Source organism: Dermacentor silvarum, chromosome 10 (genome assembly GCF_013339745.2).
Source record: "Dermacentor silvarum isolate Dsil-2018 chromosome 10, BIME_Dsil_1.4, whole genome shotgun sequence".
Lineage (NCBI taxonomy): Eukaryota > Metazoa > Arthropoda > Arachnida > Ixodida > Ixodidae > Dermacentor > Dermacentor silvarum.
This window is the reverse complement of record NC_051163.1, coordinates 153,080,468-153,152,556: the sequence shown is the minus strand read 5'-3', so window position 1 is coordinate 153,152,556 and position 72,089 is coordinate 153,080,468. Positions and strand designations below refer to the sequence as shown.

At 46.6% G+C, this 72,089-nt stretch overlaps 1 protein-coding gene and 1 long non-coding RNA gene across 2 annotated transcripts; both read left to right on the top strand.

Annotated features, from left to right (window-relative positions):
* The first annotated feature begins 13,786 nt into the window (after window positions 1-13,786).
* LOC125940627 (uncharacterized) lies at window positions 13,787-15,389 on the top strand. The gene has a single exon (XM_049657034.1). It carries the CDS (start codon window positions 13,944-13,946, stop codon window positions 15,102-15,104), a length of 1,161 nt encoding a protein of 386 aa, XP_049512991.1. The 5' UTR covers window positions 13,787-13,943; the 3' UTR covers window positions 15,105-15,389.
* Window positions 15,390-26,876: 11,487 nt separating this feature from the next.
* On the top strand, window positions 26,877-30,597 carry LOC125940631 (uncharacterized). The gene is made up of 3 exons (XR_007463829.1): window positions 26,877-27,533; window positions 28,629-28,732; window positions 30,335-30,597. It is a non-coding gene; the product is annotated as an uncharacterized LOC125940631 (long non-coding RNA).
* The last annotated feature ends 41,492 nt before the right edge of the window (window positions 30,598-72,089 follow it).

Sequence of the window (72,089 nt, the reverse complement as noted above, 5' to 3'; positions counted from 1 at the left end):
AAACGCAGCTCGACGCCTCTTGCTTCAGCCCAACGGCGAAGTTTTTCGCCTCGGAATGCCGGTCCGTTGTCCGCAACGATCACCTTAACATTGGAGAACATATCCCTCTCTAGAAAAGAAGTTACACAGTTCGCATCTTCTCTTCCAGCTTTAGCAGCCACGAACCGCGTACACTCGTCCACTGCAACGAGGAATGCTTGCGTCTTTTTGACCCCCTCGCCCTTCTTTTTGAGTTCAGCAAAATCGAGATGTAGTATTTCGAAGGGCACATTCGAGTATTCTGGAGTGATCATTTTGTTTACACGCGGTCTGAACTTAGCTTTGCAAAGTTGGCAGTTGTGGCACGTCTTTATGTAGATAGCGACATCTGTCTTCATGCCTTTCCAAGTGAATCTTTGCGTTAGCTTTCTGTATGTTTTAGTGAATCCATCATGGCCTCCCGACTCGGGACTGCCGTGGTAGAGTCGCAGTATGGTCGGTGTTGCTGTTTCGGGCACTTCTAGCTTCCCGTTTTGCATCTTCAGGTCTTGCGTTCCTTCCCACAATTTGTTCATATTCACTTCTTCATGGGTAACTTCTTTTGGTACATGAAGTCTAGACAGAGCATCTGCGTCCTGATGCTTTTGTCCTGGGCGATGCGCTACCTCGAAAGTGTACTGCTGAATTTCACTCACCCATCTTGCCACTCTACCTTTTGGCTGAGTGAGTTGCAAAAGGTGAGTCAGGGCTTGATTATCTGTAAACAATTTGAAGCTTCTTCCTTCCAGATAACTTCTAAAATACTTGAGCGCCATAACTACAGCCAATGCTTCCTTTTCCGTTGTAGCATAGTTGGCTTGGTCCTTGGTAAACGTGTAAGAAAAATATCCAATCACTTGCAGTTGTTTCGCAACAGGCTTGTTGGCATGTCTTTGATAAAGAACGGCTCCTGTGCCATAATGAGAGGCATCAGTGTACAGTTCAAATGGCAGGTTAAAGTCTGGGAGCGTCAGGACAGGGTCTGAAGAAATAATTTCAACAAGTTCTGCGTAACACCGCTCACAGTCTTCAGACCACACAAATGGCACCTCTTTTTGGGTAAGGGCAGTGAGACATTTTGTCTTTGTTGCATAATCCTTTATGAAGGCCCGGAAATGCCCGGCAAGGCCTAAAAACACTCGAAGAGAGTGCAGATCAAAGGGCTTGACGAGACAATTGATGCGCTGGACACTTTCTTCTTTGGTACTTTTTGTCTGCCCATCAAATACCCTACCAAGAAAAACAACCCTGTGGGAGAAGAATTCACTCTTTCTGACGTTGATCTTAAGCTGTGCCCTGCTCAATGCATCTAGAGCCATTGATAGATGACTAATGTGGTCATCTCTTGTTCCTAAATAGACGAGTATGTCGTCGACATACACACTACAAAATTTGCCAATAAATTCTTGGAGAAAATAGTTCAGCATTTTTTGGAACCAGGCGCCTGAGTTTTTCCACCCAAATGGCAGCCGATTATATTCGTAGATGTCGAAAAGTGTAATAAACGCGGTGAACATCTTAGTTTCCTCCTTGAGTGGTACTTGCCAATAGCCTTTACATAGGTCTATCCTGGAAAACCATTGACACCCACCGGTCTCGTCAATTATTTCGTCGATTCGTGGCATCGGGAATGAGAACAGGTCTGTTTGCCGGTTTATAAGCCGGTAATCGGTGCACAAGCGATAGGATCCGTCGTCTTTTGGCACTATGGTGAGGCAAACGGAGAGGTCGAAGGTCTGATGATACCAGAATCCAACATTCCTTGTAGCTCCTGTTTAAGCCATACTTTTTTTCGTGGCTTAACCCATAGGCTTTCTTCCTCACGAACACTTTTGTCTCGAAGATCGAACGGCACTTCGATTGCAGTCGTTGCGGGGGGATAGGTGCCGACACACAGAAGTTCTGGGAATTTCAACGAAACCTCGTGGGACTTGTGACTGACCTATCTTGCGTCTGAATGAGGTTGGAATGCTCGGTGATGATGAGGTCGTTCCACAAAATATTCATCTTGAATAGTTTCGTGTCAGGCGGGGATAAAAGGAAATCGAACTCCACTCCTGACATGACAAGGCGCCTCACGGTGAGCTCTAGATCTCTGAATTTCACTTTTGCATCCGTCCATTTTTTTAGCTCTCGACAGTTGCCGTCATAGCCTTGAACTTTCACAGCTCTCATCTTTGTCAACTCTTTTCTCATTAATGAGACTGACCGAGGCGCATGTATCAATGACCGCCGGCATCTCGATATTATTCACGATCATTGGGACAAACAAAATATTCGATTTCACAAGAAATATTGTCTCCTGCGTCTCAGACGTCCTGACAATCGTGGATTTTCCGAGTATCTTCCCAGCTGAGTCCCCATGACTAGGGTTGTGATAACTCCTGTTGGCAGAAGAATCTTCTGTTCTGTGACCATTCCCTCTTCGATTTATGTTGCATCTCGCGAGGCCGGGACTCGAACGACACATATTTTAAGCAGTAGAGAAGCTCCTCGGAAGTGGATGGTGCTTTAACTTGGACTTGTCGCAGGCAATCTTTTGTCATCCCGTGTATCGATAGTGGCACGACAGAGGAATCTGGAAGCGTGGGATCCGCCAATAGTAGTAGGCGCCTCTTTTTAAAATAATAGTCCAGCAAATTGCCGTCTCTCTGCTTGTAAAAAATTGCTTGGTCCCACAAGTGGACTGGGTTCATTTGAAATGCCCGAATAAAGCTTTTTTTCCACGTGTCCCATGATTCTTTCATATGTTCTGTGACGCGCAGATCATACCACTTTTTAGCGTTGCCACATAGCTACGGGCGCATGTGAAGTATCCGATCGGAGTCACTCAACCAGTGGTTCTGCTCGCACGCGTACTGAAAAAAATACAGCCAGGAAACGGCACCATCCGTGCTACCATCAAACATTTCCGGCTGAACTGTCTCTCGACATGTCGCGCCAGTGGCAAGAATATTCAAAATTGCTTGCTGTTGTTTCATTTGCTGCATTTGCGTTTGCGTTAATTGTGCCATCGCACTCAATATGCTTTGGAGAGGCGGCCGAGCGATTCGATCTGTATGGCCTTGAGCGTCACACTTATTTGCGATTTGTTTCCTCATAGATTCAAGTTCCGCGAATTCCATGTCAATTTTCACGGTACCTGTTTCGGTGACGTCGCTGATCGAGGCTTTGGCTTTGTTCGTAATGGTTTCGAGTAGGCCAGGTGTAGTTAGTTCTTCCGGCGCCGCAACGAAGTTCTCACCTTCCAAAGCATAGCCCGTGACGAGGGGGCGGCCGTCCCGTCTTGCGAGGTAGAATGTCACCCACATCTGGTTGCTGTTGTCGGCTGCGCCAAATATAAAGTTCCAACACACGGTAAAAGCCTTCAAGACTTTAATTATACTAGTCAGCTGCCACTACGGTGCTCCATGTCTTCGTTCTCTTCTTCTTCCACCTCTTTGTCCTCTTCGCTGTCAGTTCCTCTAGGATCACTACAAAACATAGTATTAATTTTTCTCAATATGTGAATTCTGTATTCTGAGATCATACTCAGTGCCTTGAGTCAAGGCACTGAGCATGATCTCACAAGCAGCACGTCATCGAGTGTACTCGCTGTAATTCTTGACGGCTGTTCCGATAAAACGAACTTCAACGAACACAAAAGAAGGATAAAACTTGGGTAAGAGAGCGTTGTACCAGCAGAAACGAAACGATAGTCTCTTAGCGCGCAAGCCCTGGGTTTTGCTACGATGCGGATCTGCTAGTGCACCGAGCGGCAGGCTATCGCTCGTACTATGCCTGCCTGAGATACGCGCTAATTCTGACGTTGCCTGACGTCGGGCGTTTCGGATTCCTGACTTTCCCCTTGATCCGAAAACCGATTAAAGATATTTCGCTTTCACTCCGAAACAAAGTAATGCATAACGTTTCGGTTACGCCTTAGATGCGGTCAAAAACATCGTTTTGTTTCGTTTTAACAGCGAAGCTGTTTAAGCTTTTCGTTTCCCCACGTAGCGTTCGAAAAAACTCGCCTACTGATGACGTCACTGCTCACAACTGCACCTCGCTTCACCTTGCGATAGCCAATCAACAGCTAATCGATCATCGATCAATAGTCAATAAATTCCGGAAAACTCTAGGGATGACTTGGTAGTGCTTAACCTAGCCCAAATACGTGGCGATAACCTTGCGATAGCCAATCGATAGCCAATCAATAGCTAATCAGTAATCTACAAATAATCAATAAAATCCAGAAAATGCTGGGGATGACTTGGCAGTACTAGCCTAACCCAACTACGTGGCCAATACCTTGCGATAGCCAATCGATAATCGATCAATAATCAATAAATTCCGGAAAAGCATAGTCCGTAATACCAGGACCAATTAGTTGCCGATCAGCTCCGCTGTTTCTTTTGCCTTGCGCCACTAGTGCCAGCTACGCAAGTTTTTTTTTCGGTATTGCTTTCGTTCCCATTCCGCCACACTGTTTGCGGCGTTGAAAAGACATTCGCCGATTACACAAACTGGTAAGTTACGCTTGCGCCTAAAACAAACAAGTGCGAGAAAATAGCACAGGCCATCGCGGCACACGCAGCACAGTCACAGCGTAAGCTGAAGGACCGGCTCAAGAGTAGCTCCAACTTCGGCACCACGCACAACAGGGTCTTCGCGGCAAGGTCTCTTCGCCTCATTTTCACGAAAACAATCTGAACTGTCCACCCCGCGTCCATGGCGAGCTGCGGCTTGTACTGCTCTCAGCACGGCAGTCTGCTGATCCCGATGATGCCTTGTTTCAGCCGCGCACGTAGCTCTACGATTCGTTTCTTCAGCAGTGGTTCGTACCTTGCGAGGAGGCGTCATAACATCCACCGAAGAGGTATCCAGAATACGAGGCGCACATCTCCCATCCATTGACCCATGGCATGGTACGTTGTTGTTGTTGATGATGATGATGGTTTGTTGGTATCTTCAAAACGGGGTGGTGACAAATAGTCACCTAGCCTGCTTGAGTTAACCAGGTCCTGCTATATGCAGCATGCAACTCCTATATGCAACTGTTGCATGTCGGGACACGGGGTGGAATATTACCGAACTGCAAAGCAAATTTTGTATCCAAACTACGCGGCGCGCATGTCACATGGCGTGTCAAACGACACGATACGATGCTAATGATGACGATTAAGATAAAATTGCATTTCCTATGAAACATGATTGGTGACAAACCGACACCTAGCCCGCTTGAATTAATCAGGTATGCCACACATGTTTTTCTATACATCAATATTTAAACATCCTCATAATCTTCTTTTTCGTCCTCAAGACTTCTTCATCTACCTTGTAAGGCTATCTATGCAACTGCTACATGGCGTGCCACCTGGTGCAATAATTTGCTACTGCAATGCAAATGGTGCACGTACAGATGGTATACGCGGCGCGCATCTTACATCGCAAGACAAGTAGCAGGATACGATGCCATGGCAGGATACGATGCCAATGACTACACACCTCGATTTAATTAGGTACACAACACGTATTTTTTGTAGCATTCTTGTATACAGCTGCTTAAAATTATTTTTCTTCATCAAACGTTCTGCCTTGTACCGTTACCTGTCATCTACTACATGGCGTTCTACCTGGTGTAATAATATGCAACTGAAATGCAAAATCTGCACATCAACGCTACGCGGCGCGCATGTCACATCGCGTGTATTGGTGGGAAAAAAATCAGGGAAGAGACCGATACGACCGGATCTCTTTGTCATAGGTAGCGTCACAAGACAGATTTTGAAAGAATAAGAAAAATTAAGGTGATGTATACATAAATGCTAGATAAAGGCATGTATAGCATACCTAATTAAATCATGCAGGCTAGGTGACCATTTGTAACAGCCCCGTTTCACAGGGGACGCAATTGAACCATTATCATCATCATCGTGTCTCCTCACGCATGTTTTATTGGGCATTTTTCAGCAATCACTTGCGTGGCTCAGTGGTAGAGTAGCTGACTCCCCCGCAAGGGACCACGGTTCGATCCCGGCGGGAACTGGGTATATTATTTTTCTTATTCCCGATGATAGCTGCTACGGAGATCGGCAGCGGCGGGCACCATCGCCAACCGAAACGGCTATTGGAATGTGCCCATGACAGCTTACGCTGTAAAAAGTGACCCAACAAGCCAGCTCACTATTGGGCTTTGCACGACGTTGCCCTCCACACCTTCAAACAGCCCGCATAAAGCAAATGGACAGACAATGTCGGCTTGCACTTTTACTCTACTTCACTGTTATTTTTCTCAACACAAAGCAACAGGTTGCGCGGAAAACGTATGGAACACTTTCATCCAACGATACTCTCTGTCGAGACTACACTGGCAGTCCTTTTGCCTGAGCTTCCTAATACTTCCTTCATTATTTTGCATTTATTTATTTTCTCGTTGGCTTGCTCCTGTTGTACTGTTATTTACTTTGGCAATGTTTTATCTATTTACAAATTAGCGTATTTGGTTCTGAAGCCCTATTTTATTTTTCTTTATTAGATTTAACCTGTCACCCCTCGGATGGTACGGGCTTCCCTCACTTCAATATTATTTCGTCTCAGAGGAATACATCAGGATGAGGTCCGGTCAAGAGACGTTAGGTACAACATATTTCTTTTGTTCCCGCTGTCGTCGATGTTTAACGATACAGCAAGCACACTTACGGTTGGGACGACTCTATCGGTTGCACAGGCTCGGCTTTGTCGCCGTGCTTGCTCCTAAGGCAGCTTCTCCTCGGGGTTCTCAAGTCCTCCTGCAAACGTTCATCATCATCATCACCCTATATTTAACGCCACTGCAGAACGAAGGCCTCTAACTGCAGTCTCCAATTACCCCTGTCTTGCGCTAGCTGATTCCAACTTGCGCCTTGCAAACCTCCTAACTTCATCACCTCAACAAGCTTTCCGCCATCCTCGACTGCGCTTCCCTTCTCTTGGTATCCATTCTGTAACTCTAATGGTCTACAGGTTATCCATCCTACGCATTACGTGGCCTGCCCAGCTCCATTTTTTCCGCTTAATGTCAACTAGAATATCGTCTACCCCCGTTTGTTCTCTGATCCACACCGCTCTCTTCCTGTCTCTTAACGTTACTCCTAGGATTTTTCGTTCCATCGCTCCTTGTGCGGTCCTTAACTTGTTCTCGAGCTTCTTTGTTAACCTCCAAATTTCTGCCCCATTTGTTAGCACCGGTAGAATGCAATGATTGTACACTTTTCTTTTCAACGACAGTGGTAAGCTCCCAGTCAGGATTTGGCAATGCCTGCCGTATGCACTCCAACCCAATTTTATTCTTCTGTAAATTTCTTTCTCATGATCAGGGTCCCCTGTGAGTAACTGACCTAGATAAACGTACTCCTTTACAGACTCTAGAGGCTGACTGGCGATCCTGAATTCTTGTTCCCTTGCTAGGCTATTGAACATTATCTTTGTCTTCTGCATATTCATCTTCAACCCAATTCTTACACTTTCTTGATTAAGGTCCTCAATCATTTGTTGTAATTCGTCTCCATTGTTGCTCAATAGGACAATGTCATCTGCAAACCGAATGTTGCTGAGATATTCGCCGTCGATCCTCACTCCTAATCCTTCCCAGTCTAAGAGATTGAATACTTCTTCTAAGCATGCAGTGAATAGCATTGGAGAGATTGTGTCTCCTTGCCTGACTCCTTTCTTGATAGGTAACTTTCTACTTTTCTTGTGGAGAACCGAGGTAGCTGTGGAATCCTTGTAGATATTTACTAAGATATTCACGTATGCCTCCTGTACTCCTTGATTACGCAATGACTCTATGACTGCTGGTATCTCTACTGAATCGAATACATTTTCATAATCTATGAAAGCCATATAGAGAGGTTGATTGTACTCCGCAGATTTCTCGATTACCTGATTGATGACATGGATATGGTCCATCGTAGAATATCCCTTCCTGAAGCCAGCCTGTTCTCTTGGTTGGCTGAAGTCAAGTGTTGCCCTGATTCTATTGGAAATTATCTTGGTAAATATTTTATACAATACTGAAAGCAAGCTAATGGGTCTGTAATTCTTCAATTCTTTAACGTCTCCCTTCTTATGGATAAGTATAATGTTGGCGTTCTTCCAGCTCTCTGGTACACTTGAAGTTGTGAGGCATTGCGTATAAGGGCCGCAAGCTTTTCAAGCATGATATCTCTTCTATCTTTGATTAAATCGACTGTCATTCCATCTTCTCCAGCAGCTTTTCTCCTGGTCATGTCTTGCAAGGGCCTTCGAACTTCATCGCTAGATATAGAGCGAGCCTCTGTATCCTGTTCATCACTACTTCGAATGAAAGTAGCTTGGCTGCTCTGGGTACTGTACAAGTCAGTATAGAATTCTTCCGCTGCTTTTACTATGTCATCAAAATTGCTGATGATATTACCCTGCTTATCTTTCCGTGCATACATCTTACTTTGTCCTATGGTAATTTTTCTTCTCCCTGATTTCGAGCTGCGTCCATATTTTACGGCTTTCTCAAACTTTCCCACGTTATAATTTCGAATATCTCTTGCGCACTTCTTGTTAATCAGTTTTGACAGTTCAATGAATTCTATCGGATGTCTTGAGTCGGACACATTCATGTTTTTCCGTTTCTTTATTAGGTCCTTTGTTTCTTCGGAGAGTTTACTTACTGGTTGCCTTGGTGCCTTACCTCCCAGTTCAGTTGCTGCTTCTGAAATCAGCCTAGTTACGGTTTCATTCATTACCTCTATGTTATCTTCATCTGTCTGTTCTATAGCTGCATATTTGTTTGCGAGCACCAGCCTGAATTGGTCTGCTTTTACCCCTGCTGCGTCTAGGTTGGCCTGTTTCTTCTTCACCAATTTTATTCCTTTTCTATTCAAATTGAGAGAAATCCTAGACCTCACCAATCTATCGTCACTGTACATTACCCTATCTAACACTTCTACATCCTGTACTAAGCTGGGATCGGCCGAGAGTACGAAATCTATTTCGTTACTTGTTTCTCGATTAGGGCTTTTCCAGGTTCACTTCCTGTTCCTGCGCTTCCTGAAGAAGGTATTGATTATTCGGGGCCCATTCTTTTCAGCGCATTCTACCAACATCTCAGGTCTAGTGTTCCTAGAATCGATGCTGTAGTTGCCAATTCCTTGATCACCAGCCTGCTTTTCCACCACTTTTGCATTGAAGTCGCCCATTATTACAGTATGCTGAGTTTTCACCTTTCTCATTGCTAATTCAACATTTCATAAAACTATTCTATGTCTTCATCATTGGGACGGGAGATTAGGGCGTAGGCATTTACTACCTTCATTCTATACCTCCTATTCAGTTTTATAATGGCGACTGCTACCCTCTCCTTAATGCTATAGAGTTCATCAATGATGCCCGCTTTGTTCTTATGCATTAGAAATCATACCCCGAATTCTCTCTTATCTGGAAGACCTCTGTAGCAGAGGACGTGCACGTTAGTGAGCACTGTATAAGCCTCACCAGTTATTCTAATCTGACTAAGGCCAATAATATCATAATAATATCGCAGTGAGGCTAGCTTAGCAGGGCGTGTTGAACGTTGTCAGGTTCAGTTTCCAGTGGCGGCCTCTCCGGACCCAGAGATTCTTAGCACCCTCTGCTCGTCGCAGCTCTGACCACCGCCTAGGTCAGGTGCTTTGCAGCCACTGAGGACTGAGGGCCATGGGTTAATTGTAGGAGTCATGAGCGAGTCATGAGTCACAAGCACCTGCAAGCGGTGCTTGTGATCAGCTGTACGCGGCTCGAAAGCAGCAGTGTATACAACCCTCCCTTCTTTTCTTCTAGGCAGTGTATATCCCTGGGTATCACAACGAGATGCCAGGGACATGTAGTTTTTCTTTCGCCCACTGCAACTTCTGCGATTGCCTTGCCGTGTTACATGTAAGTTGATTCTATAATAGCATTAGTTATGAACAACGATTGTGCTCGCCGCTCTTTCACGTGGTCGTGACATGCAAGCACGCATAATCCAAACTGTGAAAGATCATACTCTTTATTGGGCGATCATATGCCCAGCAAGGAAAATAACTCAACAAGAGCAGCGAGCACAATCGTTGGTCGTCGACAAGAAACTGATCAGCGGCGAAACGCGTCGGCTTTTCTACATGAGTCATCGAAGGTTCCAGAATAATCCCTGGTACCCGCGTGTCTTCCAGAACGTACTACACCATTCGTGTCACTCATAGAATCAGATTACTTAAACGTCGGTGATAACAGACAACTGATAGAAACATCGATAACGTCCGATACATGCAGGCGCGTCCTACGCTGAGAGGTAACGTTTAACATTTGTTAGCTACTGGATAACGGTCACCGGTGGAAGATAAACAAGTGCACAGGTCGATCATCACTCTATATTTATGTCCACTGCAGGACGAAGGCCTCTCCCTGCGATCTCCAATTACCCCTGTCTTGCCCTATAGCTGATTCCAACTTGCGCCTGCAAATTTCTTAACTTCAACACCCCACCTAGTTTTCTGCCGTCCTCGACTGCTTCCCTTCCCTTGGTATCCATTCTGTAACTGTAATAGCCCACCGGTTATCCATCCTATGCATTACATGGCCTGCCCAGCTCCATTTCTGCCACTTAATGTCAACTAGAATATCGGCTATCCCCGTTTGCCATCTGATCCACGCCGCTCTCTTCCTGTCTCATATATATAAGGAGAGAGTCATGCTAACTGAAGGCATCAAAGCTGCCGAATTCGAAACCCTCACTATGTATTGAACGAGAAGAAAGGCAACCGTGGGGTTTGATTTATATTTCTCATCTCATAAGAAGCCACCAAGCCCACACATGACTTCAGGTAGCATGTATGGGTTTATTGACCAGTTGCCTTCACCCAAAAAGTTCACGTAGACGTGGCGCCTGCGGCAGCAAGGATGATCCGCCGCCAATGCCTTGATTGATGGCGTTGGATAACACTCCCAGGGTTAGTTCTAGTAGATAAACATTAATACGCCAGAAAGTGGATGGGAAAACGGCGCTGTGTTAGCCCAAATGGTAAGGGCATCGCACGCGTAATGCGACGATGTGGATTCATATACCACCGACCAGTTGATCTTCAGCCACATTGATTTCCATTGATTGGTAATTTATTTCATGCAATTAAGAACTTCAGGTAATTTCCCCATGTATATATATATATATATATATATATATATATATAGAATCGAATGCAATTGCTTGCCGATAGCTCGTGATGGAAACCCTTGACAAACTGCAGAATACGTTATTTCCCATGTGCTGGAAAAATCACTGTGCTTACCTCGCCAGTCGATGCCGTGAAGAACGGCGTCTGCCCATGGGAAGAACCCTCTCCGGCGCTTGCACCCTTCTCGGTGGCCGAGACTGCTGTTGATGCCGTCGCTGTATCCCCTTGCGAAGCAGTAATCATTTCCATCGATGGCGTCGAGCATTCGTCCAAAGACAAAGTCGCTGTTGACGACTGCATTGTGGCCTTCTGAAGAACTCTTTTTCTGAATGTATGAGTAAACCTACCAACGGTACCAGCTGCTGACGGCGGCGATGGAGCTCAATACTTCGTCTTCCTCTCAAGTGGTAATGATGCGCCTCAGGTGTGGCGCGTACCCACAACAGTGGCATGGGCCAAGATTCGGGTGGTTGTAGGGAACGCACAAATAATTGCAAGTACAGCATTTGAACAAAGAGCTAGAAATATTTAAAACTGGAAACAACGCAATAATGCGTAATTTAGTGTTTAGACAAGATAAATGAAGCAAAGTTTATAAAAAACTAACTCCGGTGACAATCTAAGAATTCGCTCAACAAGTTTAGGGAGGTGGTTATTGGTGGCACTATGTTGCACTAACTGGTATAGTTGGCGCTTCCTTTACTGCCATGTCTTATTATGCACCTGTAGGCGAGAACCAACAGGTACATGGAACGCCACTTTCTCAAAGACCAATTCAAAAACCCGTACAATGTCTGCGACCGCGTTTGGAGGCGCAGCGTCTCAAACGACGGTGTCTGCATCTTCGACCATGAGCGCAGCTTGAAAGTGACAGCGTCTCACAACAGTAGCTGTCTCAAGGGTAGAACGCTCCCCGTACCATCGTGCACGCTACCGTGTGGTACTACCACACCATGTAACGGCACCACCGATACCACCAGCACTGTAACAGGTGGTAACTCTATGCGATGTTACCACGGGCAACACCAGTACTAAAGGTACCAATGGACAGTGGTACCATACCGCCGGGCGTTTTTTACCGCTGTGTTGGACAGCATTATTTTCGGGACCGGTCCACAAAAATGGTTAGAAGCAATAAATTGTGGTTACTTCTCCACAAAGTTTAAGCTTTTATTATAGTTTAGAAGAGGTTAAAAGAAGCCTCGGTGAATGAATCACAGCTAAAATAATTTGTAATAAATAGGGACAGTAAACAAAGTTGGAGTGCCATGGCAGAAGTGTTGTAGCTTTAAGGAAACCTCAAACAATGACAAAGACATCCTTTTGGCTTAAGACTAGTGCGGAGTTGTCAGCGGACAACTCAAACCAAGTTGTTAGAAGACTATTCATTGAAATATTAAACCGCCATCATTAAAAATTGTGCAGATTCAAAGGCACATTTTGAAATCTATGAAGCCAAGCTATCGTGAAGCGGTTAATGTAATGCTCGGAGTTTGGCCACTTTGTTCCTGCATCTTTGGCGTATAGGAAGCGATACGCGCGCACGTGGTATACGCAAAGTGGCAACTCTTACGTTGGTTTGTATTTCTTCTAATGTTCTTACCTATTTTGAATGTAACGGCCGCTTCATCAGCATTGCCCCTTTGTGGGTATGTGCCGAAATATTGAAATCATAAAGAAAAAACAACAAACAATAAAGAACAAGAAAGTGAGGGTTGTCTCTTAGCGTTTTCTTGTGGACATCACTCAAGTTGAGGTCACGCAAGCTGCGCGGTCTGAGCAAATGGAAATGCGCGCGCAACGCCGACTCGCCCATTCCCGCTGCACCACAACAAAAGCACATGCGGTCACTGCTGCACAACAAAAATACACGTGGCTTCAAGCCGACAATACGCCATCGTAGCCACGCCAATCTGTCCAATGTCGACAGATTTGACTCTGACTACGCTAAATTGAGGTCAGACGACCGCCAAACGGACGGACGGAAATATCGGTGGGCAATTTCAATCCGGAGGCCGGACTAGGCGAGGGTGGCACGTTTTTATGACGCGCGCGTCACGTGATACGTCATCCGCTGCGAAAATTCCTTCTCCGTCCGGTTGTGTGAATGCACCTTTAGCTGCAAAATGCTACACTATACACAATATTCCTTGCATTGGGCGTTGTATTGTGCAACCTCCACATATACGGAAACTATAGCAAATTCCTTATATTTCACCTTATTTTTACGCCTAACACGGAATCGGCAACGTTATCTCGCTGAATCAAAACAAGGCTCCGCTATCATCCGCCTAGACTCAGTGGTTGAAACGCGATAATCGGACAGTATGGCCGCTAGGCAGTATGGCAGCTTTTTGCGCCACCTGTGAGCGGTGCAGGCTGAACACTTAGGTGGCCCAATGTCATCAGGATGAATAAACATATTGTCGCTTTCACGTGATAAAAAATGAACCAGCTCAGTGTCTCCAGCGCCCACCGGTGGCGCAAAAAACAACCGACCGTCATGCTGTCCGAGTATCGCGTTTCAATCTCTGAGCACTGTAAAGTAATGGTAAAGTGTAGCCTCAATCAACAAGCCCGATGGTGGAGCCACCTGGCAAAGAGCGAGCTGATAAAAAAATTACTTCGCAGTATGCATATCGCCACTATCACATTCGGCCTTTGCAACAGCCGCACGCGTCCGAGTTGCGCTGATTTGCAGGCTGCTTAAACGCCTCTGTTCAGTTCAGTAGTGTTTACGAGATGTCAAGCTCAGAATACACTCTGACTGGTTTCAGCGACTTCTTGGAGCACCGAAGCGTCACCTTCGTCAATCCTCTACCGAACATTCGAGTCTGCGGCGTCTGCGGCATCGTGCCTGCCCGCACGCTACTCCTGTCTTGCGGCCAGGTTTTCTGCGAGCCATGCAGGGCGCAGATTAAAGGACGGGAACTGTGCCCTTTCCACGACGAAGATTGCCTCGAGGCTGACGTCGTGGTGCTGGACTTCAAGTTGTCTCAGCTGGATAAGCACGTCGTTTTGTGCCCCAGCGGTGAGAATTGCGCCTTCACCGGCCCAGCGTCCGCGCTTAAGGAGCACCTCGTCAACTGCTCCAGCGAAAAGGTCAAGTGTCCGAAGTGTAGTCAGCCCGTCATTCGCAACGTCGCCGTCGATCACAGACGACGCTGCTCACGAGCCGCTGATCCAGGACAGGAGGCGAGTAAAGCGGAGACAGACAGTGACGTCATCCCAGAACTGCAAGACATCAGGATGGGTCTCAAAAGGCTACTGGATCGTGAGCTCAACGACGAACTTGACAAAGACTATGTGGTAAACAACGTCAACTTACTGGTGAAGCGGCTGGCCCTTCTTGAACGCGACTGCAAAAAAGTTCAACGACATCCGGTGGGCCGCAGCCAAAAGGGCAAGTCGGCCTCGACCATGAAACGGCCGCCGTTAGCCGCAACACCTTACCGTGCCGCTTCCAGCCCGAACGTTTTCGTATCTGTGTGCTCTTTCGACGTTTACGAGAAGGTGGAATCGCTGAAGAAAAACGGAAATGACAGCATAATGCATGCTCCGTCCATACTAGGTGGTTACTTCTTTCAGCTTGAGTGCGTTTTTAATAAGGACAAGAACGGACGAGTTACCGTGGCCTTTGCGTTTTCACTCGGCGAAGGCAAATTGGACGGCCGCTTGTTTTGGCCATTTTCTAGTGAAGTAGCCGTCATCCTCTCACACCCAACTGATTCCGAGAGAGACATCCGGCTACCTGTGAGCCTGCCTGATCACGAGATGGCGAAGAAGCCGGCGCCAGGCACTTGGAATGAAGGGAACACTACCGAGAAAGTTTCCTGGAAAGACGTTGCATTCAATGGATTTGTGGATGGTGGCAGCATATACGTGAATGTGGAGCTCGCTTAGGAATCCCGTTCATTCGCCCTGTTTATGGTCTCATCATTTAATTATATTTCAATTGTTTTTAAGCTACGAAAAAAAACAGGGCTTTATATCTAATGCATCATCTCGAAAGTGAAGTTCGCGGCGCCGTGCAGGATCACAGCTTTCCCAGAAATATAGAAAAAGCTAGCGTAGGGAGGAAGCTTTTTCCTATTGACTGAACAGCACAGATGCTGCATTTGCTACGCAATTCGTTTGCAATGCACGTATCGGCGTCTACAAGGGTGTATTTTCTATAGATATATAGTTTGTTTTTGCTCTGCTACAAAATAAGGTTCTCATTCATTGCGTGTCAATGTATTGTTCCAAGTTGGCGTACTGGTTCTACCTGGGTCTCTCGGGTGTGACAAGGGGTTGTCGTAACACTTGTACGCAAGAGAGCGCGTTTTAATTTGCAAGCGGTTCTGTTTAACTTTTTTTTTTCTTGAACGCGTCGTCGAATAGTTTGCGAGCTTGATATTCTAACCCTTCTGATGGAGCACTTGGGCAGCGTTGCACGTTAAAACAACCACACGCGGAGTTATACACGTTTTATTCTATGTTCGCCGCAGATTTTGTTTCCCTTATTGCTGTTCAATTTGACCAATGTACCGGCTGGTGCAAAATAAGAGGTGATCTGCTAGCGCATGCCAAACGTCTTCTTCTTTCTGGGGTTTTACGTGCCAAAACCAGTTCTCATTATGAGGCACGCCGTACTGGAGGGCTCCGGAATAATTTTGACCTCCTGGGATTCCTTAACGTGCACTACAACGCAACCACACGGGCGTTTTTCCATTTCGCCTCCATCTAAATGCGGCCGCCGCGGCCGGGATTCACTCCCGCGATCTCGTGCTGAGCAGCGTGACGAGCGCATGCCAAACAGCATTTTTGTGCCCTTTCACCCTTTAAAGTATAAACCGCATGCACGCGATCTTCCGCGCGACAGCGACAAGCGACGCGATGGAGATGGCTGTCGCGGTCGCTCGTCGCCTACAAGTCGTACCGCATGCGAGCGACGAGACGAGCGACGACTCTGAGCGACGTTTCCCTGTGTTGCCGGTATGAGGGCAGCAAATGCTCACGAAACTGGCGTGACGCTTGCTTTATTAATTTAAGTTGATGTGTTTTTGTGTGAAGAGCAGCATAAATATTTGTAAAGGTCTTGCACTACGTTATTATCCTTGCACGTATCAAAATCTAGTCGTTTGCTCGTTCCGTGCGACAATCGGTAGTACTTGACTGATGTATATCCAGTTCCGGCTTCGTGCTATTGGCTAGTCGGTCATAGCACTTCCGGGCGACGAGCGACGAATTCTAGATTTCTAGAATCGAGCGATTGAGCGAAAAGACCGAGCGATCTGTTTGCGCGACGGCCCGTTTCGTCGCTCGAAGCCGTCGCTCGTCGCTGTAGCGCACAAAATCGCTCTCATGCGGTTTGGGCTTAACGAAGCAAGCACTTTCTTTCTAGATATGGCATAGCGTATGCGTTTTTTTTTTTCACGCTCTTGCGCCTCCCCATACTATTTGCCAGCCCGTGGTTGGAATCGCGGTGATTGCAGAATATCACGGTAGGAGAACGCTCTCTTTCCGGCCATCGCAGTGTACGATGCATTGTCACATGGCAAATTACGTAATTGGCACGCGCTCGCAGATCCCGCATTATTTTGTCCCCGCCTGCGCATGGGTGAACTGAAACCGACGTTTCAAGCAAAGCAACACGTTTCATCACTATTAGATTTTGGCCGACATCGCGATCACAGTGCAGCGGGTGAAATTCATTTCTGTTTCAATGTGTGCCAGAGTGGAAGTCGTAATAACGTAGTTGTTATGCTTCCTTTTTCTTGGAGTAAAACCAAGATAACTTGAAGTTGTTTCTGGCCAAATATACCACGTGACATAAATTTCGATACGACCTTAACGTTTGCCGCTTAGGTGAACCAACGAGCATTCATTCCCTTAAGTTACAAATTGTACGTGGTGTCGAAAAAGGGATATTTAAAAGAACTATAAGCAGCTGGGTAACATGACAGCTGCCCCTTGTTTGATCTCTTAAAGCGGGAGGCGGTACCGGCCCCGCTTCTCTCTTTTATGTACTTAAACATCAACGGCACGTAATCTGGGTGCTCCTTAAATCTTGACGGCTCCCCTGCGAGAGAAATAACGAAAAATATCAAACTTTCAGCTATTGTAACCCGAATAATGCCACGAGTTCTTACGAGTTAGACAAAATCCGCTCGTGGAGCGCTATTGCCAAACGCTCCGATCGATTAGCCTTCCGTCTTATGCGCGCTACATTTCATAAGCACAGTTTTTATCTCAAAGCAGGGGGACATTATTATAAGGTACAGGGCGGCAGTCTTGCCTGTTATAAAGTGGTTGCTGCACACGCGCAATTTGATTGTCATCTCTCACATGCTCAACCAATGCACGTTTACGCAGCGGATAGCTTGCAGCCACTCAGCTTCTAGCCGCATATTTCGGTGATCAGGCATGAAGCAGAAAATGAAAAAAAAAACAAAAAAAACACCTCGTAGCTGCAAACTTATGGTTTCCGTTTGTGCATCGGGGAGCAGTCGTCACCCCTTGTTATTATTTCCGATATAATACGTGAAATAAATAACACACGCAGGCTGCATCAGCCAAAATTTATTGGACGCTCTAGCGCATGTTTTGCTCCTATGCCTCCTATTCACTCGTGCTTTCAGTTCACGCACATGTATCTGCAGCCTTAGTTGAGCACAGCTGGAGAAGATAAGGCTCTCAACAATGTTCATGTGTTGGCAGCATGCCTCCACACTTGATTTCAGTGTCCTATAGTCAGATAACTAGGGACATTCTACACCGGCGACCTCACTCCAAGCAACAATATCATTGAAGGGCTGTTCACATGACTTCAGCACTTTCATTACTTCATTGCTTGGGTAATGAGGGTTGTTTCCTTCCCAAATGTATTGTTTGAGGATGCAAAGGTAGGCTTGCTCGCTGGTACATCCCTCTAAATTGCAGCTCTGCATGGCACGCACTGATTTATCCTCTTCAGGATTCTTTTTAGAAGGAACTCACCAATGTGGAACCATACACCACATTCAGCCCCTGGTAACTCCTGAATAAAAAGAAATGATTTCTTAATCATTTAGCTCGTCAACCTTAAGTGCTTCACGGACTCGCGTGTCCTGTGGGAGCAGGTCGACAAGATACAGGGAGTCGTCGACCTCGTAGCTGGATGTCGCCGGTGTTTGAAAAAAGTAGGCTGATGCGCACAAGTTTTAAAGCGCATTTCATGTTGTAGGTACTAGGGATATGTTTTGCCAGGTTAACGACAGAGAATAAGTTCTCCAAGCGAGCTTTCAGTACCTTGCTTGTCAAAAAAAAAAATACTGATAGCCTTCCCTGCACAAGAGAACATCTTAAAGGCGAAGAACGACAACCGTTGCAATTAAAAGACCAACTTGTGACAGCTTCCATTCGATGTGCTCCCCATGCGAATCACCTCAATTATTTTGGCCGTCAAGTGCAACGTGTCTAGGACAGAGCGGTATTTAATTATGTCCGGGAAGCTGAGTGCCACTGACAGGTGTCGTGCGGACGTCAGTGTGTATCACGTAGACACTAGTTGCAAAAACCACGCTGTGGTTTCGGTTTCCTGCTCCTGCGCCTTGGTTGCATCAACTATCGAATGGAAGCTGGTGCATCTCGAAAAAAAAACTGCAGCGCTATACCTACTTTCATTTTCGTGCCAAAAAACGTGCCTCTGAAAGCTTTGCATCCACCTTCACTTCCTTTGCTCTGCCATATTCCACGACAGCGCGGACATGGTCCATCTTCGCTTCGTTCGACGGCCGTTTATACTGAGACACTGTTGCATCACTCAAAGTAAGCACGCTTGAGCTTAAAAGTTCGCCTTTGATGTTCTTTAGCACATGTTTAGCAGTGACATGCACTAAATATACAGTTTATAATAGCGTTTGTCGCCTTAGGTACGTTAAGCGGAAGTACCTCTGGGGGACGTAATACTGCGCGGCCATTCTTAGAAGACAGAGTGCCATCTGGTGCCTCGTGCAAACGTACCCAAAACAAGGCAATCCATTAGCAACCATTTTGTTGTTACTGTGCAGACGCGTCTCGTTTAGGCATCCGGATGTCCGAATCGCCGAATGATCTAAAAAAATGGACGGGCTATGCACTCATAACTAACGTTACAGATGAGTTTAGAGAAAGCGAAAGCTCATTTCCATGGAGACTGGCGATCAACGCGAGTTGGCGCGTAGCCCCCACGAGAATCCATGCTGAAGTGGGAGCCATAGGTGCCACAATGTTCGACAACGCAATTTTTTTACCGTCCGTAAACATTACGAATGGTGAACTAGCCAAATAACGTGCGTTATCATGGCGCACGTAAACCGAAGCAACCCAGTGATGTTCGGAGCATGCGCAGTGAAGACGATGCTATTTCTTTAAGTACGTAATGCATCTACGTTTAGTTGCAAACGCTATTTTAAAACTGTGTAATAACAGTTGGTTTTCTCCTAGACAAGGGTGGGGTTTAGGGCATACCGTAGTCGAGTGTCTGTCACTAGAGAAGTGAAGCTCACGCCACATGGCTCTGTTTGAAGCACCCATATCAGATGTTACCACCCTAATCTTGCTACAAATCTGCACAATTCCCAGACAAATTTCTTAAGAATACTGCCTTCAATATGGCTCCCAGTGAAGTGATATGAAAGTACTTGCGTTCACCTTCGACTGAGACCTTCAACCATGAACAGTGATGCATGGCTATCCGCTTGATCTGATTTCTCCGGCAGTGTTACACCATCTTAAACAACATCTTCGGCATGTCAAGTTCAAATCCTTACGCAATTTCCATTTCATCGAAGAATAACACGAAGTCCTTTCCACATCTTCCATATTCTCTACTTTCATTTTCAGCAACTCGAACACATCTTTCAGGAGTCCCGATAAATTTTTAATCCTCCGGCACAAAGTTCCAGCGTTCTGATGGAAGTAGATATCCTGACTTTGTGATGGCTTTATACCCAGATGTACTACAGGCAAACTTCATCTGAAGTCCCTGCTTTACTGTTTGTGGTGACCAAATGCTTTCATTGTTACTGATTCTTGGAGGGGCTTGCAGCTTACCATCTTTGAGAAACCTCATTTGCTTTCTGAATGACTGAACACTTTCTTCTAGCTTTTGGACTTTCCTCTTCAGAAAATGACTGGTTGTATTTGCGTTGCTTAGGAATTCTAGAAGCTGTGCATACTTCTTTGTGATGTATTCAATCGTTTTATTCAATGATGCACAGTTGTACGTCGTAGGATGTAGGTAACATCTGTCAACAGGAAATGGGCCAACTGCATTATCTTGTGTAGACAAAGCTGTGTGCTCTTAAGAAACGTCGATGATACTGCTCAACAGCTCAATTTCTGTAAATGCTTGTAAAGCGGCAGTGGCAGCGAAAGAAGTCTGCACCGGTTGCTCGGGGCGTGTTTCCAGAGAGGCTGCAGGTGAAGCATCAGGTGAAATTCTTTCCTTGGGTGCCTTTTTTGGGCTTATTAAAAGTTGCAACAAAAGGAACCAAAAAAAACTGTCAGCCCTTCCACTGGGGTGGAGATGGAAGACCAGCGAAGCTGTACTATAGTGGGAATTATGTATTTCTAATTATGACTATTAAGATGTGATGGTGTATTTGGTTATTTGAACTTTTAAAGAATGAGAAATATATATGCTCCGGTGCTTTTCATTTATTTAGTGACCACGGGGACCATGGCCTTATGGTCGCTACGGTACACCGTCATAGGGTGTACGGCAAAGTTGGCACGTTCCTCATAAACACACCACCAACGCCGCTCGCATTCGGTGCGAACGCGGGCAAAACGCCGCCGCCTTCGATAACAGTTCTGCGCATTGCTTGTGTGACCGCACACAACCGCTGTCAAAACGCTGGCGTGAGCAAGCGCGCCAGCAGCAGCAAGCGAAGGTTCATACGGTCTATCGCTTCAACGGAACTGAGTGGTGAAAGCACAGCGCATACAAATGTTGGAGTCGTGTTGCAGATCGCTTTCAAGATACGGTGCGTGTGACCGCCTGGCGCCGCGCAAAGTACAAGTTGATCACAGAGCAGAAGCCGCAGCCCCTCCCTCCCGCGCTGCCTTCCCACTGTCTTCCTTTTGCGTGGAAGATTGAGTCGCCAGTTCTCCATCGCTCGTTGCATTGTTCCTCCGAACGAACAGCACGCGGCCGGGCCATGGCGAGTCGTAAGGGCAACTGATAAGAGCGCTAGCGCGATGTCTAAGTGACGGAACGGCTAAACGCCGTTGTCGACACTGTTAGGGGCGAGGTGGGCGAGAGCCCAGAGAGAGTCGCCGGCAGAGGCCGGCAGGGCTGCGCGCATGCGCCGCAGTGGGAGAGCGGGCACGCACACTCAGTCTAGGGTTCCTCGATGCCCTCCTCCCCCACCGCTCCCCTTCCACTGGGAAATCGAGTTTGCTCTCCGCCGTGCGTTCCTCCCCGTGAAAGCGCGCGTTCCTCGCCCTCGCGCGCGTTCACTTGCACATACAGCATATGGCCAATGAGAGTATTTTTCTACAGCCATACACGACCATCGAAGAGTGAGCCCTAACTGCTTCGCTGTAAAAGGAACAAATAAACCGGCGAAAGCATGAGCCCCTGTATTTGCTAGCTGTCACTGAGCAATAAATGTTGTCATGACGTCTTAGGTCATATCATGTTTCTCACAGTACATCTGGGCAATCTATCATAATACACTTATTCTCCGAACCTGAGGCATGAACTGAATTTTTTTTTTTTTGCATATGCACGAACGCTCGGCCGTAACCATTTTTCTTTTAAGAAGATTGAAAAGACAGCGGTAATTAATATCGCGTGTGCGGGCTATGGTGTGCAACAACGTACTTCTGAATGAAAACATTGTTGGCATCCCATATGGCCTCAGCTTCTTCCAGCCGTCCTTCCGGTTTTGCTCGATGCTCTATTCTTCGAAGTGAGCCTGCAGGTTTATGAACGCGCAACTTGTCCATTTGCAACGAATAAAAAGGACCACAAACTCATTGTGGTTTGTGGAATATAATTAGCCTACTGGCCTGCTTTTGAGCGCGAATTATCGTACCTAATTGCCAAGCATTATGTGCAGTACATTCAAAACAGTGCTCGGTGGACTCGGTTTACGAGCACGTGCCTGTCATGCTTTATTTGTACAAATAAACACTCATGCATGGAAACTCACGAGCTCTACAGATTAAGAACGGTTGTGTCTGCGGCGCAGTTGGCCAATAATTACCTATGATTTCATCTTTTCCACCGAAGCTGTTATTGTGACAGCATAAGCGCTAGAAGAAGTAAGCTGACACGCGCTAGAGTGAACGAAAGAAGCGTAAACGCGAACGTGTGTTGCGATCGTTAAAAGTGTGAGCTGAATTATCTGCGTTGTGAGAAATTGCGTCAGTTTCGGCAATTGGAAGCTTGGTTGGACCAATTTCGGGGCTTCATAAAACCTTCGCGATACAACAACTAGCTTTCTAAGACGGAAAATTCCTACGAATAGAGCGCATAGCTTCGATATCGTGCTTAAGAAATTAGAATCCTGTAGGTCAAGTCAGGAAGCCACAAAATATCAATTTTTTGCTACACTTGACGCGTAAACGAAATAAATAGTTTATTTGTATGGAAATTTTTGAAGAATAAAATGTACTTGGAAATAAAAATGGGTTTCTAAATGTCTGTCCGAGCTAATAGCATCGCTGAAACCTGGATGTGAACCGGTAAGGGTGCACAAGGGGGCCGACGATATTTCGCCATATCGCACTGTCGACACGCGCACTAACAGAATGCAAACTTTGCTGTAAATACACTGTTGCCCGGAATTTTAGTTTGTGATTACAAGCCACTGATAAAGAAGCAGACCGTGCTGTACTCACACTGCGCACACACGTTGGCTGCCACTTGTCCCTTTTAAGCTTCATCGTTCATACGAGCCGTCGTTTTCTATCTTTAGGAAATGCAAACAAACGCCAGCCATTTCACGAATTATCAGAGCACTGCGGAAAGCAGCACCCTACCATTTTCCAAAATAATAACACGGCAGTCAAGGCGTGCGACGGCCGCTAACCACGCACGTGTACGGCTGCCGTTGGAGGTGCAACAAAAAATGGCCGAAGTGTCGAGAGGGCATCGACCCCTTCAAGGAATGTCGCCACCATGTATGGAGCGGCGGTCGAGAAGCAAATTGAGGCACCCTAGGGTTTCATAGGGCTTAGTGCCATCTCTGTGACCAGGGATTACTTCCGGTGGTACAAAAATAATGAGACGTCATTACCGGTAAAATAGTAAGCGACATAATTTTTGATGTCAAACGTGTGCAATTTATTTTGTTGGCCTGCCTTGACTTACTTTCAAATACCCCGTCATCCGGCACGACGGGTGTTTTGGGCTTTTAGCGTGGAAAGCGATGTAGCGAAATGCCAGTCGTGCCGGTATCACAATCACATCGACGCGCAGAACATTGTTCCTTTGTGGAAAGCTGTGGGTGTTGAATGCTATTCGCATTGTCGAACGACAAGTCCGTCGGCGAGCGCAGCCGCACGAAAGAAGCTAAGTGGAAAATTATCTGGTGGTAGTAACTCACAACCTTTGGCTGAGCACGTTAAGTGAAATACACCTCGAAAACACAACGCCGCCAGAATTCACAGAAACGTTGGCAAGCAAACGACGCTACAGAGGAGAGAGAGAGAGGGTGTGGTTGTTAAGAGGAAGAGGCACTATTTGCTGCAGCGCGTATAGTAGCAGCTGAACTTACGAGTGCACAATTCTGCAAACTTGCAGAAGCTGCATTGCATTGCAAATGATAGCAACATGAACACCCCCTTTTTTACCGGGCGCTAAAAAAGTTTGTATTTATTGGCAATAATCCTCATTACGTGAGGGGTATTTTTTTATTGCAATAGCAATTATGTGGAAACTCCAGGCGAATTTATGGTGTTGTCATCGCCGTCACCGTCGGCGTCGCCGTGATGTTCCGTGTAAAGTCCAACGGTGATAACACCGTCCCCGCGCAAGGCACCGCGGGGAGGGGAGGGAGGAAGGGGGAAGTCCTTCCACTCCGGCGTCTGCTGCGTATGGTGCGGCCGCGCGTGGCCGCACGGGTCTTACCTTTAAAGCGATCTGCGACGGGAACACAGTGCGCCGCGTGCCAGTAGCTTCGTGTGCGTAGTGTTTTTGCCGCTTAGTTCGCGTTGAAGCGAGAGGCAGCGCGAAGGTCAATTGGCTCGCTGCTGCTACCGCGCGTCCTCACTCCAGCGTCATGACAGCGAGTTTCCACGATCATAGAACGAAATGTGTTCGTGCTTCCTTGTGCGTGCGTGACACCATGTTTCGTAATTTAGTTGGCAAGCAAATGTTGACGACTTTATACGGCCGATAAAACTACGATCCTTACTTCGTATAGCTGTCTAATAATTTGCAGTCGCAATCGATGTTTCGCCTCTCGTGCGAAGCTGCAAATTTATTGGTCGCGATATTGACATAAAATTCATAAAGAAATTTTTTCGTTCAATGAAATCAAGTTGTGCCTCGTTTTTAAATAAAGAGCTTTTTTGATGGTTTATGGGTTTAACAGTGTTTCTTAGCTTTTCACCAAGCAACGCTTCAATCGCTGCTCCCATAAACACCCTTGCTTGTGTCCGTGATAATTGGTATCGGCCGTTTTTCGTCCAAAGCATCGGAACACATTTGAATTGACCTTGTGTGCACCGTAGCGGCATCGACGATATGATGAGCAAAGCGTCGTGTCCGTCTTTTCATGTGACACCGCCGGTGCCGATACGCGAGGAAAGTGTTCACACGACTTGGCGCACGCGGCCCCTTGGAAAAAGCTCATTCAGATAAACATGCCAGGGGTTCCCCATACAAAAATGCTTCCTTACTTTCTTTAGAACTCTTACCAACTTTCTATTAACTTTAGTAACACTCTATGTACATTTACTTTCTATTAACACATGTTACAAGAAAGTTGGTAGGATCTGTCTTTACTTCGGTTTGAAGAAAGTTTGTTTAAAGAATGTTTAAAGAAAATTGTTAGGCTCTGTTTTAATTTTCGTTTGTAGGAAGTTTGTTCAAAGAAAGTTTACAACAAGTTGGTAGGCTCTGTTTTTACTTCGGTTGAAAGAAAGTTTCTTTAAAGAAAGTCTTAAAAAGGTTGGTAGGCTGTGTTTTAACTTTTCTTTGTACGAAGTTTGTTCAAAGAAAGTTTAAAAAAAGTTAGTAGGCTCTGTTTTTATTTTCGTTTGAAGAAAGCTTGTTTAAAGCAACATTAAAGAAAGTTGATAGGCTCCGTTCTTGTTTTCACTTGAAGCAAGTTCGTTTGAATAAAGTTTAAAGGAAGTTTAAGGAAAGTTGGTAGGCTCTGTCTTTACTTTTGTGTAAAGAAAACTATAACTGTATTTGTTTCATTCATTTGCTCATTTAACACCGCAATAATGAAGCATAACATGCAATATCGGTAATACAATAATTAGTACGAATAAACTAAGTGTCATACTGACAATTGCTTCCTGCAGTTTAAGAGAAAGCGAGGAGACAGAATAATTTTTGTTATTATGTGTGCATATATAATTAGTAGAAGCTAAGGTAAAATATCTTAGCCTGTCCCAGTGAAATTGTATTCCTACTTCTACGCTTTCCTACTTCAAAAAAGAAAGGTTTGTTCTACACTGACTGGTACTCCAACCCGGGACTTCTGCGTGTGAGGCAGAGACGGTACCACTACTCCCATATTACAGTAGCACTAGCAGGAACTATACAATGCCTAGACTTTCTGACATGTCGTAAGGCCATTTATTTGTTTTCACGACGCTTACCTTTTTTCGGAATTCGGCTTCTTAAGAAACCTTTCCTTTACGATTTTATGCAGACTATACACAAAACTCTCGCAAATGCAGTACCTGCGGTCACTGTTAAAAGAGCCTTTCTTTCAAAACTGCGGGTGATTGTTGTGTTGATATTGTCACGTAGTAGTGACGCTGAAGTCAACAGTCGTAAAACTGTGTATGACGAAACTAATTCTTTATTGGGCGAACCTGTGCCCACAAAAGCAAGCTATACACTCGAAGCACAACGAAAGCGGCGAACACAGTCGGCGGTTGTCGAAATGTCATCAGCGGCGAAACGCGTCGGCTTTTATACCTGAGTCATCGATGGTTCCAGATTAATTCCTGATGCCCGCGGGTCTTCCAGAAAGTTCTAGACAATTCGCGTCGGTTATACAATCAGATAACATAAGCGTCGGTGAAAACAGGCAACGGAAAGAAGCATCGATAACGTTCTAGAAGCTTCCGATGCAGGCGCGTCCTGCGCCGAGCGATAACGTTTAACACTTGTTAGCCGGTGGAAAGCGGCCACCGATGAAAGATAACATGTATACGTGTCAATATATTGGCGGGATTCCGTAAACGCTTGCTAAGGCACACAAGTGAATAATTTACGATTGTCAGTTTACTGAGTAGTCAGTTGTGTACCTGGCATGGCCGTATCTGTTTGTTTACACGTGCGTGCAAGCAGTACGCCTGTTGCACTTCAGCCGAAGCTTCAGCTGCTGTAGCACGCCAGCCATCGCCACGTTTTGTTACCTTTATTCTTGACGCTAAGAGGAAATATGGTCTCACCAATTCAAGATGAGGGCACATATTATCGAAACATTACACTTGGCGCCATAATTAACGTGAGTGTGGGCGGTGATCACGGATATGTGCTTAGTAAGTGTCACATTAGCCCGTAGACCGTCCGTCATTTCAAGCAGACGGAGCCGCACGGGCCCCGCGTGGATTGGCTCATGCTTCAGCTACGACTTCCCTTGAGTGACAAATGCGAATCTCGAAGGCTATGCTCCTGAAGCGATGCGAATCGGGGAGGCAGGTTCCTTTTCGTTAACCGCAGTGTGGCGCTGCTGCAGTGTTTTGTTCAATAAATCCAATCCAATCCAAGTTGCTGTAGTTTATGGACCACGTTGGCTGTGCGCGAGTGCTTGTTGCAGTGAGGCGGTAGTTGAATTTTATATTAGAAGTGCCTAGGCAAAATGTGCTTCTTATCGTGTGCATTAACCATCGCACAACCTCTGGACTCGTGAAACACCGTGTGTTCGCCGTGTGTTTCGAGCGATACGCCAGTGTCAACAGTGTCTTACAGCGCCCGTCCGAGCTGCTTTTGTTCCCGCCTGCCTGCGCTCTCTCGTGAAAAGCCTGGTACTGGGGCTTCACCACAGTGTATGGAAGAATTTGTTGTAGGTTGTGCGTTGGTGGTGCTGTAGTTCATCGGCAGCTCTACAGTGTTTGCGCCCGAAAGAGAGTTGGTGCCACGGTACCTGTGGGACGAAGGAGTGTTTGCTGACTACGTCTTGAAAGGTAAGCAAGTTGGGCGCATGTGCGCGTTGTTGTAGCTTATGGTTCATGTAATGAGCTTTGTGTAACTAGAGAAGAGCGCATTCTAAGCGTAAGTTGTCCATGTTTCTATGCACATTTAGTAAGCAATTTTACGAAAGCTTCTGTTGATGTTATCGCGTACTTGCATTTTCCTGTGAAGTATGCTACCCCGTCTGATTGCTCTGACTGAATGGGAACACAATTATGGAAACTCTGAAAGGTACTGTTTGTTGGGTAGTTTCCCGGCAGAAAATTATTCCTTATATAAGCATTTCCGCGAGTACACTGCAGGTGTGTACACGTCGATGTGTCATGGGCTTCACGCGTTGGCACATTATAGCTATGTTTGACGCTTGCGTAATATTAGCTTGTAGGAAGACTTTTTTTGTATACAGTTCACTTTGAAGGCCCGCGTCGCGAGAACCTGTCTGTATTCTATAGTGAACTATAGAACCTGTCGTGTTCTATATTGCGAGGCAGATATACGCCGATATTGCACTGACGAGGTTTCTTTTTAATCGAGACCTCTCAATCAGGCGCTGGATTTTACTATACATATTCATCTAAAGAACAATATGCCAGCTCTTCCAGTCATAGGTAATGACTGTGCCTTGCAGTAATAAAGTAAGGGCTGCGATTTCGTGGCGATACTTTGCGCTGTATCCTACGTCATTCTTACCACCCACCGTGAATGGCAGGCTATTCCAGTTCATAACACGGGCGGCGCGTCGGTCAAACCTCTGACGAAGAGCGAGAAGGAATACCATCGCTATACAAACACGGCCTAGGGTTCAAAAGACTTTTCATGTGCTCAATATTTTTTTTCATAATCCAATGCTCTTTTTGCTTTATTAAATATTTGAGTTTCGGTGATTTTCCTGGTAGTCTTATGTTTGCTGCATTCCAACATTGAATCGCACTTGTTACAACATAACCGTGTAACCTCCTGAGATATAATGGAGAGATTCGTACGAGACGCACATTAATGTAGCTGCTAGTGTGAGGCTCCTTGCAATTCAGTATTAGACTGATATGACGGGTTTCCAGATTCACATTGCAATAAATTATTCATTGCAGTTGAAGGCTATGCGGATTCTGGAGGCATCCCACAGGAACCTGCAGCACTGCTGCAAGCTGGAGAGCACCACTATAAAACACCTGATCTGCGTGCTTTTACAAAGGTGCGTACAAAACTGTCATTGCCTTGTGTGTTGTAGGATATGTTTCTGTAATATGCAATCATTTTACTGTGTGTGCCATTTTCATGATTTCTAGTGGCAAATCACTTGCATTTCACTTTTGGTCATCTGGAGGGCCCTCAGTTTAATGAACTTACCTTTATACTAGCCTCCTCTGAGCTAAATATAACTCTGACTTGAGTAACTGCATGATATACTCTGTACAGACTGTATATTAATCTAGTCAGATTGCCTTTTTAAGATAATCGTTGAGAAGCATGAGGTCTCGAGATGTTTATCTTTTTGTCAATTTTTTTATGCAGTATTGTGAAGCTCACTTCTCACACTATTGCCTGTGCGCCTATATTGTTCCCTCTAATCGGTCACACTTATGTATTGTGTACCGTACTTCATCTCTTAAAATTAGCATACAAAAAGCAAGATTTTCTTTATTAGGTAGCTGCTGAATCCCTAGCCACTGTATGAGCAGGTAATTCCTCAAGCATATAACAAACCAATAACCTTTTAATGTGACAAGTTCAATATGCACCCGAAGTGCAGGTTGGCTTCAAGCAGGAAGCTGGTCTCCTTTGTATTTTACAGAAATTTGAGGTGGTAACGCAAACTGCTAAATCACAACAATCCGCACAGCACAGTAGTTGCAAGCCACCACGACAGTGCAGTTGAATGCTGACTGTTCGCCGTTACATTGGCACTTTTTTTTCTGCGGACAGTAGCAAGCCACGTCAGTGCAGCTGAACACTGAGCGTTCGCCTTTACATTGGCATTTTTTTCAGCGTGTCTCTGCCCTTCTCCAGTTGACATTGGATAAAGCTTGTTCTTTGCTGTCACTTATCTGAAATGCAAACAATCCTTTTTACCTTTTCTTTCATATTACTTGTCAGCTGCCTAATACACAAGCTTCCAGTGACATGGTAACAGTGCTGACTACTGCCCAGAACATGTGTGCATCTGTGGTTTGTGGTACCACATGCTCACTACCTCGGATTTACTGAGATGTCACAAGGAAGTTTGCTTCATGCTCAAGCTGCCCTGCACTTGGTGTAAATATTGAAATAGTCACTTTTTAATATAATAATTTGTTGTGCTTTTAGCAAATTGAGTTTTGAAACTGTGAATAATGCGCACTAGAGGGTCTATAAAAATGTTTTCTACCGCCTAAAGATATGGTTTAGGCAAAAAGTGCTTTACACATGTCATCGCATTTATTGAGTTCGGCATATCTCGCTGAAGCCATTCTAAAAACTTTGAGTATCTTTACTGCAACTGATTTACAGCTACTTTATACAAGTGTACGATTCCTACATGTAACACATGCATATCATGTGCAGCAGTTTTGCTTCAGCAATGCTTCAGTCACTTTTTGGGTGGCCTTCCAATACCCACAAGGACGTCGCCCAACAAGAAGCTTTGCACCCCAGAGGTGTGAATGCCATTCTAAGTATGTGTGGCAAGGCAGTCAGTTGAAATCTTCGTTTTGATTGTGGGTCATTCGAAGTCAAATTCTTGTGGATGACTGCATCATGCTATCTTGACCAGATACAATTCATAAGGCTAACTATTATTGCATTTTTCCTCCTTTAGGCTTGCAGCAAGAGGGATATCAAGAACACGGGAGATATCCAGACCACATTATAGTCACTGCTTGCTTGTGGCTTCTTAGGGCATGTATGAAAGGGTTGGAAAATAAACATCAGTGTTTGAAAAGATTGGTGTGTTTCGCTAACAGGTACATACTTTTATATGTTCAAGGTTGCATCAGAGCACTACCAGACAATTTTTAAAAAATGCTGGAAAAAGTCGATAAATGTCACCAGGATGTTTCTAGGGCGAGCAACAGAAAGTTGGAAAAAAGCTACAAGAATGCTTCAAGAGCAAGTAACAGAAAGTTGAAAGAACGTTACAAGGATGTTTCTAGGGTGAACAGCAAAAAGTAGGAAAAAAGTTACTAGGATGTTTCTAGGTCAAGCAACAGAAAGTTGTAAAAAAGTTACAAGGATGTTTCTAGGGCAAACAGCAAAAAGTAGGAAAACAGTTACTAGGAAGTTTCTAGGTCAAGCAGCAGGAAGTTGGAAAAAAGTTACAAGGATGTTTCTAAGGCGAACGGCAAAAAGTAGGAAAGAAGTTGCTAGGATGTCTCTAAGAAGTAAAAAGATGACCTGCTTTTGATGTTTGAAGGATGTTCATTCATCGTTTCAAGAAAGTTTGTAAATGAAATTTTTATTGAATATCGGTGGCCAATAGTCGACAGGATGTTGGTATGAAGTACTTAGGAAGTTTAAAAACGATTTGAGAACTTTCAATAGACCGTTCGTAGGTTTTAGTAACATTTGTCTAAAAAAATTTAATTGAAAGTTACTAGAATTTTTTGTAAGGGGTTCCCGTGTCGCAGCACAGGAACTTTACAGGCGCGCTTTTTAGTATACCGCAAGAGCTGCGTTGCGTTGCTATTGATAGCGTCGCTGATAAATGACATTGTAAAACATTTCCGGGATCTTACATACCCAAACCGCGATCGGATTATGATCTGCGCGGTGGTGCGGGACTCCTTATTACTTCCAATCCCTTGGGACTGTTAACGTGCACCCATTGCACGGTCACCTGGTGTTATTGCATTTCACCCCCACGGGAATGCGGTCGCCGGGGCCGGGGCTTAATTCCGCAATTTTGACCTTATAGCATCGCAGCCCCATAGGCAAAAGCCGCCACGGCGGGTAAGGTGCTCGAAAAGAGATATATTATAGCAACGTTTGAATAAAGTGGCCACGTTCTTAGCTTTAAAAAATGCCTTTCCTTGATCAGTTCATATTCATATGTGGGTTGCGCAAGAAGCACGGATTAATGCAAGGACAAGACGGGACGAGCTCATGACATCTTTTGCTTTTTTTTTCGTGTGTTTATGCGATCAGCATTGTTTGCCAACTTCGTTCATCTTGAGCCAGCCTGTCCGCCCACCCGCCCGCTTCCCTGCGCATCTATCTATCTATATATCTATCGATCTAACTAACTAACCTCTTAACCCTACCGACTGACTAACGTTGTCTTAAAGCTTGAGCCACTAGCTATGTGCTCGTTGTCTTGATGCCTTCAAGGTCGTTCCATCATTTTCATTTCAGCTTCGACATCTCACTTTCATCATGCCGAACAGTCGTTGCAGCTGAACAGTTGAGTCAGCATGGCTCCATTGCTGCCGGGCCCATCTACGCCCGTACCGTTAATTTTGCCTACCTGGCCTCTGGCCATGTTTAATTCCAAGCGAACTCGCTCCATTTCCCGAAGGTGTGCCATACTGCTGCTTTGCCTCAACATCTCCCTATCTACGGCGGTGCACCCTTTACAGGGATATAGTGCAATGTGGTTAACGCGATTAGGCATTCTTGTAACTAAATCAGTGATTTTCAGCTTATCTATCTATCTATCTGTCTATCTATCTATCTATCTATCTATCTATCTAGCCTCTTAACCCTACCGATTTACCCAAGTTGTCGACCAGCGTGGGGCACAAGGTATGTGCTCGTTGTCTTGGTGCCTTCAAAGTCGTTCCATCCTCTTCATTCCAGCTTCGTCATCTGACTCTCACATGGCGTCGTCTTCACGCCATATTCGTCATGCATTCGTCCTGTTGCCATTATGACCCCGTCTTCCTCATGCCGCAGTGGTCATGCTATCGTCATCTCTTACGCTTCATCATGGAATACACCCTCCTCGCCCTCCAATCATCGCCATACACTCGTCGTCAAGACAACGTCGGCCTACTTTCTTTGTCATCTCATAGTCCTCGCGCCGCTATCATGCCACCATAGTCATTGCATCATTGTCATGCAGTGGTCGTCACGCATTCCTCGTCATGCGTCATTGTGATGCCGTCGCGGTCATTCCATCGTCCTCTATTTAACTTCGTCATCCGACTCCCACGATGCTGTAATCGTTACGCCATCACCGTCACACAGTCGTCGTTATACTATTGTCTCTATGCCATCGTCGTCCCCGCTGTCCTCTTACTCTCGTCATAACTTCAGACACGTCATACCATTATGGTCACGCCGTCTTCGTCATCGTGTCGTCGTCACAAAGATGTCATTACGCCTTTGTCATCATACTAACATCGTCATGCCATCGTGGACGTCGTTTCGTCATCGTCATTCCAGCTTCGTCATCCGCTTGTCGGCAGCGGTATGTCGCAACACTATTGCCGTCATACAGTCTTCGGGATACAGTTGTTGTCGCGCCATCGGCATTATATATTCATCGTTGGTCTATTGTCATTATGCCGTCGACGCGTCGAGCTGTCCTCGTAATACCGTCGTTGTCATTTCAGAACGGTCATATCTTTGTCATCATGTGCTGTTATTGTCATACCTCCTTCGTCGTTCCATCAACGTGATCTCTTCTTCGTCATCTCATCGTCGTCACTGCATTATTGTCGAATGGTCTTTGTCATGCCGTCACACTGATGTCACACATTTGTGTTGGTCAAACATGAGTTGTGAAGTATTCGTCATCTGGGTGCTATTGTGGTCGCTTAATTGACGCCATTATAATTTCGTCATCTGACTCTCGCCATGGCGTTATGGTCAAGCCATTCCCTTCATACCGTCTTTGTCATTCCATTGTCTTCCATCCCTGTGACTCCGTCGTCTTTATATAATAATAATGTTGTTACTTTATTGCACAAAGTTACAAAAAACAGCCTGCCAATGCCACATAGAGCTTGCGCGGCACTGCCAGGCAGGCAGCAGAACCAACATTAAATATAATTGCTATAATTTTCACAATTAAAAAGTCCATAAAGGCGAGAGAATAAAAGAAAAGTATTTCTAATCAAAGTGAAGCACGGAAAAAAGGAGTAATTCTATGACGCGACTACTTTACAATGTTCCTGAGTGGCCTTTCTAATTTAAATTTAGTTTGAACGCACAATACATTTTGACATAACTTATAAAATTATACAAGAATATAGTAGTCTCGTATTCTCTTGCCATATCTTCCAAACGCCTGCTTATGAGGCAACGGTGGCCGCAGACAACGAGTGGGACGTGCTTCACCTTGCAGGTACTTTCCCGAAATGTCTTAGCACAACTGTTCAATTAGTAGGTGATCAAAGTTCCGCATAAATAATGTTTCGAAGACGTCACTTTTATTATTAACGTTTAAATCATATCATATCGTCGCGAATCGTCATGCCGGCGCCATCATACTCGCCTCTGTTCCGCTGACGTAATTCCTTCTTAGTCAGGCGTCATCTTCACACAATCTTCATCCCGCCGTCATGCTCAGGACCGATAATGCTCAGTGGGCCGAAAAGAATGTCATTCGCATGTAGCAGAAGCAATGCAAGTCCTAGAGTTACCATTACAAATCTACACAAACGTGTCTTTATCAATGCGGTACGTCGCTACATTCCTTGAATGCTAATCGCTTTACCGTCGACAGTCATTGCAGAGATGTGTAATCTTCTTTAATTTTTCTTTTTTTTTCCTTTATCTATGTTGTCCCCTCCTTAACTAGTCCCCTTTCGATCCGAAGCTTTCCCAACCTCTCTTGTTGATGTCGCCGGCATTTGGTTCCGGACCAGTTTTCATCGGAAGTCTCATTTGTATTTTCGTCCCTGTGGTGACGCTTCCCACAAGTCCGCTACCGATAACAAGCTACCTGTTAAATGCTCCTGCCAACATCGATTTCTACGGTGCCTGGCATCTGCAGGTTCATTGTGATCGCCATTCTCGTGACGCCCGAAGCGCATTAACGACTACGCCGTCTTCTCCGACTATCGAAGGCGCTTGCACGGCGTGCTCTCGGTGGGTCAGAGGCTCTCCAGAGAACCGAAGCGTGTTTTGCTGCAAAAGTAATGAGGTCGACTCATTAGTCTGGACGGCATTCTCCCTTCCGCCACTGGCTTGAACGTTGTGGTTGCGCACACTGTAGGCACAGTAGGAGTTTCCGCTGAGCAGCTGAGCGTACGCACAGGTTTGAGAAGAACGAGCAGCAAATCCCAAGCTAACATTAAGTGACATTTTACTTAACGTTGACTACAATAACGTCAAAGGCGCCTGGTAGTCGCCAGGATGTTGTTCCTTCTGCTTAGCTGCAGATTTCCTCCGTGCTGAGTTGCGCCAGCATGTCGCACCCGTGTATAGTTAGGACACCACCCGAGCAGTCTAAACAAAACGCTCACCGTTCCTAAAGCGGTCTACGCTTCGTCCTTCGATCAAGGCTGCTTAATTTCCCACCCACTCTCAAGTTCCAGCTATCGTGAGAGAGGGCGAAAGAATCGAACGCGGCGCGTTCCAGTGTGGTGTGCCTACAGTGGAGCTACCATCTCCTTGTTTACCTTATAGGCTATTGTGATTAGTGTTTTGAATGTCAATCGTCTGAACTGGTCAGCTGTCTAGATAAGCAAAAGACGTTGTAAAAAAAGCGAAAGATTGTGTTGTAAAAAAAAAGTAATTGACGGGATTGATAGAGCCGGAGAGGTAGAGGCACAGGTAACAGTAGAATACAGATACATAGTTTTATGATTAGAGGAAAGACCAAGAAATGATAGGCAAAATGCTAGACTGTGACAGATGTACACATAACCTCATTAGCTCGAGCAGGCTAGATTTCATGTTGCGGCGCGGTTTCAAAGGAGATACCAATACAAATCATCATCATGATTATTTTTTATCATAAATTTTCACCACGTGGGTTACAAATGCACTCAACATGCCATTTTTGACAAACAAATAGGCCATTGTTTTTATTTGACTTTTGTTATCAAAGACTGTGGGTTACTTCCTGAGTCAACGCTCTCGCATCTTATTGACGCATGATTACCAGCAGCCCATTGGTATCGATTGCGTTCCTAGCTGTCAGTTGATTCAAATTGTAGGCGGTAATATTTGCGAGTGCTCAACCATCGAAGCTCAGAACGGACTCTCCGATTCATGGTTAAGCAGCATACCGCGACGTGTAAAGTGGCTAGTATTGTTTGCCTGTGCATATGCGTAATTCCATGTCTCACTTTTCCCCGGGGCTTGCAGGTTGCGCTTTGATGCAGTTCGGCCGTAGCCGTCATGTTTAAATTATTTTTGCCGCGGCCTGTATGTCATAGCAGCTGTCTTATTTCTACGATAAATTATTCATAATCAACACCACGTTGCCTTCACTCACTGCGAATCAATGAAGTGTGAAATCAATACAATGACATAAAAATATAAAAAATAGAATACCATTGTCTTCGGAATGAACTTGTAACCTGCAATTGTATACAGATTCGAAAGATATTTCCACATACAGCTTAGTGTGGCATGCGAATATTTATTTATTTATTTATTTATTTATTTATTTATTTACTTATTTATTTATTATGTTTGTTTAGACATATGCTGTCTTGGGTGAAGGGGCCAGAGGCAGATGCAACTGCCTGACGAAGGCCCATTAACCGTACCTTGGAGCTAGAACATGATCCGAACAATCACGTACATCTAAAAGGTGAAATATTTACTTCCTGCATTGTTCAGCCTGTTTAACCTATAGTTCTGCTCAGAGGTTCGTCTTAGCACTGCAATCAAGCCTACTGAAAAAATGAGACAGATTCCACACACATCTGGGAATCAATCTGAATCGAAATCTTCGTGAACTACAGCGTACTTCACTTCTGCTGGGAAGAGAGAGAGCAAAAAGATTTATTTAGACCTTCGAGATCGTTGAAACATCTTGGCTCGGTGACTGTTAAAAATATTCTGGGATTTAGCGTTCCCAAACCACGGTATGTTTATGAAGCACGCCGTGGTGGCGGCGGACACCGCATTAATTTTGACAACCGCGCGTTCCTTAACGCGTACTCAAATCTATGTAAACTGCACGAGTGCTCTCGCATTTTGCCACCATCTAAATGCAGCCGCCGCGGCTGGGAAACGAACCCGAGACCTCAAGCTCAGCAGCGCAGCGCCAAAGCAACTAGGCTACCGCGGTGGGTGCCGGCGGCTGCTTTTTACTGCATAGTTACTTTTCTGACGTCATCGCGAAGCAACGTGACTTCCGGCTGACGCTGCGAAAGAAGTTCTGGAAAGTACGGAAGCATGTGAGCACACAACCACAGGAGCAGAAGAAGCGATTACAGAAAAACGGTGATGAAAGCGGCCACAGCCAATAGCGTAGATAACACTGTCTCTGATGTGGCGATACGTCGTTATAATGAAGCCGAAATCCTCAAGTCACCACGCAAGCTATAAGAGGAAACTTATCTCATTGGCAGGGCGAACGAACGAAGCAACAAAGCAAGAAAATTAATTCAGGAAGGTGGAAAAGAATCACAGAACGACGTTTTTAGTATGACCCTTAATTCAAGGAAAATATTGTAATAATATGTAACCAATATATGTATGGCAGCTTCAGCAAACTTATAAAATTTGAAACAATTTTTGGCGGTTTACCGTGCTGCCCAATGGTAGAGCAGCCTAGGGAACTGCGGGCTGCTTATAATAACATATTGCCGTCGGCAATCGCCAGTATCGCATTTGCCCTGCGCCTTTGCCTTGCACATGTCCGTGCTGTGATTTCATTTATAAGCTACTCCATAGCATCCGCTAATTTGAGGACTTCCACAAGATGTCAGGTTCAGAATACACTCTGACTGGTTTCAGCTACTTCTTGGAGCGCCGACGCGTCACCTTCGTCAATCCTCTACCGAACATTCGAGTCTGCGGCGTCTGCGGAATCGTGCCTGCCCGCACGCTACTCCTGCCTTGCGGCCAGGTTTTATGCGAGCCATGCAGGGCGCAGATTAAAGGACGGGAACTGTGCCCTTTCCACGACGAAGATTGCCTCGAGGCTGACGTCGTGGTGCTGGACTTCAAGTTGTCTGAGCTGGATAAGCACGTCGTTTTGTGCCCCAGCGGTGAGAATTGCGCCTTCACCGGCCCAGCTGTCCGCGCTTAAGGAGCACCTCGTCAACTGCTGCAGCGACAAAGTCAGGTGCCCGAAGTGCGGTCAGCCCGTCGTTCGCAACGTCGCCGTTGATCACAGACGACGCTGCTCGGGAGCCGCTGATCCAGGACATGAGGCGAGTACAGCGGAGACAGACAGTGACGTCATCCGAGAGCTTCGAGACGTCAGGAAGGGTCTCGAAAGACTGCTAGAGCAGGCGCTCAGCGACGAATTTGACAAGGTGCATCTGATGAACTACGTCAACTCGCTAGCGGAGCGGCTGGCAGATTTTGAGCGTGGCTGCACGAAAGTCCACCAAGATCCGGTGAGCAACAGCCCGGAGGACAAGTTGGCCTCAACTATGAAACGGTTGCCGTTCAACGTGACGCCTTTCCGTGCTGCTTCGAAGCCAAACGTTTTCATCGCTATGTCCACGTTCTCTGAAGTCTACAAGGAACTAAAATCGCTCGCCAAAGAGCAAAAGGCGAGCATCACTAACGAGTTGGACGTCATAGGTGGTTACTCCTTTCAGCTAGAGTGCGTTATCGATAAGGACACGAACGGGGAAGTTAGCGTGTGCTTTACATTCACGCTCGGAGACGGGGCATGGGATGACCGCTTGTACTGGCCGTTCGCCAGAGACCTAACAATCATCCTCACGCACCCAACTGATTCCGAGAGAGACATCCGCCTACCAGTGAGCCTTTCTGACTACGAGATGGCGAAGAAGCCTCCTCCGGACTCTTGGAATGAAGGGAGCACTACGAGGAAAGTGTCCTGGAAAGACGTTGAGCATAATGGATTTGTGGATGATGGGACCATATACGCCAATGTGGAGCTCGTGTAACAAACATATTCATTTGCTATGTGTGTATATATGTATTCGGGTTTTTAATTAGTTGGAAATGTTTAGTAGACGGCGAGTGAAGGCAACACTTTCTGCGTCCCTTTTCCAGTTCTGTTGCTTTACACGCTCAAATCTTTCCTTGAGAATTTCACAGACGCGAGTGTGTAGTGTGACTAAGGCATTGAGCACTGACTGAACAGCACAGCTAGCGTGTCTGCCGAACAATCCGTTTGCAGTGCGCATGTCGGCGTCTAGCTCGATGTCTTCTCCCTCCCTGTGGCAGTTTCTTTGTTCTTTGATACGCAATAAATTTCTCGTTTAGTGACTTGTCATCTCGTTGTTTCTTGCCAGCCCAGCTCGTCTTCATGCGCCTCGTAGATATTGTCACGTAGTAGTGATGGTGAACAAAACAGTTGCTGACGAAGCGGACTATTTATTAGGCGAACTTGTGCCCACAAAAGCAAGTCGCACTCGAAGCACAACGATAGCGTCGAACACAGTAGGCGATCGTTGAAATCTGATCGGCGGCGAAACGCGTTGGCTTTTATACATGAGTCATAGAAGGACCCGCCGCGGTGGCTCAGTTAGCTAAGGCGTTGCGCTGCTGAGCACGAGATCACGGGATCGAAACCCGGCCGCGGCGGTCGCATTTAGATGGAGGCGAAATGCAAAAACGCCCGTGTGCTTGCGTTGTAGTGCACGTTAAAGAAACCCAGGTGGTCAAAATTATTCCGGAGCCCTCCACTACGGCGTGCCTCACAATCGAAACTAGTTTTTGGCACGTAAAACACCAGAAAGAAAAAGAGTCATAGAAGGTTCTAGAGTAATCCCTAGAGCCCGCGTGCCTTGAAAGATAAACAAGTACACGTGTCGATATGACGAGTTTTTATCACAATAATTGTACAGACGTCCTTTGGTAATGCTGAGGTTTGCACCTATCACGCATTCACGGCGACAATAAACGCGTTATCGCGAGCAAACATGCGAATAATGTGCTGCAATGTGCTACACGGTGATTAAAGGCATTGGACGAAAGCCAGGAAGCGGAAAGTGTAAGGCTAAAAAGGGCCTGTTGATATTAATGGCATCGTGTGAATGCTACCCCCTCCTGCAAAGAAAAAAACAGAAACAGCATATCTCGACATTTTGAGTCAGTAAGTTTTATTGCCAGATGTTATAATGCACATATTATTACGTTATCTTTCCCACGAAGGGAAAATTACAAGAAAAGTAGGTAGGAAGGCGCGCAACCAGAATTAGATTAAAGCAAACTGAAACACAAATTAAATTAACAGACAATATTGTTACAATAGCAAATCACTTATAAAAAAGAAAGCACATTTCTTACGAAGTCACGCAGAAAAGAATTGGCTCTTACTGGGTGTCACAACCGCCCTTGGAGTAAAAAGGTGTTGTCGATAAGACGTCGCGAATATTCATGTTCCACACTACGTGCTTTATTTTAATTATCCAGCAACATTGTTATCTATGTGAAGGGTTTATTGGCGGTGAGCGCTTAGCCGTCCGAACATGGCTAACGCAACGTTCCAAGCCTAACATCAGTGGGGGTCCACGTATAGTTGACTGGGCATTTCGCCCGCCACGAACTGACTGGAGCTGTACCAGCGAGTAGGCTCATGGCACCAGTCTGCAGTGCCGTCTGCTGGCGTGATTTCGCATGCTTGACATTCCCATCGTTTCTCATAAAGACTTCAGCAACTTTGGGTAATTCCAGCCCGTAATGGCACGGCCGCTGGATTAAAACAAAAAAAAAAGTGCGGCTGCATGCCACGTCAGGCGGGCTGCAATGGGAGCGAACGTCACAGCCGTAGTTACATTCTTGGCCGCTTGGGTGGGCCAAACGGCGCTAGCTGACGGGGATGGGACGTCTCGGCTTCCACGGGCAACGGCGTTCCAAGCGCGTTCCTGACGCGTTTTCTATGCCGATCTCAGACAACAGTTCCTGAGTGGTGGCGCCGCGGCAGATGAAGACACCATTTTCGATTCACGCGGACCTTTCTTTTTATCAAGCGGCCGCGGTAATGGGTACGTTGTCGTCTCTTAAATTGGCAAGGTCCTCACTCTTAAAACAATTGCCAAGATTCTGCTTCCTGTTGCGCGCGCTTCTTAGTGTCAAGGTGTATTCCTTATAACAGCACTGCTGAAAGTCATTTAGCTTTAAAGCGAAGCGTTCTCCGCCTCTTCCTTCGACCTTCCCGCTGCTGCTGCTGCTGCTGCTGGCTGCTGCTAGCTGCTGCTGCTGTTTTGCTGAATGGCTTAACACAAGACAGCATTCCTACCGTTATACTCCTACTTGTGATCATTGCTGCATATTCATGTCCTCAAGGTCGTTCCATAGTGTTCATTCCGTCGTAACGATACCACTGTCATCTCGGTGCCATCATGCCCATGGCTTGTACATTCAAACGGTGAGCTAGGCGCCGAAAAATGCACGGAGCTGGCTGCATCGGCCAGCATTGATCAGGATCGGCATCACGTTGCTGCCATTATTCCGCAGTCGTCGACATATATACTGTCGGCGTCATTCTGCGTCGATGGTACCTTTGTCATCGTTGCCTCATCCTTACGCCGTCATCGTTGTACCATTGTCATCTCTGCTGGTTACATTCTTGCGCACTTGGCCAGATATCGAACATAGTGCAAACAAACACTGGATATAGTGCGTATCGAAACAGCCCGCATTCGCAGGTGATGCACGTAAACACGAAGGTGAGCTCTAACGCCAACTCTATTCTTTGTCATGTCATCATAGTCATTATATCGCATTCATACGCCATCATTATCATTCCTTCCACTGTCATGCCTTGGCTTTCATGCCACCGTTGTCATACTTCCGCTGTCTTCACTCTGTCGTTGTCACTGCGCGGTCAAAACGTTGTCCTCACGCCGTGATTTTTCGAGCCGTCGTCGTCATTGCATCATCGTTATCGCCTCGTCAACAGTTCGTCATCATTCCATTGTCGAATTTGTGTCGTTATCGCAGAGTCACCGTCAAGCCGTCGTAGTGGTTTTATTAAAAGATAAATTATGTGGTTTTACGTGCCGAAACCACGATCTGATTATGAGGCACGCCGTAGTGGGGGACTGCGGAAATTTGGACCACCTGGGGTTCTTTAACGTGCACCTAAATCTAAGTACACAGGTTTTTTCGCATTTCGCCCCATCTAAATCGGCCGCCGTGGCCGGTATTCGATCCCGCGACCTCGTGCTCAGCAGCCATACACCATAGCCTCTGAGCAACCACGGCGGGTGTAGTCGTTTTATTGCCATCACTTTGTCGTAGTGCTTCTACTGTCTGTCATGCCTTCGTCGTCATACAGTCATCATTCCAGCATCGCCTTACCACTATGGACATACCACAGTAATCATTTTACATGTACATTCCATTGTCGGCATGCCGTCGTCTGCATTCCAGCTCTGTTATCCCATTGTCGCAACGTCATCACGCCTTCGTCTTCATACCATAGGCATCACATTGTCACGTCGTCGTCTTCACACTGTCGTCGCCATGCTGACACTGTCATGCAGTCGTCGCCATTCTATGGCGCCGTCATCCTGTAACCATTATGCCGCGTCATCTTCGCATCGTCGTCGTCAATGCAGTTGTCGCTCAATGGTCGTTATTAACGCTATAGCGTTGAGGGCCCCGTGTCACAAGACATTCGGTGTCGGCTCCGACCGCCATTAGGCGAACCCCGTGTCACAAGACATTCGGTGTCGACGCCGACCGCCATTACGCGCCATCCAGTTCGGAATGATAACAATCATTCCGAACCACAACCACGCAGACCCACCGTAGATACTAAATAGTTCTTTTACCACCAAAGTTGCTCACACTTTGTCTTGTATCTTTACAAAGTTATTCCTCAAAATTTTGAGAATGACGGCCCACAAATAAATGGCGTTAAACAAAACACCGACAGCGCATGCCTTTTATCTGAAATCTTCTCAGACTGAAATATTAAAACAACAAAACGATAACAGAAGATCGGCCCACGCAAGAGGTCGCGTTTCTACCAGGAAGCGCGCCTTCGGGCATAGCGTTCACCGCCAGCGTTTCCCGGTATACATTACGGTTACATAAGCTGCAGTTGCCGGGAGGCGTGAGCAGCAGTCAAGGATCTTTGAATGCTATCGCGTTCCACTCTAAAGACGAATCTTAAGCGTCCAAATATTTTTTAGCGGATGTTTGTATATTTTGGAGGATTATTTCCGCGGTCATAGAGTGAGATGTGTTCATGTTCGCTTGCGCGCACGGGACACCATGCCTGTTAATTAGTTATTATGCCTATGTTAACTAGTTTATACGGCCAATAAGACTACTATCCTTACTTCGTATAACTGTCCACTAGTTTGCTGTCGCAATCGAGAGAGAGAGAGAGAGACTAAACTTTATAGAAAAGAGCACACGAGCGTAGGTAGCTCCTCCGCTCTGCAGTGGGTGGTCCCCTCAGTCCAGTAGTCTACCAGCCTTAGTTGCCCTTCTTGCTTGTCCGTCGAGTAGGAGCTGCACAGCGCTGCCTCCCATTGCCGTGTGGTGGTGTGTGTTATGGGTGTGAGCTGTGGTGTGGTTGCGCAAGCCCATACCAAGTGGCAAAGCGTTGTGAAATGATCGCAGTGTGGGCATTTATAGGAATACAGCGTGGGGTGTATGGCGTGGTAGAGACTCAAATGTGGATATGCGTTTTTTTGGAGTGTTTGCCATATTACGACTTCCTCTCACGTCAGAGCATTATGAGGCGGCGGTAGTGTTCGTGAAAGGCGATAGTGTTGTAGGATGTGCGTGTAGGTTAATGGTATGGCGCTTTGGCTGAAACTGCTCGGCGCGGTCATCTCGCGGCTCCGGTGTGCATGCGCTCGGGCGTAGGCGTGTGCCTGCTGATTGCCGCGTAAGGACTCATGCACCGGAGGCCACACGATTTGTATGTATGGTGGGAGCTGGTGCGCTCCACTCAGAATGCGATGCGCGTCCCTAGAAATTTTGGCCCTGGAAAAATTTCTGCATGCCGTCTGAGCGTTCGTCACAACTATGACACTCCCAGTGCGGCCTCGTCGTGAAGGCTAACGCTATCGCTAGTTCCTCTGCCTCCGCAGCTCTCGTTGTGGAAACCGACGACGCATTTATTTCGCTATCGTGATCGATGCTTCGCCTTTAAGGCGAAACTGCGACTTTTTTTAACAAGAGGCCACGTAGACGGATTCCGGAGATTGTGCAGTCTATGGTGAAATGTCGGTAATTTCGGACGATAATGGCGCTAGTTACGCCCGTACCGGTAATTTTCATGCGACTAATTCTCCCTTTTTGTGCGCACTGGCAAAGCCACCATTTATACACCACTGCCTCGTGCGAGCCCTGTTTAGTCCAAGTGAACTCGCTCCATTTCCGAAAAGTTTGCAATGTGGCAGCTTTGGCTCAACATGTCTATATCTACGGCAACGCGAAGTTTAAAGAGGTTTAGTTAAATGTGGTTATATACTTTACTCAGTTGCCGCTAACAACGCACGTAGGTACCAATACTGTTACCTACTCAACGACTAACTCTCACTTCGTTTCTCATGCAGACCTGCGTTTTGATACCTCTGGCGACTTGCTACGGCGCTATGGAGAGGCGAAAGGGTCGTTTTTTTTTTCTTAATGTGCATACGAGATACCCAGATATTGTCACAACCATGCTCGACGCAATGTTGCCGCATGAACATGGATGCGATGGCGTCGAAACTGATGCTGACTACATCACTCAGCGTGCTGAAGAAGCCCGACAACTTGCACGCACCCGTATTCGTCGGCAGCAGGAGTACGATACAGGGCGCTATAACCTTCGCCACCGAAAAGTCTCCTACGAACCTGGAGAGAGAGTTTGGGTATGGACTCCTGTTCGCCGTCGTGGCCTTTCATAGAAACTACTGAGGCGGTACTTCGGTCCGTATAAAGTCATCCGACGTCTCTCTGATGTCAACCATGAAATAGTTGACATCAGAGTGACGAAGTGAGGGACACGAGCGCAAGCATCTCTCGTCTCCGAAGTAAGATAAAGTTGGCGCGGCCAAATATTGTTGGGCTCGAATATAGAGCTTGTGTTTGTTGGCGCACCGTCGTTCTGTGTGCTGTTCTTCGCATCTCGCGACAATATCAGATACGCCAAACCCGTGTGAAGTCAGCTAAGAAGATCTCGTCTTCAAGAAATACTGGGAGCATGGCCTGGACTGTCATCCGCGCTTCAGGTCACAAGGCACTGCTGCACTCTTTGAAGACTACTGAGTAGTTCGACCACCTTTGATTACGCGGTGAACGCTGTTATGTGTGTGCTCGTTTGTTAGCCCTCTGTTATTTGCTCATACCCACTATGAAGGATCGGCCAAGATGCGGATGGAATTAGAACGCGATTAGTAATTAGGGGCAAACTGAGATAATTGAGAAATAATCAAGATAATAGAAAATAACAATATATATAAACTTAACTAAATATCTGTTTGTGAAAACTATAAATTCTTCAGCGGCTCGTGTGTGCGCACGCTTCAATTCTTCTTCTTTTCCTTACCCGTTTCCTTTCTTTCTGCCCACTTCCCCCTCCCCCATTGCAGGGTAGCATACCAGGTACGTGCGACTTGTTTAACCACTCTGCCTTTTCTTGGTCTCTCTTTCTCTACATCGTCACCTAGCTGTCCTTGGTAGATTTTTTTTTCTATTTTGACATTCTAAGGTACGTGCTATTCGCTGCATACCAAACACTGCCAAAGAAAGGGGCATATGGATACACCCTCCCAACCGCCGGTAGGTCGGTCCATAGCGTGAAAAGGCAAAGTGGTGTAATGTAACTGAATGTCCGTCGTCCATAAATCTTTGCTCTGCTAATGCGAATAGCGTTCTTGGCATTCTCAGACCAGTCTTCTTTCCAGCTAGCTAGTTATATAGCTATACCCACCAAAGTGTGGGCCGATCCTGAAGATTGTGCAGTCTAAAAATGTGGGGCAATGTGGCCAGAATGTAGCATAGTCTGAAAATGTGGGCCGTTAGCGTGAGCATGCGCCGCTAGTCAATGAAGCTCTTTGACGTCAACTTGTGTCACTGTGCACTCTTTAAAAAGTTTGCACCCTTTGGGGCAATTATCTTGTCCCCCAACGATAATCTTCATCTGCCTTGCTTTCGTTTCCGTTCTAGAAAACTTTGCCCTCGCTACTTTCCTGTCAAGAATGCAATGTCACGTCGATAACGCGCACGCCGCTCGTGACAAGGAAATACTGGCTCGCCGCGTTAAAAAAAGACAAGGCACACAAGATAGATGACGATTACTGTTGCCGGACAAGATAAGCCCCAAAGGGCACAAACTTTTCTTAGAGTGTGTATGCGCAACTGGTATGCGCAGACTTCACGACGGTGCGACCAGAAGGCACAGAGTTTCCAGAGGGGAGCGCTTGAGAGGAGCCTGGCTGCCGTAAGTGCCTGATAATATCACACGTTTCGGCTATTAGAATAGTTGGATAGTCCTCGTGGATGACTTCCGGCCAATTTTTGCTAATAAAGCATTCGCTTTGCGCACTGTGCGCGAAGTGGCTATGACTGAAAAGACGACGTCGAGCACTTGGTCCAAATTGATTTATTTCACGTCCTGCACATATTGCTGCATCCACGTTGCTTCTCCTACTACTATGTGTAAATATATTTGACTTGAAAAAAATTCAGGTTTCTAATGAGACTTCGTTCTTCAGTGCAAATCATGTTTTTTTATCTTCAATTTGCAGAGGTCTCTTCTGAACTTTGGTGCTATTCTTTTTTTTTTTGCCTGTAGTCGAAAATATTTAGGAGATATATGGAGTTGTCACTCTTGTTGCCCATACAAGAGCAGTTGAAGCTTCATAATAGCGCGAAAAAACAAAGGCAGGCGCCTGTCCAGTCCTTCTCGTTCAAGCCTTATTTTGTGCTATTCTTAAGCTTGAATCATTAAATAACCAGCTCACCAGCATGTGTTAGTCAAGAACAGTTTCAACTGCGAGTGAAAGCCTGCAGGCCTGCAGCAATTCTAATGTTCAGATCTGTCTGCTGCCATCGTAAAGATAACTGAAATGAAGACTGCCATAAACATTGCCAGAAGGCCCACTGCTCCCTTTACCGAGGTTCATTTCAACATTGACACTGTTATGGAATTGTACTGCCAACTATTACGGCGATAGCAATTATACGGACACATTTGTGCCGTCACCATTGTCGTTGTCGTGCTCTTCTGCTATCGACTGCGCATGCGGGGTCCGCGCTTCGAGGATAAGTGCGTTTGACTCCGAAAGCGACAAAGCCGAGTGGATGCACCTGCACGCTACGCTGAATCGGCAATATATTAAACCTGTATTATTAAAAACCTATATTATACAGATATGAGGATTCACTTCTCAGCAGGTCATACGTGCTGGTGTTATGAGCCTACTGTGCAGAAGCCGATTCTTCCTTTCAAGTCGGCTCATAGCAAACTAGTAAAAATAGTTATAGTGCTAGTCATGTTTTTCGAACCCTTTGGAAAGGTCATGCTACCACGTCTCGGAAGCCAGTTTCTTGGCATCAGGCGAATAGCCTAGAGTGAACAGGGTACTCACAGCCGCTGCTTGTTTCAGTAGCTGATGCAATGCACAGGAAAAGGAAGCGTAGTAGTAATGATGAGAACAGAAGAGACCAAAGAACTGCTGAAAAGCGAGACAGAGTTGCCATCATACCATACATGCATGGCGTGTCCCATCGCCTCATGAAAATAGGAGAACGTGTTAATGTTCAGGTTGTTTTCGGGGCTCATGAGAAGCTCTCCCAGCTGGCAGGAAGGACCTGTCCAGTTAAGAGTCGTGGGAAGCAATGTTACGTCAAACACAGAAACCCAAAGCTCTTAGACAGTGTTCAATGTGTCGTCTACAGGATTCCCTTGTCATGCGGAGAGTGCTACGTGGGCCATGCGGGCAGATGCCTTAACGAGCGCTTACGTGAAGACGCTAATAATGTCCGAAATGGAAATGAAGGTTTTGTGGCTCAGCATGTTAGCACGTGTGGCTGTACCGCGGAGTGCGAGCGCACCACAGTTATCTGTGCGATGAGGGATGAGCAAAACGTTTAATCAGCGAGGTAGCCCAGACGGTCAGGGAAAGACGCGGGTGTGTGAGCAAACCGTCGGTTACCCTATGCGACAGGGAACTCAGTTTCTTGAAATGTGTGGGCATGCACAGCATGCAGGCCACCGGGGTTGGTAGTCCCTCACTTGACGCTCTTTCGGGTTGTGGTATTTTGTTTCCTTGTCAGGGGAAATAGTTCTTTTTCTTTGTTTCTGTTCCTGGACGTGCTTATACAAAGCATGTCTGTCAACAAAATAATCAGTCGGAAGACAGCACTTGTCCGTGTCTGCTATTTATCCCCTTGTTTCTTCTCGCGCTGTGTATTATCAGTATGAATAACCAACTAGCTCAGTCAGCCACCGTAATTTATTAACTTGACATGCATACATAACTGGCAGTTACTAGGAGGCCAGTGAACGCTTTAAGCAGTGCTGACATGCGTTGTGTGTGTATGCGTGTTAGTGCGCGTGCGCGCATCTGGATTGGGCTCATTTGTAGAATAACACGCACGTGCATCTGTTCATATTATCTTTATTTAGATATATATTTTGGATATGTAGCTCGTATATGTTCAAAGTTTAAATCGCTCACTTAAAACATAGCAGGTCATCCGACCGGTTACTTTAGGTTGTCAGATTCGTTACTTCATTGGTAACCGCATAACTAATCTGACACGGAGCCCTTATTAGGGGTCTGCTTCTCAGTCATGGCTTCACGAAGAGCGAGTTCTGGCGCGAGATGAGAGAGCGATACTCGTCGCCTTCCGCGGTGACGTCCATCAGTATCTGCTCGAGGCTGCGCCCATTGGTCTCTGGCACGAACCAGTATACCAGCGAAGTGCCCGCCAGTGTGACAGCGCTGAAGAACCAGCCGCAGCCGGAGAAGCTCAGCGTCTCTCGGACCCCGTCTAAGAACAGCGTCACGGCGAACAAGCTGAGCCAGTTGAAGGCGAACGCCAGGCTCAACAGGAGGCCAGCGCCCTGCAAGGGGATCTGAAGAACACAGTACAGTGGCATGAACATAGTCGACGCGTTCTTTGAACGCAGCAGTAACTTATTCAATGAAAAATATGGAGTTTTAGCGCGTCTGGCATTTCGGTATACGCGATGACGTTTGCGTGATATCGGGTTACCGGACGCTGGTAGTGACACCTTGTGACGTTTCGTCGAACCACAATGCCTTGTAGAAACGTTTTCGTGTTTCATGGAGGCTTTTGTAGAAAAAAGGTTTTGAAAGGCAACGTGTTGACGATGACGCTGCTGCCGAAAATTTAAACCAGCTGGGAAATGCTCTTGTTTACCACAACATTAGCTCTGTGTTTGTCTGGTTGAGCTCTCCGCAACCTCGTGGTGCCACCAACCCGGCCACTCACGTTTACGTCTTCGGTAACCCGATAATCCGCAAATGGTAAGAATTTTGTGGAAAAACTAAAACTAATAAATGTTTCGAGAAAAATGAGTTTTGATTTCTAGCCGGCTCTCTCCAGGACACCCCACTGTTATGATTATTACTGCAGTTCATGTGTTGATCACTGAATTATATTCGATATTAGCATAAAACAAAGAAAAACAAATCACGGATCTGTTAGCAAGAAACTCTCCTCGGAGCTATGAAGTTTTTCATAAAATGTAGGACAGTTTTCGGACATCCTTCGGAACTTCGTTTAGCGCTGATGTACACGAACATAGGAACGGGCCCAGGACGCACGAAGTGCTATTTGCAACTAATTTATTTCGAGACAAGAACAGCCACCTAACACATGACCCAAATTTTGTAAGCATACCCCTAGATATAATCATGATACTGGGCCTTCAAAGTCTATGGAAAGTGCGTATAAGTTAAAAGTACCACTTCATGTGCCATGTACCACTTAATGTGTCCCTGTCTTTCAGCGCTAAAGCAAGTTCACTATGAATTAACCAACTCGCCCAAATCATCCCCCTAACAACCTAACATCACGGACAGTTGGCATACACGAAGCGCGTATGAGCAGTCCCTTCCGATTGTGACAATCAAGCTGCAATACATTCTGTTCCGCGTCTATACCTTGTGTCTAAACCTTCTGCTTGTCAGCCTAGGTTAAAAAAAAGGTAACAAATAGAAGCTGAAAATGTGCGCTAACTTGAATTAGAAATTTTATTTGAAAAGAAAAAGTAAAACTCATATTCCAGTACATCTCACAACAATATCGAAGAGTACGCAATGCTATTACACTTGGAACTACAGAAAGTAGAGCTAGATTTAGGGATTCATCGTGAAAGAAGGTAAGGCGTGCAGACGCGGGCACACGAGAAGAGGACCCGAAAACACATGCGCCGGCGTTTGTGTTGTCGGGTTCTCTTTTCTCGTGTCCGTGTCTGCACGCCTCACCTTCTCTCACGATGAACAATTGTGTTTGCCAGTCAAGTAATATACGGAGTCCTTTAGCAGGGTATCAGTATTTTTCTTGTATAGGATCAGTCCTATTTTTGTGAGAAAAAAAAACGCTTAACATTACACTCGGCCGCGCAACGCTTGAAACAGCGAAGCTGGGCGATCGTAGCCCAGCATTTTCCGGAAGTGCGCGCGATATTTTCATCATAGAGAAAGAAAAAAAAGTTAAGAGAGGACACTCCGCGAAATCTGGCCTCAGGAAGTACGTCACGACCACGTAACAAACTAGTGCTCTCACCAAACGCCAGAGGACGCAAGTGCGAAAAACAAAAAGTTACCATCAATTAAACAGAATGTTTTTTACAAAATTTTTCTTTCTCTTTTTTTTTTCTTTCTCTATGTTCTCATCTTATTACGCATGATGATGATAATTTTCTTTCGCGCGTCTCGGATTTACGGCCGTCAGTGCGCGTTGCATAGCGCAGCCTGAAGCACCGACACCGCGTTGCAATGCCGACAACGCGTTCACGCAGACGCGCTCCGTGAATGCGTTTTTCTCTCTTTCGCTCTCATAGCGCGCAAAACCTATTCACCTCGCAGAGCACAAGCGTGCGAACGCGCCAGCTGTGGACGAAGACGGCGACGCTCGAACGCAATCATATGGTTCGCATAAATGCACCATCTGCAAGCGTGGCTGTATAGCTAGCCTAGTGGTTAGGGCCACTAGGCCTGAGAACGTAGGCACGCGGGTTCGAATCCCGCCTCGGTGAGAAAGTATTTTTTTTAGTTCTTCTAGTTTCTTGAAACGAATTTACAAATTACAGCTGGATTAAACAGCTTGGCTGTTAATAATTATAGCATAAAGAGCACGTTTTCGTTTGTTTTATGAATTTGAGCAGTCAAGTTAACAATCACGCAAAATTATTCATTTCTTTCGATGCGTAAGTGTTACACGGTGAAAGTGTGAATAGACGCCCTTCGTCGGAAGCGTTCTCCGGAAGCCGGAAGCGGAACCGGAAGTTCCGGTTCCGGCTTCCGGAACCGGAACCGGAACCGGAACACAGCCCCGAGCATAAGATCCATCGCATCTAAAACTGTCAGCCCTTCCACTGGGGTGGAGATGGAAGACCAGCGAAGCTGTCCTATGGTGGCAATTATTTATTTCCAATTATGACTATTAAGATGTGATGGTGTAATTGGTTATTTGAACTAATAAAGAATGATAAATATATATTACCCGGTGGTTTTCATTTATTTAGTGACCACAGGGACCATGGCCTTATGGTCGCTACGGTACACCGCCGTAGGGTGTGTGGCAAAGGTTGGCACGCTCTTTATAAACACGTCACCAACGCCGCGTGCGTTCGGTGCGAACGCGGGCAAAACGCCGCCGCCGTCGACAACAGTTGTGCGCGTTTTGTGTGACCGCACACAACTGCTGTCAAAACGCTGGCGTGAGCAAGCGCGCCAGGAGCAGTGAGCGAAGGTTCATGCGGTCTATCGCTTCAACGGAAACTGAGCGGCGAAAGCAAGCGCATACAAAGGTAGGAGCCGTGTTGCACATCGCTTTCAAGATGCGGTGCGCGCGACCGGCCGACGCCGCGCAAAGTACAAGTTACTAGCAGAGCACAAACCGCACACCCTCCCTTCCCCGTTGCCTTCCCGTTGACCTCCTTTCAAGTAGGAGATTAAGTCGCCAGTTCCCCGTCGCTCGTTGCGTTGTTCTTCCAAACGAACGGCACGCTGCCGAGGCATGGCGAGTCGTAAGGGCAACTGATAAGAGCGCTAGCGTGATGTCTACGTGACGGAACGGCTAAACGCCGTTGTCGACACTGTAAGGGCAGAGGCGGGCGAGAGCCCAGAGAGAGTCGGCGACACAGGCGGCAGAGGCCGGCAGGGCTGCGCGCATGCGTCGCAGTGGGAAAGCGGGCATGCACACGCACAGACTAGGGTGCCTCGATGCCCTCCTTGTCCACCACTCCCCTTCCACTGGGAAGTCGCATTTGCTCTCCGCCGTGCGTTCGCTCCCCGTGAAAGCGCGCGTCCCTCGCACTTGCGCGCTTTTTCTCGCACATACAGCATACGGCCAATGAGAGTTTTTTTTTCTACATCCGGACGCGACCATCGAAGAGGGAGCCCTTAACAGCTTCGCTGTAAAACGTACGCCATCTTTTGCCGGGGGGGGGGGGGGGGGTTAGCCATTATGTGCCTATGTGGAACGCTTGTGGTCGCATTACCAATATGCTCGAATTGTAGCAGGACAAACATTATAGGCACAGTATAGTTGAATGAACTGATGCGCCATAAAACCCTAAATTGGCTGGCTTGTTACGAAACTATCAGAACAGTCCATCACTTTCATCATTGTTGCGTACGCGCTTGAGAGTGTTTCATAAAGGCACCAGTTCAATCCCACAACCTTCCAACTATTTACCATTGAAATAATTTTACACTTATGACGAACGTTGACCGCAGGAGACACACGATGTGACACGCTAGCTAGAAATACCGCATAACCAAGCATGATGCAAGTAAAGTTAGTAACTATGAAAGCTTATAGGTAGCGTATCCAAACGGCTTAGAATGCTGACGAAAAACTCAACATATTCCTTTGTATTCCTGTTCATTTGTATTACTTTCGCAGTATTTCGTACGCACTGTGTAAATGAGCCCCCGAATCAAAAAATGGTCTTTAATTTGAAGTCACGTCTTGACTTGATCAAGTCCGGCTCAAGACAACATCTGACGTGAACACGCACAAGAAAACGCCGTAAGCCTCTTGGACATGTTCACGGCAGACACCAGCTTGCGCCGGACTCGACGAAAGGGTTGCTTGCCTCCTTCTCCATGGTACCCCAGCCCAGCCAAGCAGCAATCCAGCAGCAGCTGAATTGGACAGTTCACTTGATGGACTCTTACCGAATACACCCAGCGTGAATACACTCTTGGTCAAGCAATGGCTTCCAAGTAATCGAGCCCTTTTGAATACGGCTTTAAGTTTGGCTCCCTTGTTTCTAGAGCTCCCTTATCTCCGCTAGCGTAGCTCAATGGTCACAGCGCTCCGCTCCAGCGCACGAAGTCACGACTTCGATCATGAACGTATAATGTGACCGGAATACGCCTGTTACGTACAATGACCTTACCATCTCAGCGGCCAGAAGCCACGTGACTGGCCCGAGGCCGAAGGAGTAGCCTATCGCATACGCTACCAGCAGAGCCAGCTCGATGGCCAGCGCCACCGGGTGCGGTTCTTTGCCATGGCCCCACGAGCTGACAGCGCCCACAGCAAACAGCGAACAAACGCATGCGCCGGCTGACGTGAGGAAGAGGCTGCGTCGGCCAAGCACGTCCATGACAGCCGCAGAGACGACGGTCATCACAAGCTGCGACGCAAGACGCCATTCAACACACCGCGGAGGCTTATCAGAAACGTACTGGTGTAAACATGCAGTAAATAAAAGATAGGAGAGAGCGTCAAGCGACAAATTTGCCGCCCAGCCAAAAAATAGAACAGGAAAATCTAAAGGAATGCCGGGAATGCTATATTAACACGTGATCGTGTAACACGATCCCGTGGAAACCGGCTGCACTCACGTGGGTGTCACTTTTCATTATTTTCTTTTTCATTTCCAGCCCAGGTAAAATTCCCAGTATGCAACCCGCTGAACAACCAAAGGGAAAGGAGAAAGGAGTAGGGAGAGGCTTCAAAGGAGTTTGGCTTGTGAACGATAGGTGCGCTGCATCCGAATAATTTTTTTTTAATTTCCTTCATGGCGGTGTGGTGCAAGATGCCTACTTGCCAACTCTGCATGATGTTGACACGTTGCCTCGAGCACTGCCACAACTTGACTTCATAACAATCCTTGTTAGCACAGTTTCCTAATAAAATTACTACTCTGGCGCTGCGATCCTTAGGCTAATAAGATAATGATAGTACATGTATTTGTCTGATATTATTGTTTGTGGCTTCAGACGTTCTTACGGCTTTGTTTACTACGCTTAATCCGCATTTCCTCTCCTAAACTTCGAAGCAAACCTATTTTTCTAAACACAGAAGACGATAAGATTCTGCACAAATGTATAATCACTGCCAACTGCTGCATTTATAACACACTATTTTGTGGAAATAGCGGCTGTGGCTCCCCAGCCGCTGCCTAGCACTTGACCAAGGCGGCGGTAAGACCTGCGACGCGGCAGACGGTGCTAAGAATCTCTGGGTCCGGACAGGCCGGCACTGGAAGCTGAACCTGGCAACGTTCAACACGCGATCGCTCTCGAGTGAGGCAAGCTTAGCAGGGCTGTTTAAAGAATTATCAGGTATTACCTGGGATATTACTGGCCTTAGTGAGGTTAGAAGAACTGGTGAGGCTTATACGACTACAGTGCTTACTAGCGGCCCCGTCCTCTGCTACAGAGGTCTTCCAGATGAGAGAGAATACGGGGTAGGATTTCTAATCCATAAGGACATAGCGGGCAACATTAATGAATTCTACAGCATTATGAGAGGGTAGAAGTCGTCGTGTTAAAGCTTAATAGTAGATATAGAATGAAGGTAGTACAAGCCTAAGCCCCAACCTCCAGTCACGATGATGAAAAAATATAACAGTTTTATGAAGATGATGAATTAGCGATGAGAAAGGTACAAATTCACTATACTGCAGTCATGGGCGACTTCAATGCAAAAGTGGGGGAAACGCAGGCAGGCTGGTGAACAAGCAATTGGAAACTACGGCATCGATTTTACGAACACTAGAGGAAAGATGTAGGTAGAATTCGCGGGAAAAATAGGCTCCGAATAATGAATACCTTCTTCAGGAAGCGTAGCAACAGGAAGTGGACCTGGAAAATCACTAATGGAGAAATAAGAAATGAAATTGATTTCATATTCTCTGCCCAACCCAGCAAAGTGCAGGATGTACAAGTGTTAAGTAGGGTAAAGTGCAGTGACCATAGGTTAGTGAGGTCTAGGATTTCTCTCAATTTGAAGAGAGAAAGAGTGAAATTAGTCAAGATGGAACAGGCCAACCTAGAGGCAGTAAGGGTAAAAGTATACCAATTCAGGCTGGTGCTCGCAAGCAAATATGCAGCTTTAGAACATGAAGATGAAGACAACATAGAGGTAACGAATGAAACCGTGACTAGGCAGATCTCAGAAGCAGCAATTGAAGTGGGAAGTAAGGCACCAAGGCAACCAGTAGGTAAGCTCTCCCAAGGAACAAAGGACCTAATAAAAACATGGCAAAATATGAACGTGTCAAACTCGAGAGATCAGATAGAATTCGCTGAACTGTCGAAACTGATCAACAAGAAGAAAGTAAGGGATATCCGAAATTATAACGTGGTAAAGATTGAGGAAGCCGTAACATATGGACGCAGCACGAAATCAGTGAGAAGAAAACTTGGCATAGGACAAAGTAGGATGTAAGCACTGAAAGATAAGGAGGGTAATATAATCAGCAATTTCGATCACATAGTAAAAGCAGCGGAAGAATTCTATACAGACTTGTACAGTACCCAGAGCAGCCAAGCTACTTTCATTCGAAGTAGTGCTGAACAGGATACAGAGGCTCCCTCTATATCTAGCGATGAAGTTCGAAGGACCTTGCAAGGTATGGCCCGAGGCAAAGTGGCTCGAGAAGACCATGAAATAACAGTTGATATAATAAAAGACGGAGAAGATATCAACTTTGAAAAGCTTACCGCCCTTTATACGCAATGCCTCATGACTTCAAGTGTACCAGAGAACTGGAAGAATGCCACCATTATACTAATCCATAAGAAGGAAGACGTTAGAGAATTGAAATATTATAGGCTCACTAGCTTGTTTTCAGTATTGTATAAAATTTTCACCAAGATAATTTCCAATAGATTCACGGCAACACTTGACTTCCATCAACCAAGGGAACAGGTTGGCTTCAGGAAAGCATATTCTACAATTTATCACATGCATGTCATCAATAAGGTAATTGAGAAATCTGCGGAGTACAATCAACCTCTCTATGTGATTTTCATAATTATGAAAGGGCATTTCATTCAGTACAGATGCCAGCAGTCAATCAGGCATTGCGTAATCAAGGAGAATAGGAGGCATACATGAATATCTCTGGAAATATCTACAAAGATATCTACAAAAATATATCCACAGGAAAAGTAGAAAGTTACCTATCAAGATAGTGTTCAGGCAAGGAGATACCATTTCTCCAATTTATCCAGACACTGCATGCTTAGAAGAAGTATTCAAGCTCTTAGACTGATAAGGCTAAGGAGTGAGGATCAACGGTGGATATATCTCAGCAACCTTCGGTTTGCAGATGACATTGTCCTATTCAGCAATAATGGGGACAAATTACAACATATCATTGAGGACGTTAACCAAGAAAGTGTAATAGTGGGGTTGAAGATTAATATGCAGAAGACAGATGTAATGTTCAATAGTTAGGCAAGGAAAAAAGAATTCAGGATCGCCAGTCAGCCTCTAGAGTATGTAAGGAAGTACGTTTATCTAGGTCAATTACTCACAGGGGACCCTGATCACGAGAAAGAAATTTACAGAAGAATAAAATTGGGTTGGAGTGCATACGGCAGGCATTGTCAAATCCTGACTGGGAGCTTACCACTGTCGTTGAAAATAAAAGTACAATCATTGCATTCTACCGGTGCTAATATATGGGGCAGAAACTTGGAGGTTAGCAAAGAAGCTCAAGAACAAGTTAAGGACCGCACAAAGAGCGATGGAATGAAAAATGGTAGGCCTAACGTCAAGAGACAGAAGTAGAGCGATGTGTATCAGAGAGAAAATGACGATAGCAATTATTCTAATGAACATTAAGAGAAATAAATGCAGCTGGACAGACCATGTAATGCGTAGGATTGATAACTGGTGGGCCATTAGAGTTACAGAATAGGTACCAAGAGAAGGGAAGCGCAGTCGTGGACGGCAGAAAACTAGGTGGGCTGATGAACTTCGGAAATTTGCAGGCGCAATTTCGAATCTAATAGTGCAAGACAGCGGTAATTGGAGATCGCAGGGAGAGGCGTTCGACCTGCAGTGGACCTAAAATATAGACTGATGATGATGGTGCTGATTACCTTGTGGAAAATGATCAGTTTCCAATAACAAAAAACAATTTGAAGCCAGATGGGCGAAGTTATGGCAAATCCACGTACTGATCATTATTCCCATGCTGGCTGAATCGCCATGCTTTAACCGCCCGTACATAGCGACAGAATTTCCTCTGGTATATTTTGTAGGGAACTCAATGCTTGTGAGAACGCACCACTCCAATTGACAAGAACTGACAAGGTGCGGCTGCAGAGACGTGAGCCACAACACCTTCGACACCGTCCCAAGAGGAGGCGTAGAGAATGACTCAGCACCAGCACTTCTCCGTCGAGCTTCCGCCACTCCGCGTTTATGTGATCAGCTGTCGCAACCAGGCGCCGTTATTCCGTGCACAGTTCAATAACTACCAACTAACTTTGACTCTCCCGGCAACAACATAACTCAGGATCCCGCTTACACACTACGTATTTGTTTTATATCACAAAGAAGTAACGGACGAGAGAAGCATAAAATCTTGAAGAAGGAGACCTAGCATTGACAGAAACAAGATATAAGCATGAATGATAAATATGGCAATATTCCCAGCAACTTCGATGAGATATTATGGGCGGCAGAAGAACCTTAGATAAGCTGTAGAGTACCCAGAGCTTTGTGTAACCACAATTTTACGTATTTGCTGCAAATAAACGGAAGCACTGTATACAGGTAGAAAGACGGTAAGAAGGGTTTTGCAAGATATGAACACGCGAATGCGGCAGGTGTCTGGAATGACACTCAATCTGATAAATTATGACGGGGGTATCGTACTTGAAAAGCTTGCACCACTTTGTGCCTTATGACTTCGTGTGCACAACATAGACTTCGAAGAGGTGTCATCTACAGCTCCTCCCGTCTCTTTCTGGACACGTAGAGCGATTGGCACATTGTAAACAGATTATTATGCCCCTCGAGATACCCGCGATGCCTTGGGGTAGGCTCCCGGCAGCTTGCGCCACGCACCTGCAGCGATGACAGCAGAACGGCGAACGCCGCCGGTGACAAGGTCACTCCCGCGGCCTGCGCCAAGCCGGCGATGTAGGGCGGCGCTCCGCCAATGCCCGAGAACTGCTGGACGAACATCACGTGGTACACCAGGAGCACGTTAACGGCCGTTGGCGGCAGGCACGTGAACGCCTCCTCGATGTGGCGCGCCTCGCGATCCGCGTAGGTGCCGCGGCGACCAATCCGCTTCAGCGCCTGCACCAAGCAAGCACCAGTGTATACCCGCTTAAATGAACGCCTGGCGGAATGGGTACAGATGGCTACAGGTTTAAGCCTAACAGAGAGGAGGATGGAAGTTTTGGCTGGAGGTCAAAAGAGTGCAGCTTGGTTGACATGATTTATTCATGTGATTTGATGCTTCCATGCAACTCTCGGGCTATAAGCGAGGCCGGAACAACGTAGTTGGGTTGATCCTGCAAGTTATACGTAGGGAACATAACCAACCGGTGGTTTATTATAGGCACAAAATGGATGATAATGGAAGAGAAGCGCAGTCGAAGACGGCAGGGAACTAGGCAGTGCGATGAAATTGAATATTTCCACGCATGCGATGAAAGTGACTGTCACAAGACAGGTGTAATTCGGAGACTGCTGAAGGAGGCCTTGGTCCTGCAGTTGACATGAAAGAGGCTCATGTCGATGATGAAAATTGCCAGCATCGGCTTCGTGCTAATTTCAATCTCTGACCACACGCGCTGCATGCGAAATCTGATGAGACAGCTGTGTACGCACACCGTTGACTGGGTCTGTGTTTTACGCCACCCACAGGCGGCAGGTGAATGCCGCGTGGTCGGTACGTAATGAGTCTCCGACCAATGTGCAGCCCTGCTTGAGAGCCGAGCTTAAACAGCCCGAATTGAGATGTCTGTTTAACGGCAAGAACGGGATGGGTTCGCGCTCGTGCTCCTTCGGCAATGGTTTTACCCCAAATGTAACAAATTCACAGTATTACAGTTTTTAAGGCGAAAGCCTTATGTCTCATCGTCCAGTCGACCTAGAAAGTCCTTGAGCAAAAACGCGTCGACTACACGAAAGGTACAAATGACTCGAACCATCGACCTTAGACGGGAGTCGAACCCACGACCTTTCGTGTTAAAGTGAAGGTAATTAAGATACAGTTAATTAATATATACTTAATTAAGACACTCGAACCCACGACCTTTGGTGGGAGTCGAACCCACAAGCTTTGGTGTTAATTAGGGCGAAGTTAATAAAGGTACAGTTATTTAATATAGAGTTAAGGCACTCGAACCCACGACATTCGATGGGAGAAAACAAGTAATAAGGAACAACGCATTCGAATGAGAATGTCGAGTAATTTAACGAATGTCTCGTGAGCGCGCAGGCTTTCGCCTTCATCCTCTTTGGCGTATGCTAAAGTGACTGTCAATTTTATTCCTTTCCTAACCAATTATTGTTTTCTCTGACATGTAATAATTATAATGGTGATGATAACGACGACGACGGAACCCGCAGGAGAGTACTACTGCTACGTCTTCACTGTAGCGCTTTTACCTCGGTGGCCGGGTGTAGTTCTTTCATAACCCTATAGGTATATATGTCAAAGAAGAAGAGAGCACAGGGGTGACGTAAAGTGGCAACCACGTGAAACTTATTTGCTACATTTATAATCCTGGTGTCTCCAGTTGCGGAGCACATGGGCCCGCGTGAAAATTGCGTAGCACGAAAGCGGAATACGACGTCTGTCACCTCACCTTGCCGTGCGTTTAGGAACCGTGGCTGATCAAAATTAATCCAGAGTGCTCAGTTCGGCATTCTTCGTACAGCTCACGTTGCAGTTCTGGGACACTGAGCAAGGAATATTCTAGGTATCAGTGCTCAAAACTTCGCCGTTGCCAATATCTTTCGTAGCAAGGACATGAACACGTTTTTTTAAGCTTTCTTTCTCACTTCCCCAGTGTTTGTAACTTCGCCAGCTTTCTCACTAAACCATGCATCGTCGATTCCTCGCCGGTTGTATTTGCGGATACACACAGATAACTTCGGCCGCTAGGTATGTGCTGGCTGCTGTCTTGCCGAGTAGACAATTAACATGAACCGCCGTGTATGTGCCAATGGATTTCTTCCCGAACAGACAATTTCGGCACCAAGGCATACGCAGTTGGGTGTGTGCCACTGGGCATGCATGGTGTCCATTCTTGGTCAGTCACCCAGAATGAGTGTGTCACAGTGACACGAGGGCTACTAATACTAAAATGTATTTGAATGCACGTGTCGTACTTCTCTGCACATGCAACTGTAGCGCCCTCTTCCGACAGCTTAAGGAGGCTTGCAGAATGAGCAAGTATGAAAGGAAGAAGAAAATAAACATGCGCGTTTGGTGGCGTGCGCACGAGCACCACAAGATTGGTGGATAGGCTTTGCAGTGATACGTCTTGTTCTGGTGTGCCGGTCGTATACAGTGGTGACTCCGGACGCAGACATGAATTCACCCGCCCTTCCACCAGCAGGCGGCCTTTCACCCGCGCAAGCCGGGCGGACTTGGCGTTGGTCCAGCTCCACGAGCAGCCATTTTGTGGAAACACTGAGGAAATGCGGTTCACTCAGCTTGAGGCGCAGTTCCATCTGCACCGAACTACCTCGAGAGACCACAGGGGTAAACCCGCCGTGGTTGCTCAGTGCTTATGGTGTCGGGCTGCTGAGCACGAGGTCGCGGAATCGAATCCCGGCCATAGCAGCCGCATTTCGATGGCGGCGAAATGCAGAAAACACCCGTGTACTTAGATTTAGGTGCACGTCAAAGAACCCCAGGTTAGAGATGGGTCGCTCAGGAGCGAGTCGGATCTTTTGAGCCGCTCTTTTTAAAGAGCGAGTGAGCCGTGGTTCAGTAAAAGTGAGCGGCGGTTCTTTTGGAGAAAGGGAGCCGGTTCTCTCTCCGATAGAACCGCCGCTCACTTGAACCACGACTCACTCGTTCTTCAAAAAGAGCGACGCAAAAGACAACCGAAGGCGAGGGGGTGGAGGCGACTCTTGCGAGGAAGGGCGGGAGGGCAGTTGCTTTCTCGCACCGCTAATAGATGGCGCGGAAATCGCACCCAGCAGAAGAGACGGAACGGTTCGCCACGGCTCGAGAGAGAGCCGGCTTTCTAGCCGGATCTTTTGAGCCGCTCTTTTGAAGAGCGAGGGAGCGCTGGTTCAGTAAGTGAGCGGCGGTTCTTTCGGAGAGAGAAAGCCGGCTCTCTCTCGTTCTGTGAGCCGTGAGGAACCGTTCCTAGAGAGCGCTCAGGAGCGAGCCGGATCTTTTGAGCCGCTCTTTTGAAGAGCGAGGGAGCGGTGGTTCAGTAAGTGAGCGGCGGTTCTTTCGGAGAGAGGAAGCCGGTTCTATCTCGTTCAGTGGGCCGTGCCGGACCGTGCCTGCTGGGTTTCTCTGCTCGGCACTGCTCGGCACTGCTTCTGCTGGGTTTCGAGATTTCGTTTTCTAACCGATGAGTGGTGGCCGGCGTGGGCAGACTCGCGCTACTCGTACTCGCCGATCGCAGCGCGGTGTGCGCAGCAGTCCCTTTGTTTTTTGTTTTTGTTTTTGTACGTCCTGATGCCACCGAAGGGAGAAGTAAAGAAGCCTTAATTGACAAAGGATGCTGCCGTTCGTTGCCTGCTGCTGTTCGAACGATGTCTCACGACTCTCACCGATCGCACATCGTGCGCTGGTGCAACCACACTTCGAAGATGCTCTTCCATGTCTTTAAAGACAACAGGTGAACGTACAGTTTACGTCCTGGTCTTCATTTGTGCTAATTAGCGTAGTCATGAAAATGTCCCCCATGGCATCCACTTCATTGCATTTTCTGAGCGTGTATCATAAGCACGTCAATAAAACGAGGCTAATGATCTGTTGAGTTGTAATAGAACTTCATTTCTTTTGTTTCTTTTTTTTTTGTCCTTGCGCATGATGGCATGATCGCCAGTATCGAGCGTGCGCTCAAGAGAGAAAAAAAAACGAAAGGTACGCGTGGTAGTCTTGTGGGTCTTTAGTATGATTTTTGTATTGTACTTCAAGAGATGATTTCGACATTCATTTTGCATGGCGTTACAGCTCATTATAGTGAGTGCGCGTATGAGAATAAATGAATAAAGTTGAAAGATAATGTACAATAATTCTGTGTTGTTATTTTGACCAAAGTTGATTTTAAAGTACCACAAAAACATAAAAGCTCCTGTAATGACGATGAAGTTACTTTTTGTCTGAGAAAAGTACGTCGCATTCTGCCTGTTACCGTATTATAAGCATTTTATCCTCAATATGAGAAACGAAAGTTTCATTACAACTAAAATTCATGCTTTTAAAATATGTAAACATAATCTCTAAACATATCGAAAATACCAATAACACGGTTATTCAATTATGCATATATCGTTTTTTTTTTCAAAGCCAAATAACTGCAGAATATGCATAACACAGGTGACACGTGTAAGTGAACCGGTGAGCCGTTCAAATGAACCGGTTCATTTCAGTGAGCTGAGCCGTTCCGAGCCGCTCACTGAAGTGAGCCGTTTTGTCCATCTCTACCCCAGGTGGTCCAAATTAATCCGGAGTCCCCCACTACGGTGTGCCTCATAAGCGCGCGTCCCTCGCGCGCTTTCACTCGCACAGACAGCATACGGCGCGCGGCGACGAGTTTATCGCCGTTGGACATTATACGGAACCTCACGGCGATGACGACGACCACGGCGACGGCAGGAATGTGCTTGGAGTGTCCATATAATTGCTATCGCAATAATAACAAGAGGTTGGTGACGTAACCCAGCGCCCCGTTCCAAAGGGGATGCTCCTAACATACATCCATCCATACAAAAGCGCCGATTAAAATAGCCGACTTTCACAGTAATTTCTTGCACGGGGAGCACGAAACGAATACACAAGTAAAGCAGCAATAAAAATGACACATTCTGCAGTTCCTGCAATTGAATACAAGTGAATCAGCCAAGTCGCACCTGCGCAGCGCTGTCCCTCCGAGCGTGTAGCAAGAGCCATCGGGGCGACTCGACCGCGAAGGGCGCGACGGCGGCGAACAGCAGCGCCGGAACGGCACACCCGAAGGCCAGCCAGGACCAGTCCAGAAGTAGGCCCAGGCAGTGGGAATAGAGCACGCCCGCAGTCACTGCCACGAATAGGCCGCCCCCCTGCGTGGTGCGGCTTGGTATACTAGGGGTATGCGAACAGTGATTTTTGAGACTGAATCGAATACGAATCGAATAGTGCCAGAGGCGAATCAAATCGAATACCTTTCGAATAGTTTTCGAATATTGGATAGCCACAATAATGATAATATAAAACAATGTTTACGTCCGAGTATTCTTAAGGTAATTAGCAAGTTTTTTGCCATTGCATAGTTCGTAATGAAGCGTTGTCTAATAAAAGCACAAATGGAACATTAGGAGCCAACAACTAGATTGTTCGTATGCACAGGGCTCTTCTGACTGCGCGAATGTTTGCTGTTCAGCCTGTGAAGTGTGGCTACAAAAGTGACGTACCCTGTTCGACTACGCAAGTTCTCACGTTCTGTCTATACTATGCCCGCGGGGGTCAAAATAACTGTTTTTTTTTTCAAATTTTATGTTTATTTTGGCACAGTTGACTTTCGGAAGTATTGAAGTATTCGAAAAATATTCGCATTTACAAATAATGACTATTCGATTGGAAGACCGAATCGAAGAGGACACTATTCGATTCGTTATTCGAAAATTTTCGAATATTCACACAGCCCTACGTAACTTGACACAGTCGAGCGACTCTACAACAAAAGCCTATAAAACGAAAAATTGTAAGGTAGGCTGTATCGATCAGTCGCAACCACAGTGGGGTACATGAAACGTCTTAAGGGCGTTGCAGATGGTGTGTGGGCACTTTGGGCAAAGAAATGATGTAAGTTATTACACAAGTGACATTTATTACAGCATTACAAAGCTTGCGCGTTTAACTTTTGCTGGGAGTCCTACGGTGTAATGTTGCAATCGTGCTTGCTTCCTATTCGTAGTTGTCCCGCCGTGGTCAAAGCTGGTAGGCGCCAATTGGCATCCCTCTCTCTTGCTGCCTGAGTTTTGTTCGCACCATTTGTGGACCCTCTAACGGTCGAAAGCGGGGGCGCCAAAGCCGAGAAACCGTCAAATATCTGCACAAAATTGGAGACTCGTAAGCCTTATGTCTCTCCTGGTGAGTACAGCTTTTAGTTTCATGCATTATCCCTTCTATGGCAGAAGTAACTCTCTCAAACACTACCACTCCCGCTGGGATCGGCAAAGGTGCTGCAGATCTACGCCTCCCTGAACGCCGAGCGAGAAGCTAAATTTAGCTCCGATTACGTTGTGCGTGGCGTGACATCGGCGCCATCTGCTCACGTGAAACATGCATGATCGAGTAATGGCTTCCTTTCTCTACACAACGATACCAAGTAAGGTACGTGGGTAGTAGTATATCAATGCATGTTTTCGTTACATTTGGTTGCATACGTGTAACGTTACACGCGGTTTTAGCAAGTGACCCCCTAGGTTGATGTAAATGAAAGACGTCAAAAAGGAGAGCGTTCCTTCGTCTGCTCGCACCCCCGTTCCTCGTGCTACACCTGTGAACAAAAACTATTTAATTTTCATATGCAGGCACTCTGTCTATCAAACCTTGAAATTGAAATTGTAAATGAAGCTTATTCAAGCCTAACAGTGTACACACTTAGGAGGGCACTTCTTTGACACCAGCTTTGTTCACTGAGTATGTGCCGCTGTTCAATGAATCTTTGTGCCAACTTGGGACACCGGGTGTGTCTTACTGGGTCTGTGCCGCCTTTCGTAATAATCGTTATATAAATATATAAACAATTAGCTACCAACCATAAGATACATTGCTAACAACATTAAAGTCGCCAATCATATCTAAAGGATGAATGCACCGCCATTTTTGTCGTCGTCATCGTTATTGTTGTAGGCGAAGCATGGCAGTTCAGTCGTGTGATTCCTCATCGAAGCCTATGCTTATGGAACTAATGCGCTCGCTCGCGCCGAACACGCACCACGAGTCCTCGATTGTCGGCCGCGGCCACCTCGACCATGTGGGCGAGAGCACAGAGAGACACCAATCCCACGGAGAAGCCCACTGCGAAGTGAGCCGAGTACAGAGTGGTCACACTGCGGGCCGAGTGCAACCACAGCCAGCCAAAGAGGAATCCCAGTGAGCAGCCAACCATGGCCGTGCGTCGGCCCAGCCACTGGCACAGACTGCCGGCGCCCATGCTGCCGACTACGGCGCCCAGAGGCAGCATCGAGCTAAACCTGCGACCCGAGAATGTTATAGACAACGTGCACGCTTATAAATCCGAAGGGGCGCTGCAATCCATAGTGTAGAAATATCTTATAGATAAGAGTTACAATCCAGCAGGAAAAGAAAGCCAATATGTTCTTTTCCTATTTTCTCATTTCTAATGCAAAACTTTGAACCTGCATTATTCGGCGGCTTGTACTTGAAAAGCATCTCCCATATTATTTCTCTCTTTCAAGGAAAACCACTTCAGTAGGGGTTGAGTGTAGTCAAAATGACCCGGCCAATATAATCTTCTTTCGCCGCTTTCCAGCTCTCCCAGCGATACTCACAGAAAGCGTTTCGACGCTTCTAAAAAAAACACGTATTCTCTATAACACCCGTATCCACTAATTCTATATAACTTATGGCACTACACAGGAAGCGGGTCGTTATATCGGAGCCCAGCATATCCTTACATGGGGTTATCGGATGTTAGAGTTATGGGGCATATGGCATTTTTTTTGCGATAGCAATTATGTGAATGCCCCAGGGGAATTTCCAACGTCGCCGTGAGGTTCCGTATAAAGTCCAAGTGCGATAAGGCCGCAGCCACGTGTCGTGTGCTGTAGGTGCGAGGGGAAGCATGCGAGGAAGGGCCGAGAGAGATGGTGCCTTGGTTAGGCAGCGTGTTCGCGCGCGCGCAAGGGGGTAGCAGGGTGGGAAAGAGGGAGAAGAGGGTAGCCCGTGTCTCCGCTTGTACTCCAGCTGCGGCACCGCATGGCGCGGCCGCGCGCGTTCGATCTCGGAGGTAATCTGCGGTAGGTTCGAAGACTAGCCGACTCGAGGTAGCTGATGGCGTCGTACGCGCTGTATTCTCGCGCGCCTAGTTGGCGTTGAAGCGAGAGGCAGCCCGAATAAAAACTCGCTCACCGCTGCTGTCGCTCTGCATGCCAGCATTAAGACAGCGAGTGTCCGCAGTCATCGAGGAAAATGTGTCCATATTTGACTGTGTGCGTGTGACACCGTACTTGTTAGTTTTGTTAACAAGCGAATGTTTTCAGCAGTTCATACCACCAATTTTTTTTTTCGATAGGCTGACCCCAAGTGCTAAACACTCGTCTTCACATAGCTGTCCAATAATTTGTTATCAGAATTTACTTCGCCTGTAGAACGAAACTGCGACTTTCTTTATAGCGAATCTGTTGAGGGCTCAGTCTTCGATTGTCGCGTCCGGATGTAGAAAAAAACTCATTGGCCGTATGCTGTATGTGCGAGTGAAAGCGCGCGAGGGACGCGGCGCTTTCACGGGGAACGAACGCACTATAGTGAGCGAACGCGACTTATTTCGTCGCGCGAAAGGCCGTGGGGGGGGGGGAGGGGAGGGAGGGAGGGGAGGCGACGTTTAGCTGCGGCACCCAATGCGTATCTTGCGACCGGGCGCAAGGGGAACTACCGACTCAATCTCCCACGCGAAATGAGGACAGCAGGAAGGCAGCGTGGGAGGGAGGGGTTGCGATTTAATTATGCTCTGCGAGCAACTTGTACTTTGCGCGGCGCCGGGCGGTCGTGCGCACCGTATCTGGAAAGCGATCTGCGACACGGCTCCTACCTTTGTATGCGCTGTGCTTTCGCCGCTCAGTTTCCGTTGAAGCAATAGACCGCATGAACCTTCGCTCGCTGCTGCTGGCGCGCTTGCTCAATCCAGCATTTTGGCAGTGGTTGTGTGCGGTCACACAAATAACCCGCGCGGCATTGGCGATGTGTTTAAGAAGAATGTGCTAACATTTGCCGTACACCCTATGGCGGTGTACCGTAGCGACCATAAGGCCGTGGTCCCTGTGGTCACTAAATAAATGAAAGCCACCGGATCATATATATTGCTCATTCTTTAATAGTTCAAATAACCAATTACACTATAACATCTTAATATTCGTAATTGTAAATACATTATTCCCATCATAGTACAGCTTCGCTGGTCTTCCATCTACACCCCAGTGGAAGGGCTGACACTTTTTCAATAGGCTTACTCGAAGTGTTCACTCTGGTCTTTGACAAAAAATCACGCCAGCGGACCTTGGTTGTTCTAATCATGCCCGCAACCTCAGTCTCCGGCGCAAAATAGAAAAAAAATTGTAACGAAGAAGAAGCGCCAGTCACCTTGGCACGTCTAGAGTGTTTTAAATGCAATTAAGAAAAATGCCGGTCAGCCAGGCGCATCGCAAGCGTTTACGCGTTGTGCCGGCTGACAAAATAAACTTTGCCTGCCCTAATGCCGAGGCAACGTTGTGGTTTTTTAGCCTGTCTCCGTTCGTGAGTCAGTGCTTTTGGTAGAATTGCACCTGAAAGAATTTGAAGCTCTCATTTCACGGCCAATGTTCTCTGATGGCACCTTATCTACGAATACTTGTGCAAGGGCACGTCGTTGCAAGCTTCGCTAATGCTTCATCACAGAGTGTATGCAGTGTACGTAGCTCGAGCGAGATTCTTCAGAAAGGAATGAGCAAGCAGAATGAACTTTCAAGGATTTGTATCTTTGGTTAGCAGCGAGACAATCTACATGGGAAGCGGGAAAAGGGACGGGAAAAAGCACTGACTTGTCACTTCTCTCACTTCCATCTAGATTGTCGCTCTGCTAACCAAAGATGCAACATTAACAACATGCCTGTTCAGTCACCCTTGCAAGGATGTGTGTGTGTCGAGAGGAAAGCGCAACATTGTTAATGAACAAGATATATTAACGGTTGTAGTCGTTTACTGGAACAGTCACCTGTGCAACGTCGATAGAAGCGGATTTCAACGGCAAAGCATAATAAGACGCATCGGAAGGTCAACTTGTCAATCGTTCCTATATAGCGCTTTCTTTAAGAGGCACGCTCGACTCAATCTTCGTGGAATACCAATTTGCCCCCTTATGACGGGCCGCACTTGACCCTTAAGATGAATTTTTACCGCAGAAGTAGAAGAATCCCTGCCCTCAGGAACCTCGGAGCATCTTTACCTGTTTACAAAAATACACGGAAACGGAGAAATCTGTTTTCTCGGCATTCACTGCGCCAATTTCGATTTCGATCCGAAATGGCTTGCGGCTGCATGCATGCACTGTTTCGCCGCGCAGGACGTCCCGTAGTCTCACGTTTCGAAGATGCTTTGAAGCGAGCAGCAACAGAAGCGTTCGCTCTCCTCTGTTCGCGCTCTTCATCACGCTAGCCTAGTGACGGCAAGTGTTCGCGGACATCCAGTGAGATCTGTTCATGTTTGTCTGCGCGATCGTGATACACATGCTTGGTAATTTATCCGTAAGCGAATGCTTACTCCAATTTAAACGACGAACCTTACGCCGTGTACTTGTCTAATGCTTTGCTATTGCTATCAATGATATGGCCTTTCAGGTGAAACTGTGACTCACCGCCAAACTTGCTGCGGTGGTTCCGTTGAAATTAGGGAGTTTTAGAAATAGCGCACCGAAAGCACCCCACCCTGCTTGCGTTCTATTGTACGCCCGGCGGTTTGCGTCCCCTAACTTTAGTTACGCAAACATAAAACCCCCTATTGCGTTCCACTGTAGAGAACGAGGGCGTGAGTTCGATTTCCCGCTACATGCAGCGCTCACAAATCGGTGAAGGCGGAATCCATAAACTATCGTGTCTAAGAGTTAGGTGCGCGTTATAAGAAAGAGAAAAAAGGAGGAGAAAGCACCACCAGGTACGTGGTCTCGATTAATCGGGAGCCCTCACTTACGGTGTCTCTCGCAATTCCTGTATTGCTTTCTGACATCGAACTCCATCCACCAACCAGACCTCTCACGCGCAAGGCCAATATTTGAATCATTTTTGATCCACTCTTTCTTAAACTTTATATATAGTAGAGACAGCTGTGGTGTTGCGAAATATTTCTGGTTTTAAAATATTTCTTACCTAGTGCGCCTCTTGTGACTATTCCTTGAGTGTATGTGAAGTCTTCAGAGGCTACCCTATAGGTATTGAAGTGTGGCTAATAAAGATTAGCTCCTGCTCCCGCTTCGTGCCTCCGTCAGTGTCAGTACTTTCGCCGCCTTAGGTACACGCTCTTTGTTCTCCGGTGACGTGTCCGCCGCCAGCGTCACACGACAACAGCACGAGAGAGAGAGAGAGCAAGGGGAGGAAAGGCAGGGAGGTCAACCAGACGAGCGCCCGGTTTGCTACCCTACACTGGGGGTTAAGGAAAGGGGGCATAGAAAGAGGAAAACACGAACTTTCCTCAAAGTGTACGGGCCCAAACCTCCTCTCCCTCATTATTCGCAACGTGCGAGTAACATGACGATATTCTGACGAGCGTTCTCACAGACCACCGGTACAATATATTAGAAAACTAGGTCTTACACTATTCTAGTGCTCCGGGAAGTATGAGGAGGTCACTAGTAACTACTGCTCACCAGATGGCGCCATCCGCGGAGATGGTTGGGGACAGGGTGTCGCCCTGGGCAATAGGCACGACCGTTAGCGTACGCAGAGCGGATGGCGCGTATCCCACGGCTGCGCCTGCGCAGAGACAGCCCAGCCACGCTGCGGCCAGCGTGTGGTACATGGCGAAGGTGGGCGCCGTCGGACGTCTCTTTCCGCTCGACGGCGGCCGGGACGACGCAGAGACGTCAATTTCCGCCCCCATCGTTGTCACGACAACGCGGCAGATTGCTGACGTCCTTCTGCTGCGGTTATTGTCTTGTACGAAGACACTGATGTACTCAGCTACAGTAGCATAAAAGCGTCCAGCAGAGTACACAGTATGCCAACAAATGATGATGGTTATGATGATCCTTTATCATGGTTCGCACCCACTGAGGGGGATAGGCCAAGAATCGGGCGGCAGTAGGTAGCTAAAAAAATTCTTTTTGACAATGAGATACGCAAAGTAAAAGAAGGCAAAAACAAAAACAAAGAAAATCTCGTATAACTAGACTAGTGTGCCAACGAGCAGTCAGACTAACTGAAGGGTGAAAAATGAGGTTACTATCAAGGTCAGAAAAAGTACAATGTTATTAAAGAATTTGGAGGAACAAATTTCAGTGAATGAATACTGATCTGATAGGTAGAATAAAGTAACAATAATTAACAGGGTAATGACTGCGGCTGGTTTAGGGTCAATTCGTCGTCTTCTTCACTTCAGGTAGCAGCAATGTCAGAATTATTGTTCTCGAAGTCGTTGAAAGGTGGCGTCGTAGTGACGCCACAAGAGGAAGTATTGTAATGGAAGAGAAGTTGACGTTGCTAGGAACCCGTTAAAAATTCAGGCAGCCGTGGGATATGTTACTTCTTCCACTCAGCTGCCCTTTTCTCTTTCATACAGAAGAGGTTCGGCGACTTCCTAAACAGAGGAGGAGGAATGAACGTTTATTGTTAGAAACAGCGAGAAAGTGTTCTTTCATCGCCCTAGGTGGGCGGCTCTCTCAGTCCAGAAAGCCGTTCGCTAACGCCGCAGCCCGGGCCCGGTCTGCCAGACTGCGCTGATCCTCCAGGCTCTGTGCCGTTAACATTGCCTCCCACGTTTCTTCGATGGCTATTAGCGGTTCTGAGGCATCGTCCTGACTGTTTCTCTCGCGGTGTGGGCCCACCAACACCATCTGTTTGAGGGTGTCTGGTACGTCGCAATATGGACATAGGTATGAGAATTTAGTGGGGTGCGTTGAGGCATACTAGTAAATAAAAATATAATTCTTCCTAAACAGAAGAATGATATTTTAATTTACAAGTATGCCTCAACGCACCCCGCCTCGAAACGAAAAATTCTGACGGAACCCATCTCATGATAAATGTCGACGTTAATGCAATCACTAATGAAGCAATGTATCGACATACCGTATTGCAGTCACCGAAACGCGTCGTGTATAAGGCGTGTACTTCAGTCGAGCTCCTCTTTCGCTCATCCCGACGGACACGGAGAACCATCGAGCGCGCCGCCGCGAAATCCAAGCGTGGCGCGTGTCTGAATATATATTTAGACCAAATTGTCTGAATATATATCACGTGGGTTCAATTCTGCCCAGCACAGGAGAAATTTTAAAAGATTTTACAGTGAAGCTGTAGCTCTAGCTCCCAATGGGTCTGTCGTCTCCATAAGTAAAAGCTCGGGAGGCGCCGCTGGGTTCCTTGCATCCGCGGCAGTGGCGGCGCCGGCCGTGCGGGGAGAAAAAGGACCTGAAAGATCACCCTCGCGCATAGCGTTCGCCGCAAGCGTTTTCCGGTAAAGATTACGGTTGCATATATTGCAGTTGCCGGGAAGCGGCAACTGTACCATACGAAGCAGGGAGAGACGTAACTACACTTTCGTATGTAAACGAGGAACCCGCCTAGCAACTGATTTGTGTTGTGACAGTGAAACCGGAAGGCCACGCATAGTGAGGACTCCTGAAGAGCAGCGTGCATACGACGCGCGGCGATAGTGTGGTTACCTGCAGTTATCTTCTTCTGGTCGACTCTTTGTAGCCGCACGAAGTAGCGGCGCAAGCCAAGTCGCAGGCCGTTGAAACGTCTCAGGCTAATAATGAGGTAAAGGGCATGTGAATGTCGCCATGTCTATAATTTCAAGCTATGTCGCAATGGGTAGCCGTTCTAGTGGTCGTTTTCAGCTTCGCTGTCCAACCACTTTCACAGTGAAAGTGGAATGGAGACCATTTTGGAGGAGAGGTCATTGAAGAGCGGCACATATCCGAAGACCCAAGTTGGTCCAGCGGTTGGTTTGGACCTGGTTTCGTCAGCACTGAAGTCCGATGCTTTAC

What these genes read in the sequence shown, in the direction of transcription:
- LOC125940627 (XM_049657034.1), top strand. Translation starts at nt 13,944, where the DNA reads ATGTCAAGCTCAGAATACACTCTGACTGGTTTCAGCGACTTCTTGGAG.